Source organism: Eschrichtius robustus, chromosome X (genome assembly GCF_028021215.1).
Source record: "Eschrichtius robustus isolate mEscRob2 chromosome X, mEscRob2.pri, whole genome shotgun sequence".
NCBI classification, from domain to species: Eukaryota; Metazoa; Chordata; class Mammalia; order Artiodactyla; family Eschrichtiidae; genus Eschrichtius; species Eschrichtius robustus.
In genome coordinates, this window is record NC_090845.1 from 72,506,173 (window position 1) to 72,578,261 (window position 72,089).

General features: G+C 36.9%; 1 pseudogene; it reads left to right on the forward strand.

Moving 5' to 3' along the window:
• Positions 1-3,411: 3,411 nt before the first annotated feature.
• Positions 3,412-37,892, forward strand: LOC137756346 (transmembrane emp24 domain-containing protein 7-like; annotated as a pseudogene).
• The last annotated feature ends 34,197 nt before the right edge of the window (positions 37,893-72,089 follow it).

Consider the following 72,089-nt stretch of genomic DNA (forward strand, 5'->3'; position numbering starts at 1 on the left):
CTTTATGGTTCTTAGTATTTGCCTTATATGTTGAGGTGCTCCTATCTTGGGTCCATATATGTTTACAATTGTTATATCTTCTTCTTGGATCGATCCCTTGGTTGTTATGTAGTATCCTTCTTTGACTCTTATAACAGTCTTAATTTTAAAGTCTATATTGTCTGATATGAATATTGGTATTCCAGCTTTATTGTGGTTTCCATTTGCATGGAATAATTTCTGTCCCCTCACTTTCAGTCTGTATGTGTCCCTAGATCTGAGGTAGGTCTCTTGTAGACAACATATATATGGTATTGTTTTCATATCCATTCAGCCAGTCTATGTCTTTTGGTTGGTGCATGTAATCTATTTACATTTAAGGTAATTATCAATATGTGTGTTCCTATTGCCATTTTCTTAATTGTTTTGGGTTTGTTTTTGTAGATCTTTTTTCTTCCCTTCCTCTTTTATTCTCTTCCCTTGTGGTTTGATGACCATGTTCAGTGTTGTGTTTGGGTTGCTTTTACTTTTTTGTAGGTGTATCTTTTGTAGTTTTGGTGTTTGCTGTTCCCATAATGTTTTCATATAGCAGTCTGTATATGTACAACGTTGTTTTAAGTTGCTACTCTCTTTCCTGCCTAGAGGAGTTCCTTTAGCATTTGTTGCAAAGGTGTTCTGGTGGTACTGAATTCTTTTAGGTTTTGCTTGTCTGTAATGCTTTTGAGTTCTCTGTCAAATCTGAATGAGAGCCTTGCTGGGTAGAGTATTCTTTGCTGTAGGTTTTTTGTTTTCATCACTTTAAATATATTGTGCCAGTCCCTTCTGGCTTGCAGAGTTTCTGCTGAGAAATCAGCTGTTAAACTTATGGGAGTTCCCTTGTATGTTATTTGTTGTTTTTCCCTTGTTGCTTTTAATAATTTTTTATTTGTCTTTAATTTTTGTCAATTTGATTATTATGTGTCTTGGTGTGTTTCTCCTTGGGTTTATCCTGCTTGGCACTCTCTTTGCTTACTGGACTTGGGTGCTTAATTCCTTTCTCATGTTAGGGAATTTTTCTACTATAATCACTTAAAATATTTTCTTGGGTCCATTCTTTCTCTTTTCTCCTTCGGGACCCCTATAATCTGAATGTTGGTGCATTTAATGTTGTCCCAGAGGTCTCAGGCTGTCTTCATTTCTTTTCATTCTTTTTTCTTTATTCTGTTCCATGTCAATGTTTTCCACCACTGTCTTCCAGATCACTTACCCATTCTTCTGCCTCATTTTTTCTGCTATTGATACCTTCTAGTGTATTTTTCATTTCAGTTATTGTATTGTTCATCTCTGTTTGTTTGTTCTTTAATTTTTCTAGGTCTTTGTTAAACATTTCTTGCATCTTCTCCATCCTGCCTCCATTCTTTTTCCGAGGTTCTGGATCATCTTCACTATCATTATTCTGAATTCTTTTTCTGGAAGTTTGCCTGTCTCCACTTCATTTAGTTGTTTTTCTGGGGTTTTATCTTGTCCCTTCACATGAGACATAATCTTCCGCCTTTTCATGTTGTCTATATTTCTGTGATTGTGTTGTTTTTTTTTTTTCCCCTCAGGCTGAAGGATTGTTGTTCTTCTTGATTCTGCTGCCTGCCGTCTGGTGGATGAGGCCATCTAAGAGGCTTGTGCAAGCTTCCTGATGGAGAGACTTGTGGTGGGTAGAGCTGGGTGTTGCTCTGGTGAGCAGAGCTCAGCAAAACTTTAATCTGCTTGTCTGCTGTTGGGTGGGACTGTGTTCCCTCCCTGTTGGTTGTTTGGCCTGAGGTGACCCAGCACTGGAACCTACAGGCTCTTTGGCGGGGCTAATCATTGACTCTGGGAGGGCTCACGCCAAGGAGTACTTCCCAGAACTTCTGCTGCCAGTGTCCTTGTCCCTATGGTGTGCCATAGCCACCCCCGCCTCTGCAAAAGACCCTCTAACACTAGCAGGTAGGTCTGGTTCAGTCCCCTATGGGGTCACTGCTTCTTCCCCCGGAGCCTGGTGTGCACAGGACTTTGTGTGTGCCCTCCAAGAGTGGAATCTCTGTTTCCCGCAGTCCTGTCAAAGTCCTGTGATCAAATCCTGCTGACCTTCAAAGTCCGATTCTCTGGGGATTCCTCCTCCCATTGCCAGACCCCCAAGTTGGGAAACCTGACGTGGGGCTTGGAACCTTCACTCCAGTGGGTGGACTTCCATGGTATAATTGTTCTCCAGTTTGTGAGTCACCCACCCAGCAATTACGGGATTTGATTTTATCATGATTGTGCCCCTCCTACCACCTCATCACAGCTTTTCCTTTGTCTTTGGATATGGGGTATCATTTTTGGTGTGTTCCAGTGTCTTCCTGTCGATGACTGTTCAGCAGTTCGTTGTAATTCCAATGCTCTTGCAAGAAGGAATGAGTACACATCCTTCTACTCCTCCATCTTGAATCAATCCCCTTTGGGGTTTTATCTTGTTCCTTCATATGGGGAGTTCCCTGGTGTTCCAGTGGTTAGGACTTGGCACTTTCACTGCTGTGAGCCCGGGTTCAATTCCTGGTCAGGGAACTAAGATCCCTCAATCCATGCAGTTCAGCACCCCCCCCAAAAAATAATTCTCTTTTTATCTTTATTTTTTGCCATTTTAATTACAATGTCTCTTGGTGTGGTCCTCTTTGAGCTGATCCTCTTTGGGACTCTCTGTGCTTTCTTGACTTGGATGTCTGTTTCCATTCCCAGGTTAGGGAAGTTTTTATCTATTATGTTTCTAAATATGTTCTCTGCCCGTTTCTCTCACTCTTTTCCTTCTGGTACCCATATAATGTGAATGTTAGTATGCTTGATGATGTCTCAGAAGTCTCTTAATCTGTCCTCATTTCTCTCTATTCTTTTTTCTTTTTTCTATTCAGATTCAGTGATTTCCACTTCTCCATCTTTAAGCTCACTGATTTGTTTCTCTGAATCATTTAGTCTACTGTTGTTTCCTTCTAATGTGTTTTTCATTTCAGTTATTGTATTCTTCATCTCTGTTTGGTTGTTCTTCATATTTTCATAGTCTTTGTTTAAAACTTCTAATATCTCACTCTATTCATCCATTCAGTTCTTTGATCATCTTTACAATCATTACCTTTAACTCTTTCTCAGGTAGATTGCCCATCTCCACTTCACTTAGTTCTTCTGAGATTTTATCTTGTTCCTTCATTTCAAACATGTTTCTCTGTTGCCTTGTTTTGCCTAACTTGATGCTTTTATTTCTATGTATCTGGTAGATACATTTCCCAACCTTGGAGAAGTGGCCTTTGTTGGTGACATCATATGTGTCCCAGCAGCACAGGCCCCTCTCATCATCAGAGCTATATGCTATAGGTGTGCTCCCTATGTGGGTTTGTGGGTCCTTCTGTTTTGGTGGTCTGACTCCTGTGGGTTGTCTCATAGTCATGGATGGCCCTGGGTCTGGTTGATTGTCAAGCCCTGCTTTCTGTGGAGGTTGCCAGCCACTGGTTGGTGGAAGCGGGTTACAAGTCAGCTGGCAGAGGTATCCCAGCTTATGCCAGGTTTAGTTCTGGCTCACTCATGGACAGAGTCATGGTCGAGAAGATCCTGGGGCTGATCCAGGCTAAAGGAGACTCTCTGGTCTGTGAGAATGGAGCCCAGAGAATTTTGGGGCTTTTGACTACCCATTGGTGGGTAGAGTTGGATCCCAGTGTCTCTGGCTGTAGAGCCCTGGGTGTAACAGTTATAGTGCCTGTGCATTAGAGTTTAGAGCTGGGTCTTGGGCCCTTTGGTGGGCAGGCCATGTCCAGGAGTGGCTCTGGGTTCAGGAGGTGTTAAGGCAGCCTGTCTGCTGCTGGGTGGAGCTGTGTGTAGGCATCCTAGCACTAATGCCTACAGGATGGTGGGCAGGGGCAGGGCTGGTCCTGAGGTTAATAAGCTAGAGGAAGAATTTTAAAATGGTGTTTGCCAGCAACAATGTCCACATGGTAGAAAGAGCTCCCATTATGGCTGTCACCAGTGTCTCTGTCCCCAGGATGACATTCAGTTGCCTCCTGCCTCTCCAGGAGACTCTCCAAGATCAGCAGGTAGGTCTGACTCAGGTTCCTTTCAAATTACTGCTTTTGCCTTGTGTCCCAGAACATGTGATAGTTTGTGTGTGCCCTTTAAGAGCAGAGTCTATTTCCCACAGCTCTCTGGGTCTCCCAAAAGTAAGCCCTGATGGCCTTCAATACCAAACATTCTGGGGGTTCATCTTCCTGGCATAGAAACCGTGGACTGGGGAGGCTTATGTGTGGCTCAGACTGCTTACTGTTTGGGGAGAACTTCTGCAATATAATTATTCTCCTATTTGGGGTTTGCACACCTGGAGGTATGGGTCTTGACTATACTGCAACTCCAACCCTCCTACCTATCTCAGTTGAGGTTCCTTCTTTATATTTTTAATCATAGAAGATATTTTCTGGTAAGTTCCAATATTTTTATCAATAGCTCTTTTGTAAATAGTTGTGATTTAGGTGTGTTCATGAAAAGAGGGGGGCTCAGGGTCTTTCTACTCCTCCATCTTGGGACTAAATCTAAACATGGTTTTAAATTTTAAAATACAATTAAATCTGAGGGGGCATCATCATCATCATTATCCTTTTAGACTTGCACAATACTTTGTAGGTTATAGAGCACTTTCACATGTGTGATCTTATTTTGCCTTAAACAGGCCGATTGAGACTTATGATATTTAGAAAAATTTATAAAACATGTATAGGCTTTTTTAATTTTGTTATTTTTTTCTTGTTATCCAAGCCCATATTCCTAGAAGATAGAGAAGCCAAGATGATTTTTACTGTATCATTCAGTATCTCAGTAGGAAACAAATAGCATACACAAAATGGTTTAAGAGATTTAATGAAGGTACTTTTTGCAGAGTTGTGAACAGGAATAAAGAACCAATAAGGAATGATGAGATATATAGTGTCTAGCAGCAGTAATAAGCCTTTAGTACTTGCAGGCCTGAAGGGGCCTCAGAAAGAACTGTGTTACTAGAATATAGCAAGACCTAAAGCTATAAGAAAGGAGCTGACCAACAGGAACTCTGGTCAGACAGTTGTTGCAGAGAGGTAAAGATATGCCATGACATCTCTCTCTCTTCCTGTACCCCAATCCCTTGCCTCTTATTGCTTAATCCAACTGAAATCAGAAGTCAAGGGACTCTTGGTTATACAGTCCATACAGATCACTCTCCTGTGGCATAGAGCAGTGTAGAGGAGGGTAGAACGTAGATATTGGGGGAGTAGAAAGCAAATAAAGTCTATGCAGCACACCTACCATTTTATGAACAAGTTTGCCCCTACAAACAATGCTGTTACTTTATATAATCTAGCAAGGTGTAGAGAACTACATCTAAATGGTGTGATTGACAAGACACTGCAAAGGCCCCTGAATATCTACTATATAAGATTCTTCCTTTGGATTTTAAAGAGTTTGTTCATTGCAAAAATCGTTTGTCTTTTTCTTTCTTCTTTTCTTTATTTTTTTTCAATTATAAATGTCTCTGCATGTGGTAATACCACAACATGATATTGCTTAAAGGAGGGAAGTTAGACTAAGAAGAGTGGTGCTGATGTCATCCAGGAAAGGGAGAGATAGTTTGAAACAAGAAGTGAGAGAATTAAAGAGATGAATAACTTACTGCTGCCAACGGCTGGAACCAGTTGTCAATGAATGTTGGCCCATGTCCAGAAGAGTAGCCTGGTTAGAATCTAGTCAGTTTGATAAAAATGCAAAATGTATCCTCAAGCTATTTATGACACATCACTTTCTGACACTTCGGAAGAGCTGGTGCTTGCATGTTGCTTGGGAGGTTTTGTGGGCCAAAGGATTTCATGAACCTTCCTGACTGAAATATAAAATAAAGTTTTTGTCTCCACTTCTAATACACAAGACACTTTGGTTTCAAAGCAGTAAGCAATTATTGTTTCTCTTCAATGATTAAGACAGACCTTAGGGATCTTTCCTTCTGTCTGACACCTCATAACTAACTATCCTGTGTAAAACAGTTTATCTCGTAGCCCAGGCCTTCAATTTCAGGGTGTACTCAGAATGTAATTAATATTAGGGTAGGTGACAAACTACAAATAACTTATAAGACCAAATTAAATATATGTACTATTCTCATCCCCATCCCTTTAATACTATTTCTATCCCAAATAAAATACTTTATGTTCTATATACTTTATGTTTTATAATAAACTAGCTAATTTTTTACCAACTGCCAGGTGCCAGACACCATGTTAAGTGCCTTTCAGGTATTATCAAATTCATTCTTATATCGCTAATGATAAAAAAAGGAAACTGTCGAAAGGTTAATTATCCACTGGTCATGTAGTTAGTAAATGGCAGAACTAGAAATTTAACACATGTCCCGTCGAACTTCAGAGTCTTTGAGGGCTTAGTTATTATTCTATGCTACTTTCTTTTTTTCTCACTTTTGTAACTGCCACCAGACTGTTCCCTCTCTCTGTATTGTCCATTTCTCAATATCTGACTAGAGAAGGTCTATATAACCTTCTCAGTCCAGATTAAATTGCACACTTTCTAGAAAAATTTTACCCTGTACCTTTATTTATTATTTATATTTTAATCGTCTGAGTGTTTTGGACTTTTCTTGTGTAGTTTATCATATTCTACCTTATATTTCAGTTATTTTGAAAATATGTAATTTCCTTAATTAGATAGTAAACCCATTAATAGTAAGAACAGTGTCTGCTTCCCCCACAGCATGTATCAGAAGCACATTGATTTGCAGACAGCAGACTTTAATAAATGTTTGCTAACTCAAATATTTTATTTATTCATTTGTTCATTCGTTAATTTAATAAACATGAATTAAGTGGCTCTGTGTGTATGTATGTATGTGTGTGTGTTCTTAACAAGATAGGATTTAATCCAACATGAAAATGCCACCGAAAATTTCCCAGAAATATATTTTTTAGCTTAGGATCCCTTGAATAACAAGACTTGGCTGGAGGAAGGACAATGTATAATATAGAAAGATCAAATTTGGAGTTATATAGACCTGTTTGGTTTGATTTTGGGCGCCAAAATGTAGTGGCTATGTGGCCTTGAGAAAGTCCAATAATCACTTCAGCCTTGGTTTCTGCATCTGGAAAATGGAATTAAAAGTATTTCTATTAATATCAATATTTTAAGTTAAGGTCCACTTACCTGGAATGTCTTATCCTTTCCCTTATTTAATAAGAATGCATACACACACACACGCACATACACACACACGTACACACACACACGTACATATACACACACAAATACTCCCCTTGGTTAGTTCATCTATTACAATATCATTTTAAACATCATATCCTCTGAAAACTTTGATCTTCATTCCCCTACTCCACTTAAACATCTTCTGTTGTTCCATGCGGGACCAACATCTAGAACAGTGCTTGATAAAGTATAAGCTTCTTAAATGTGTGTTGAATTAATTAATTGAGTAGGCTTCCTATAAATTAATATCTGTGGTTTATTTTTATTTAGGCAGATCTGAGAATTATACTTTATTTTTTTATTATTGGGAAATAGATGTTTTACAATGTTGTGTTAGTTTCTACTGCACAGCGAAGTGTAGTTCCCTGTGCTATATAGCAGGTTCTTACTAGTTATCTATTTTATATGTGTTAGTGTATATATGTCAATCTCTATCTCCCAATTCAGCCCATCCACCCCCACCCGCTTTCTCCCCTTGGTGTCCATACGTTTGTTCTCTAAATTTGTGTCTGTAATTCTGCCTTGAAAACTGGTTCATCTATACCATTTTTCTACATTCCACATATATGTATTAATATACCATATTTGTTTTTCTCTTTCTGACTTACTTCACTCTGTATGACAGTCTCTAGGTCCATCCACACCTCTACAAATGACCCAATTTCATTCCTTTTTATGGCTGAGTAATATTCCATTGTATATATGTACCACATCTTCTGTATCCATTCATCTGTCAATGGACATTTAGGTTCCTTCCATGACCTGGCTATTGTAAGTAGTGCTGCAGTGAACATCAGGGTGCATGTGTCTTTTTGAATTATGGTTTTCTCTGGGTATATGCCCAGTGGGATTGCTGGGTCATATGGTAGTTCTATTTTTAGTTTTTTAAGGAACCTCCATACCATTCTCCATAGTGGCTGGATCAATTTACATTCCCACCAACAACGCAGGAGGGTTCCCTTTACTCCACAACCTCTCCAGCATTTATTGGTTGTAGATTTTCTGATGATGTCCAGTGTGAGGTGGCACCTCATTGTCATTTTGATTTGCATTTCTCTAATAGTTAGTGATATTGAGCAGCTTTTCATGCGACTCTTGGCCACTTGTATGTCTTCTTTGGAGAAATGTCTATTTAGGTGTTCTGCCCATTTATGGATTGGGTTGTTTGGTTTTTTTGATATTGAGCTGCATGAGCTGTTTATATATTTTGGAAATTAATCCTTTGTCAGTTGCTTCATTGCAAATATTTTCTCCCATTCTGAGGGCTGTCTTTTCATCTTGTTTATGGTTTCCTTTGCTGTGCAAAAACTTTTAAGTTTCATTAGGTCCCATTTGTTTATTTTTGTTTTTATTTCCGTTTCTCTAGGAGGTGGGTCAAAAAAGATCTTGCTGTGATTTAAGTCATAGTGTGTTCTTCCTATGTTTTCCTCTAAGAGGTTTAGAGTGTCTGGTCTTACATTTAGATCTTTAATCCATTTTGAGTTTATTTTTGTGTATGGTGTTAGGGAGTGTTCTAATTTTATTCTTTTACATGTAGCTGTCCAATATTTGCAGCACCACTTATTGAAGAGACTGTCTTTTCTCCATTGAGTATCCTTGCCTCTTTGTCATAGGTTAGGTGACAATATGTGCGTGGGTTTATCTCTGGGCTTTCTATCCTGTTCCATCGATCTATATTTCTGTTTTGGGTCCAATACCATATTGTCTTCATTACTGTAGCTTTGTAGTATAGTCTGAAGTCAGGGAGTATGATTCTTCCAGCTCCGTTTTTTTTTCTTAAGATTGCTTTTGCTATTTGGGGTCTTTTGTGTCTCAATACAAATTTTAAGATTTTTTTGTTCTAGTTCTGTAAAAAATTGCCATTGGTAATTTGATAAGGACTGAATTGAATCTGTAGATTTCTTTGGGTAGTATAGTCATTTTCACAATACTGATTCTTCCCATCCAAGAACATGATATATCTCTCCATCTCTTTGTATCATCTTTGATTTCTTTCATCAGTGTCTCATAGTTTTCTGAGTACAGGTCTTTTACCTCCTTAGGTAGGTTTATTCCTAGGTATTTTATGCTTTTTGTTGCACTGTTGTATGCGATTCTTTCTTTAATTTTGGTTTCTGATTTTTCATTGTTAGTGTATAAGAATGCAAAGGATTTCTGTGCATAAATTTTGTATCCTGCAACTTTACCAAATTCATTGATTAGCTCCAGTAGGTTTCTGGTGACATCTTTAGGATTTTCTATGTATAGTATCATGTCACCTGTGAACAGTGAGAGTTTTACTTCTTTTTTTCCAATTTGTATTCCTTTTATTTCTTTTTCTTCCCTGATTGCTGTGGCTAGGACTTCCAATACTATGTTGATTAATAGTGGGGAGAGGGGACATCCTTGTCTTTTTCCTGATCTTAGAGGAAATGCTTTCAGTTTTTCACCATTGAGAATGATGTTTGCTGTTGGTTTGTCATATATGAGTTTATTATGTTGAAGTAGGTTTCTTCTAAGCCCACTTTCTGAGAGTTTTTTATAATAAATGGGTGTTCAACCTTATCAAAAGCTTTTTCTGCATCTATTGAGATGATCATATGGAATTTATCCTTCAATTTGTTAATATGGTGTATCACATTGATTGATTTGCGTATATTGAAGAATCCTTGCATCCTTCAGAAATATCCCACTTAATCATGGTGTATGATCCTTTTAATGTGCTGTTGGATTCTGTCTGCTAGTATTTTGTTGAGGATTTGTGCATCTATATTAATCAATGATACTCATCTGTGATTTTCTTTTTTTTTTTTAACATCTTTACTGAAGTATAATTGCTTTACAATGGTGTGTTAGTTTCTGCTTTATAACAAAGTGAATCAGTTATACATATACATATGTTCCCATATCTCTTCCCTCTTGCATCTACCTCCCACCCACCCTCCCTATCCCACTCCTCTAGGTGGTCATAAAGCACCAAGCTGATCTCCCTGTGCTATGCGGCTGCTTCACACTAGCTACCTATTTTACATATGGTAGTGTATATATGTCCATGACACTCTCTCACCCTGTCACATCTCACCCCTCACCATCCCCATATCCTCAAGTCCATTCTTTATTAGGTCAGTGTCTTTATTCCCATCTTGCCACTAGGTTCTTCATGACCTTTTTTTTTTTTTTTCCTTAGATTCCATATACATGTGTTAGCATACTGTATTTGTTTTTCTCTTTCTGACTTACTTCACTCTGTATGACAGACTCTAACTCCATCCACCTCATTACAAATACTTCCATTTCTTTTCTTTTTATGGCTGAGTAATATTCCACTGTATATATGTACCACATCTTCTTTATCCATTCATCTGATGATGGACATTTATGTTGCTTCCATGTCATGGCTATTGTAAATAAAGCTGCAATGAACATTTTGGTACATGACTCTTTCTGAATTATGGTTTTCTCAGGGTATATGCCCAGTAGTGGGATTGCTGGGTCATATGGTAGTTCTATTTTTATTTATTTAAGGAACCTCCATACTGTTCTCCATAGTGGCTGTATCAATTTACATTCCCACCAACAGTGCAAGAGTGTTCCCTTTTCTCCACACCCTCTCCAGCATTTATTGTTTCTAGATTTTTTGATGATGGCCATTCTGAATGGTGTGAGATGATACCTCATTGTAGTTTTGATTTGCATTTCTCTAATGATTAAGGATGTTGAGCATTCTTTCATGTGTCTGTTGGCCATTTGTATATCTTCTTTGGAGAAATGTCTGTTTAGGTCTTCTGCCCATTTTTGGATTGGGTTGTTTGTTTTTTTTGTTATTGAGCTGCATGAGCTGCTTGTAAATTTTGGAGATTAATCCTTTGTCACTTGCTTCATTTGCAAATATTTTCTCCCATTCTGAGGGTTGTCTTTTCGTCTTGTTTATGGTTTCCTTTGTTGAGCAAAAGCTTTTAAGTTTCATTAGGTCCCATTTGTTTATTTGTGTTTTTATTTCCATTTCTCTAGGAGCTGGGTCAAAAAGGATCTTGCTGCGATGTATGTCATAGAGTGTTCTGCCTATGTTTTCCTCTAAGAGTTGATAGTGTCTGGCCTTACACTTAGGTCTTTAATCCCTTTTGAGTTTATTTTTGTGTATGGTGTCAGGGAGTGTTCTAATTCCATACTTTTACATGTACCTGTCCAATTTTCCCAGCACCACTTATTGAAGAGGCTGTCTTTTCTGCACTGTATATGGTTGCCTCCTTTATCAAAGATAAGGTGACCATATGTGTGTGGGTTTATCTCTGGGCTTTCTATCCTGTTCCATTGATCTATATTTCTGTTTTTGTGCCAGTACCAAACTGTCTTGATTACTGTAGCTTTGTAACATAATCTGAAGTCAGGGAGCCTGATTCCTCCAGCTCCATTTTTCGTTCTCAAGATTGCTTTGGCTATTCGGGGTCTTTTGTGTCTCCATACAAATTGTGAAATTTTTTGTTCTAGTTCTGTGAAAAATGCCAGTGGTAGTTTCATAGGGATTGCATTGAATCTGTAGATTGCTTTGGGTAGTAGAGTCATTTTCACAATGTTGATTCTTCCAATCCAAGAACATGGTATATCACTCCATGTATTTGTATCATCTTTAATTTCTTTCATCAGTGTCCTATAATTTTCTGCATACAGGTATTTTGTCTCTTTAGGTAGGTTTATTCCTAGATATTTTATTCTTTTTGTTGCAATGGTAAACGGGAGTGTTTTCTTAATTTCACTTTCAGATTTTTCATCATTAATATATAGGAATGCAAGAGATTTCTGTGCATTAATTTTGTATCCTGCTACTTTATCAAATTCATTGATTAGCTCTAGTAGTTTTCTGGCTGCAGTTTTAGGATTCTCTATGTATAGTATCATGTCATCTGCAAACAGTGACAGCTTTACTTCTTCTTTTCCGATTTGGATTCCTTTTATTTCTTTTTCTTCTCTGATTGCTGTGGCTAACACTTCCAAAACTATGTTGGATAATAGTGGTGAGAGTGGGCAACCTTGTCTCGTTCCTGATCTTAATGGAAATGGTTTCAGTTTTTCAACATTGAGGACAATGTTGGCTGTGGGTTTGTCATATATGGCCTTTATTATGTTGAGGAAAGTTCCCATATGCCTACTTTCTGCTGGGCTTTTATCATAAATGGGTGTTGAATTTTGTCGAAAGCTTTCTCTGCATCCATTGAGATCATCATATGGTTTTTCTCCTTCAATTTGTTAACATGATATATCACGTTGATTGATTTGCGTATATTGAAGAATCCTTGCATTCCTGGAATAAACCCCACTTGATCATGGTGTATGATCCTTTTAATGTGCTGTTGGATTCTGTTTGCTAGTATTTTGTTGAGGATTTTTGCATCTATGTTCATCAGTGTTATTGGCCTGTAGTTTTCTTTCTTTGTGACATCTTTGTCTGGTTTTGGTATCAGGGTGATGGTGGCCTCGTAGAATGAGTTGGGGAGTGTTCCTCCCTCTGCAATATTTTGGAAGAGTTTGAGAAGGATAGGTGTTATCTCTTCTCTAAATGTTTGATAGAATTCGCCTGTGAAGCCATCTGGTCCTGGGCTTTTGTTTGTTGGAACATTTTTAATCACAGTTTCAATTTCAGTGCTTGTGATTGGTCTGTTCATGTTTTTTATTTCTTCCTGGTGCAGTCTCGGTAGGTTGTGCATTTCTAAGAATCTGTCCATTTCTTCCAAGTTGTCCATTTTATTGGCATAGAGTTGCTTGTAGTAATCTCTCATGATCATTTGTATTTCTGCAGTGTCAGTGGTTACTTCTCCTTTTTCATTTCTAATTCTATTGATTTGAGTCTTCTCCCTTTTTCTCTTGATGAGTCTGGCTAATGGTTTATCAATTTTGTTTATCTTCTCGAAGAACCAGCTTTTAGTTTCATTGATTTTTGCTATCGTTTCCTTCATTTCTTTTTCATTTATTTCTGATCTGGTCTTTATGATTTCTTTCCTTCTGCTAGCTTTGGGGTGTTTTGCTCTTCTTTCTCTAATTGCTTTAGGTGCAAGGTTAGGTTTTTTATTCGAGATGTTTCCTGTTTCTTGATGTAGGCTTGTATTGCTATAAACTTCCCTCTTACCACTGCTTTTGCTGCATCCCATAGGTTTTGGGTCGTCGTGTCTCCATTGTCATTTGTTTCTAGGTATTTTTTGATTTCCCCTTTGATTTCTTCAGTGATCACTTCGTTGTTAAGTAGTGTATTGTGTAGCCTCCATGTGTTTGTAGTTTTTACAGATCTTTTCCTGTAATTGATATCTAGTCTCATAGCATTGTGGTCGGAAAAGATACTTGATACGATTTCAATTTTCTTAAATATACCAAGGCTTGATTTGCGACCCAAGATATGATCTATCCTGGAGAATGTTCCATGAGCAATTGAGAAAAATGTGTATTCTGTTTTTTTTGGTTGGAATATCCTATAAATATCAATTAAGTCCATCTTGTTTAATGTATCATTTAAAGCTTGTGTTTCCTTATTTATTTTCATTTTGGATGATCTGTCCATTGGTGAACGTGGGGTGTTAATGTCCCCTACTATGATTGTGTTACTTTCAATTTCCCCTTTTATGGCTGTTAGTATTTGCCTTATGTATTGAGGTGCTCCTATGTTGGGTGCATAAATATTTACAATTGTTATACCTTCCTCTTGGATTGATCCCTTGATCATTATATAGTGTCCTTCTTTGTCTCTTGTAATAGTCTTTCTTTTAAAGTCTATTTTTTCTGATATGAGAATTGCTACTCCAGTTTTCTTTTGATTTCCATTTGCATGGAATATCTTTTTCCATCCCCTCACTTTCAGTCTGTATGTGTCTCTAGGTCTGAAGTGGATCTCTTGTAGACAGCATATATATGGGTCTTGTTTTTGTATCCATTCAACCAGCCTGTGTCTTTTGGTGGGAGCATTAATCCATTTACATTTAAGGTAATTATCGATATATATGTTCCTGTTCCCATTTTCTTAAATATTTTTTGTTTGTTATTGTAGGTGTTTTCCTTCTCTGCATTTCTTGCCTAGAGAAGTTCCTTTAGCATTTGTTGTAATGCTGGTTTGGTGGTGCTGAACTCTCTCAGCTTTTTCTTGTCTGTAAAGCTTTTAATTTCTCCATCAAATCTGAATGAGATCCTTGCTGCTTTGAGTAACCTTGGTTGTAGGTTTTTCTCCTTCATGACTTTAAGTATATCCTGCCACTCCCTTCTGGCTTGCACAGTTTCTGCTGAAAGATAAGCTGTTAACCTTATGGGGATTCCCTTGTGTGTTATTTGTTGTTTTTCCCTTGCTGCCTTTAATATATTTTCCTTATATTTAATTTTTGACAGTTTGATTAATATGTGTCTTGGAGTGTTTCTCCTTGGGTTTATCCTGTATGGGACTCTATGTGCTTCCAGGACTTGATTAACTATTTCCTTTCCCTTATTAAGAAAGTTTTCAACTATAATCTCTTCAAATATTTTCTCAGTCCCTTTCTTTTTCTCTTCTTCTTCTGGGACCCCTATAATTCGAATGTTGGTGCATTTAATGTTGTCCCAGAGGTCTCTGAGACTGTCCTCAGTTCTCTTCATTCTTTTTTCTTTATTCTGCTCTACAGTAGTTATTTCCACTATTTTACCTTCCAGGTCTCTTATCTGTTCTTCTGCCTCAGTTATTCTGTTATTGATCCCATCTAGAGTATTTTTAATTTCATTTATTGTGTTTCTCATCGTTGCTTGGTTCCTCTTTAGTTCTTCTACATCCTTGTTAAATGTTTCTTGCATTTTGTCTATTCTATTTCCAAGATTTTGGATCATCTTTACTATCATTATTCTGAATTCTTTTTCAGGTAGACTGCCTATTTCCTCTTCATTTGTTAGGTCTGGTGTGTTTTGACCCTGCTCCTTCACCTGCTGTGTGCTTTTTTGTCTTCTCATTTTGCTTATCTTACTATGATTGGGGTCTCCTTTTCACAGGCTGCAGGTTCGTAGTTCCTGTTTTTTTTGGTATCTGTCCCCAGAGGCTAAGTTTGGTTCAGTGGATTTTGTAGGCTTCCTGGTGGAGGGGAGTAGTGCCTGTGTTCTGGTGGATGAGGTTGGATCTTGTCTTTCTGGTGGGCACGTCCACGTCTGGTGGTGTGATTTGGGGTGTCTGTGGCCTTATTATGATTTTAGGCAGCCACTCTGCTAATGCATGGGGCTGTGTTCCTGTCTTGCTTGTTGTTTGGCATAGGGTGTCCAGCACTGTAGCTTGCTGGTCGTTGAGTGAAGCTGGGTCTTGATGTTGAGATGGAGATCTCTGAGAGATTTTCACCGTTTGGTATTACATGGGGCTGGGAGTTCTCTTGTGGACCAGTGTCCTGAAGTTGGCTTTCCCACCTCCCAGATCCAGCCCTGATGCCTGGCTGGAGCACCAAGAGCCTTTCACCCACATGGCTCAGAATAAAAGGGAGAAAAAAATAGAAAGAAAGAAAGAAAGAGGATAAAATAAAATAAAATAAAGCTATTATAATGAAAAATAAGAAAAAAAAATATTAAGAATAAATGTATTTAGATTTTTTTAATTTTTAAAAATAGATTTATTAATTTTTTATAATAAAAAATAAGGAAAAAATATTAAGAAAAAAATTTCTTAAGAAAAAAGTTTTTAATTTTTTAAAATATAAAATATGAAAAAACTTATTATAATTTTTTTTTAATTTCTAAAAATAGAAAATAAGGAAAAAATTATTAAGAAAACATTTAGTAGGAAAAAAAATGTTTTAAGTAAAAAAAAAAAAAAAAAAAAAAAGACGGACCTAACCCTAGGACTAATGGTGAAAGCAAAGCCTTACAGACAAAATCTCACCCAGAAGCATACACATATACACTCACAAAAAAAGGAAAAGGGGAAAAATTAATATATCTTGCTCCCAAAGTCCACCTCCTGAATTTGGATGATTCGTTGTCTATTCAGGTATTCAACAGATGTAGGCACATCAAGTTGTTTGTGGAGCTTTAATCTGCTGCTTGTGAGGCTGCTGGGAGAGATTTCCCTTTCTCTTCTTTGTTAGTACAGCTCCCGGGGTTCAGCTTTGGATTTGGACCTGCCTCTGCATGTAGGTCGCCTGAGGGCGTCTCTTCCCCGCTCAGAAAGGACGGGGTTAAAGGAGCAGCTGCTTCGGGGGCTCTGGCTCACTCAGGACGGGGGGAGGGAGGGGTACGGATGTGGGACGAGCCTGCGGCAGCAGAGGCCGGCGTGACGTTGCAGCAGCCTGAGGCGCGCCGTGTGTTCTCCCAGGGAAGTTGTCCCTGGATCACGGGAGCCTGGCAGTGGCGAGCTGCACCGGCTCCTGGGAGAGGCGGTGTGGAGAGTGACCTGTGCTCGTACACAGGCTTCTTGGTGGTGGCAGCAGCAGCCTTAGCGTCTCCTGCCCGTCTCTGGGGTCCGCGCTGATAACCGCGGCTCACGCCTGTCTCTGGGGTCCGCGCTGTTAGCTGCACCTCGCACCCGCCTCTGGGGTCCGCGCTGATAGCCACGGCTCGCGCCCGTGATACAAAGTGAATCAGTTATACATATACATATGTTCCCATATCTCTTCCCTCTTGTGTCTCCCTCCTTCCCACCCTCCCTATCCCACCCCTCTAGGTGGTCACAAAGCACCGAGCTGATCTCCCTGTGCTATGCGGCTGCTTCCCACTAGCTATCTATTTTACATTTGGTAGTGTATATGTGTCCATGCCACTCTCTCACTTTGTCACAGCTTACCCTTCCCCCTCACCATATCCTCAAGTACATTCTCTAGTAGGTCTGTGTCTTTATTCCCGTCTTACCCTTAGGTTCTTCATGACCTTTTTTTTTCTCTTAGATTCCATATATATGCGTTAGCATACTGTATTTGTTTTTCCCTTTCGGACTTACTTCACTCTGTATGACAGACTCTAACTCCATCCACCTCACTACAAATAACTCCATTTCGTTTCTTTTTATGGCTGAGTAATATTCCATTGTATATATGTGCCACATCTTCTTTATCCATTCATCCGATGATGGACATTTAGGTTGCTTCCATGTCCTGGCTATTGTACATAGAGCTGCAATGAACATTTTGGTACATGACTCTTTTTGATTTATGGCTTTCTCAGGGTATATGCCCAGTAGTGGGATTGCTGGGTCATATGGTAGTTCTATTTTTAGTTTTTTAAAGAACCTCCATACTGTTCTCCATAGGGGCTATATCAATTTACATTCCCACCAGCAGTGCAAGAGTGTTCCCTTTTCTCCACACCCTCTCCAGCATTGATTGTTTCTAGATTTTTTGCTGATGGCGATTCTGAAAGGTGTGAGATGATATCTCATTATAGTTTTGATTTGCATTTCTCTAATGACTAATGATGTTGAGCATTCTTTCACGTGTTTGTTGGCAATCTGTGTATCTTCTTTGGAAAAATGTCTGATTAGGTCTTCTGCCCATTTTTGGATTGGGTTGTTTGTTTTTTTGTTATTGAGCTGCATGAGCTGCTTGTAAATTTTGGAGATTAATCCTTTGTCAGTTGCTTCATTTGCAAATATTTTCTCCCATTCTGAGGGTTGTCTTTTGGTCTTGTTTATGGTTTCCTTTGCTGTGCAAAAGCTTTTAAGTTTCATTAGGTCCCATTTGTTTATTTTTTTTAAATTTCCATTTCTCTAGGAGCTGGGTCAAAATTGAACAATTCAGTGACATTAGGTACATTCACATTATTGTGCAACCATCACCACTATCCATCTCCAGAATTTTTCATCATCCCAAACTGTGAATGCTTTCTTTGTAATTTGTTTTTTTATTTGGTTGCACCAGGTCTTTTTTTTCTTTCTTTTTTAACACCTTTATTAGAGTATAATAGCTTTACAATAGTGTCCATTTCTGCTTTCTTTTTTTTTTTAACATCTGTATTGTAGTATAATTGCTTTACAATGGTGTGTTAGTTTCTGCTTTATAACAAAGTGAATCAGTTATACATATATATATGTCCCCATATCTCTTCTCTCTTGCATCTCCCTCTCTCCCACCCTCCCTATCCCACCCCTCTAGGTAGTCACACAGCACCGAGCTGATCTGCCTGTGTGATGCACCTGCTTCCCACTAGCTATCTATTTTACTTTTGGTAGTGTATTTATGTCCATGCCACTCCTCACTTTTTCCCAGCTTACCCTTCCCCCTCCCCGTATCCTCACGTTCGTTCTCTAGTAGGTCTGTGTCTTTATTCCCATCTTGCCCCTAGGTTCTTCTGACCATATTTTTTTCTTTTTTTTTTTTAGATTCCATATATATGTGTTAGCATACGGTATTTGTTTTTCTCTTTCTGACTTACTTCACTCTGTATGGCAGTCTCTAGGTCCATCCACCTTACTAAAAATAACTAAGTTTCATTCCTTTTTATGGCTGAGTAATATTACATTGTATATATGTGCCACATCTTCGTTATCCATTCATCTGTTGATGGACACTTAGGTTGCATCCATATCCTGGCTATTGTAAATAGAGCTGCAATGAACATTTTGGTGCATGACTCTTTTTGATTTATGGTTTTCTCAGGGTATATTTTGAGTAGTGGGATTGCTGGGTCGTATGGTAGTTCTATTTTTAGTTATTGAAGGAACCTACATACTGTTCTCCATAGTGGCTGTATCAATTTACATTCCCACCAACAGTGCAAGAGGGTCCCCTTTTCTCCACACCCTCTCCAGCATTTATTGTTTGTAGATTTTTTGCTGATGGCGATTCTGACAGGTGTGAGATGATATCTCATTGTAGTTTTGATTTGCATTTCTCTAATGATTAATGAGGTTGAGCATTCTTTCATGTGTTTGTTGACAATCTGTATATCTTCTTTGGAGAAATGGCTTCACAGGCGAATTCTATTAAATATTTAGAGAAGAGCTAACACCTATCCTTCTCAAACTCTTCCATAATATAGCAGAGGGAGGAGCACTCCCCAACTCATTCTACGAGGCCATCATCACTCTGATACCAAAACCAGACAAAGATGTCACAAAGAAAGAAAACTACAGGCCAATATCACTGATGAACATAGATGCAAAAATCCTCAACAAAATACTAGCAAACAGAATGCAACAGCACATTAAAACGTTCACACATTATGATCAAGTGGGGTTTATCCCAGGAATGCAAGGATTCTTCAATATACGCAAATCAATCAATGTGATACACCATATTAACAAATTGAAGGAGAAAAACCATATAATCATCTCAATAGAAGCAGATAAATCTTTTGACAAAATTCAACACCCATTTATAATAAAAACCATGAAGAAAGTAAGCATAGAGGGAACTTTCCTCAACATAATAAATGCCATATATGACAAACCCACAGTCAACATCATCCTCAATGGTGAAAAACTGAATCCATTTCCACTAAGATCAGGAACAAGACAATTTTGCCCACTCTCACCAGTATTATTCAACATAGTTTTGGAAGTTTTAACCACAGCAATCAGAGAAGAAAAAGAAATAAAAGGAATATAAATTGGAAAAGAAGAAGTAAAGCTGTCACTGGTTGCAGATGACATGATACTAAACATAGAGAATCCTAAAGATGCTACCAGAAAACTACTAGAGGTAATCAATGAATTTGGTAAGGTAGAAGGATATAAAATTAATGCACAGAAATCGCTTGCATTCCTATACACTAATTATGGAAAGTGAAATTAAGAAAACACCTCCATTTACCATTGCAACAAAAAGAATAAAATATCTCGGAGTAAACCTACTTAAGGAGACAAAGACCTGTACGCAGAAAATTATGACACTGATGAAAGAAATTAAAGATGATACAAATAGATGGAGAGATATACCATGTTCTTGGATTGGAAGAATCAACATTGTGAGAATGACTCTACTACCCAAAGCAATCTACAGATTCAATGCAATCCTTATCACACTACCACTGGCATTTTTCACAGAACTAGAAAATAAAATTTCACAGTTTGTATGGAAACAGAAAAGACCCCCAATAGCCAAAGCAATCTTGAGAAAGAAAAGTGGAGCTGGAGGAATCAGGCTCCCTGACTTCAGACTATACTACAAAGCTACAGTAATCAAGACAGTATGGTACTGGCACAAAAACAGAAATATAGATCAATGGAACAGGATAGAAAACCCAGAGATAAACCCACGCACATATGGTCAACTTATCTTTGATAAAAGAGGCAAGAATATACAGTGGAGAAAAGACAGCCTCTTCAATAAGTGGTGCTGGAAAAACTGGACAGCTACATGTAAAAGAATGAAATTAGAACACTCCCTAACACCATACACAAAAATATACTCAAAATGGATTAAAGATCTAAATGTAAGGCCAGACACTATAACTCTCAGAGGAAAACATAGGCAGAACACTCTATGACATAAATCACAGCAAGATCCTTTTTGACCCACCTCCTAGAGAAACGGAAATAAAAACAAAAATAAACATATGGGACCTAATGAAACTTAAAAGCTTTTGCACAGCAAAGGAAACCATAAACAAGACGAAAAGACAACCGTCAGAATGAGAGAAAATATTTGCAAATGAAGCAACTGACAAAGGATTAATCTCCAAAACATACAAGCAACTCATGCAGCTCAATATTAAAAAAACAAACAACCCCATCCAAAAATGGACAGAAGGCACAATTAATTTTAAGATACGGAGATTATCTGGATGGACCTGATCTATACTTATGAGCACTTTATTTCTGAGTTTATATGTCATAGACAGAGCAAGTGAAAACTTTGAAGCATGAGAAGGATTTGATGTATCTTTGCTGGCTTTAAGGTTGAAGGGGGGGCTTCCCTGGTGGCGCAGTGGTCGAGAGTCTGCCTGCCAATACAGGGGACACGGGTTCGAGCACTGGTCTGGGAAGATCCCACATGCTGCATAGCAGCTGGGCCTGTGAGCCACAGTTACTGAGCCTGCGCGTCTGGAGCCTGTGCTCCGCAACAAGAGAGGCCGTGATAGTGAGAGGCCCGTGCACCGCGATGAAAAGTGGCCCCCGCTTGCCACAACTAGAGAAAGCCCTTGCACAGAAACGAAGACCCAACACAGCCATAAAAAAAATTAATTAATTAATAAAAAAAGTCTTTCATTGTCAGATTAATGGCTTAAAGTTCAAATTATAAAAAAAAAAAAAGATTGAAGGGGGTATGTGTCAAAGAATGTGGGTGGCCTCTAGGAACTAAAAGCAGTCTCTGGCTAATAGCCAGCAAGGAAATAGGAACCTCAGTTCTACAACTGCAAGGAAATGAACTCTGTCAACAATGAGAATGAGTTTGGAAGTGGATTTCCCCTAAATCTCCCATATAAAAACTCAGTCTGTACAACACCTTGACCTCAGCCTGTGAACAAAACTCAGTCAGGTCCCTCCAGTCTTCTACCTTAAAGAACTATGAAGTGATAAATGGATTTTATTTTAAGATACTAAATTTGTGGTGATTTGTTACACAAAAATAATTTTAAAAACTAAATAGTCTTCCTCATAATTATTTCTTTTTTGTTATTTCTTTGGTTTCCCCAGTGCCAGCTGTAGTAAATTCCTTAAAGTAAAATGTCTATGTACTGTTCATGAGAGCAGCATAAAGGGGCCAGAGGAGCAAAATGCACCAGAAAAATATGAGAATCCTCCTTGCACCCCTTTTCCCACCCTCAACATTTCTAAGTTTAGAGCATAGGCAAAGAATAGAGGAGGGGAGGAACCTTATATCTTCTCACCATATAGACGAGTGAATTCCCTCCTTCTAGAATGTGGTTCCCTGAACTGGGGTGAACTGTGCTCTGGGGTGAAACTCAGTTTCTCCAAGATAGTACCACAACCTCTATCTCTTCAAACTCCACTGACTAAGACATGAATTCCACTTCAGAGCTAAGCTTGAGAAAATAAGAGAAGGACACAGCTGGGTAGAGTGGTAAGTATTAGCCCCTAAAGTAGCAGAAAGTTGGCCCCATGTAGCATCCTAAAGCCTCATACAAGAAAGGAAGAAGGATAGGAAGGGGAACAGTGCCTTTTAATCTAAGTTTGAGTCCTGAGGCTGTGCAATAGAGAAACTGTGTGGAGTTTCCCAACAGATATACAGTAAATCACCTCAAATTCACTTATTGTAAGTATTAAATAAGATAATTTACATTAAAGAGATTGGCACGCAGTAGTTGCTGGTTTTCCCATTCACTTACTTTTTACCAAATACTACTACTACAAGACCAGATCAAGATGACAGAGGAGTAGGATGCGGAGCTCACCTTCTCCCCACAGATACATCAAAAATACATCTACATGTGGAAAGACTCTCACAGAACATGTACTGAACGCTGACAGAAGACTCCAGGGCAAGAAAATTTCCACGTAACTGGTTAGGGCAAAAGAAAAAAAAAAAGAGAGAAAAAGGAATTAGGACAGGACGTGCACTTCTGGGAGGGAGCTGTGAAAGAAGAAAGGTTTCCGGACACTAGGAAGTCCCCTTACTAGTGGTGATAGAGAAAGCTTCAGAGCCTTAGAGTGCAGCAACAGGTGTGCAGAGGGCAGAGCAGAGAGAGACCTGCACTGAGGATCAGTGCTGACTGGCACTCCCCAGCCTGAGATGTTTGTCCACTCACTCACTGGAGTGGGTGGGGCTGGGTACTGAGGCTTGAGCTCCTGAGTGGGCTAGGGTGTAGTGTGCCACAACTGAGGGAGTCCAGGAAGAAGCCTGGGCCTGCCAGAGAAGTAAGGTACCATTTTAGGGGGCATGCAAGGAGGGGAGCAAGCCTGCCATAGGAGCTTCTTTCTCTGCATGCTCACAGGTGGCAGGGCAACACCTACATGAGCTCCAGGGGCAGGTGCAAGCTGTGGGCTGCCATCTCAGACTCCATAGGCTGATGCAGATGGCTGCTGCTGCCGCCGCCCCTGTGAATGGGGATGAAGGTCACTAACCCAACCTTCCTGGGAGCCAGCACAGCTCACCAATGACAAGGGTCCCATGATCCAGACCCAATTTCCATGGGAGTGCACACAGACCACTTCTGCTGTGAGGGCCCCACGACACAGTGCCAACCACTGCCCCCACCTCCCTGGGGGGTGTGCAACCTGCTGCCACTTCCTAGGGTCCTACAATCTGGGGCCAACTTCCCCAGGGATGCCCCACCCTCGCTGCTGCAGCTGCATAGGGACACACTACTGGAGCCAACCGCTGCACCTTCCTTCCTGGGAGCATGTACCTCTGCACCTGCACACCCCCTATCAAGGGGATAAAAGTGAACACACACTGAAGAAAGTGACAGCAAGCATCCAAACCAAAAACAGCCCTCACGTCAAAAAAAATATTAAACCCACACAAGCTACACAGGGATGCTCCCACTTATAAATAGCCCTCCAAGACTACAATAGATAATTGTTTCTCCTAAACTCACAGAGTAAGAGAAATATAAGCAAAATGAAGAAGCAGAGGAACCACTCTCAGTTAAAAGACCAAGAAAATTCCCCTGAAGGAACAAATAACGAAACAGATCTCTTCAGTCTAATAGACACAGAGTTCAAAAATGAGGTAATGAAAATACTGAAGGAATTAAGAAAGGCTATCAAAAGAAATACAGATTACTGAAAAAAGGAACTAGAAACTATAAGAAGGAGCCAAGCAAAATTAGAAAAAATTCATTTTCTGAGATGAAAGCTGAGCTTAAGGCAGTGAATAGCAGAATGAATAATGCAGAAGAAAGACTAAGTGACCTGGAAGGTAGACTAATGGAAATTACCCAATTAAAACAACAAACAGAAAGCCAAATGAAAAAAAAAAAAAAATGAAAGCAATATAAGAGACTGATGGGATAATATAAAGTGGGCCAATCTATGCATAATAAGGATTCCAGAAGGAAAAGAAAGAGAAAAGGGGATTGAAAATGTATTTGAAGAAATTATGGCTGAAAATTTCCTAAATCTAAAGAAGGAAACAGATATCCAGATACAGGAAGCATAGAGGGTCCCAAACAAGATGAACCCAAACGGACCTATGCCAAGACATATTATAATAAAAATGGAAAAAGTTAAAGAGAAGATTCAAAAAGCAGCGATAGAAAAAGAAAGAGTTCTTTACAAGGGAACCCCCATAAGGCTATCAGTTGATTTCTCTACAGAAAACTGCAGGCCAGAAGCGAGTGGGAAAATATATTCAAAGTCTTGAAAGAGAAAAATCTGCAACCTAGGATACTCTAGCCAACAAGATTATCACTAAGAATAGGAGGAGAAATAATTTCTCAGACAAGCCAAAACTAAAAAAAATAGCAATACTAAACCTATCCTAAAAGAAATATTTAAAGGGCATCTCCAAATAGAAAAGAATCAAGAAGAAATAGGAAGGAGGAAATCACAATTGGAAAGTAAATCACTTAAGTTATCCAGTATGTAGATCAAAGAGAAAAAAAAAAAAAACCTCTATGTGAAAGCAATGATAAACACAAGGAACAGCAAAGGGATAAACACGAATATATAAAAAGTGACACCACAATCATAAAATGTGGGGAAGGAGAGTAAGAAAATGAAGTTTTTTTTTTCTTTTTTTTAGAATGTGTTTGAGCCTATATGATTATCAGTCTAAAGCAAGCAGATATAGAAAGAGGTTAACATACTTGAAAAACAGGGCAACCACAAATCAAAAACATACAATAGATTCACAAAAACCTAAAAGAAGAGAACACAAGCATAAAATAAAAAGAAATCAAACCAGAAAAAGAAAGGAACAAAGAAGAAACAAGGAATCAACTGGAAAACAATGTTCAAAATGGCAATAAATACATATGTATCAATAATTACCTTAAGTGTCAATGGACTGAATGCTCCAATCAAAAGACATAGAGTGGCAGACTGGATAAAAAAACAAAAGCCTACAATATGCTTCCTACAAGAGACCCACATTAGGGCAAAGGACACACATAGATTGAAAGTGAGGGGATGGGAAAAGAAATTTCATGCAAACAGAAATGACAAGAAAGCGGGAATTGCAATACTCATTCAGACAAAACAGACTTTAAAACAAAGGCTATAAAGAAGGATAAAGAAGGGCACTAATCTCAGCCATAAAAAGGAATGAAATTATGCTATTTGCAGAGACGTGAATGGACCTAGAGACTGTCATACAGAGTGAAGTAAGTCAGAAAGAGAAAAACAAATATCGTACATTAATGCATACATAAGGAATCTAGAAAAATAGTACAGATGAACCTATTTGCAAAGCAGAGACACAGACGTAGAGAACAAACGTATGGACACCAAGAGGGTAAAGGGGGGGGTGGGATAAATTGGGGAATTGGGATTGACATGTATACATTACTATGTATAAAATAGATAACTAATGAGAACCTACTGTATAGCACAGGGGAAAAAAAAGAAGGTACAATCTGTTTGTAGGAGATATATTAAGTTAACCTTAAAAATGCATTCCAATATACAGTAGGCGCAGACAAATACCATTTGATTCCACTTATACGAGGTACCTAGAATAGCCAAATTCATAGTCAGAAAGTACATTGGTAGATGCCAGGGGCCAGGGTCTGTGGGGAGGGGGAATCAGGAGTTAGTGTTTAATGGGGAAAAGTTTCAGTTTAGGAAGGTGAAAAATTTGTGGATGACGGTGAGAGTTGCACAACAATGTGAATATACTTAGTGCCACTGAACTGTACAGTTAAATATGATTAAAATAGTATGTTTTATATTATGTGACTTTTACCACAATAAAAAAAAATTAAAAAAAAGACAGTATATAATGATAAAAGGATCAATACAAGGAGAGGATTTTACACTCATCAATATATATGCACCTAATATAAGAGCACAAAAATACATAAAACAAATACTAACAGACATAAAGTGAGAAATTGATGGAATACAATAATAGTAGGAGACTTTCAAACCCCAATCACATCAATGGACACATCTTCCAGACCAAGAATCAATAAAGCAACAAAGCTCTTAAATGATGCAATAGAACAGTGAGACTTAATTGATATTTTCAGGACACTATATCCAAAAAAAAGCAGCATATACATTCTTTTCAAGTGCACACGGAACATTCTCTAGGATTGACCACATCCTAGGGCACAAAACTAACCACAACAAATTTAAGAGTATAGAAATTATTTCAAGCATCTTCTCTGACCACAATGGCATGAAACTAGAAATCAACAACAGGAAAAGAAATGAAAAAAAAAATTACCTGGGTACTAAATAACTTGCTACTAAAAAAACCAATGAGTCAATGAGGAAATCAAAAAGGAAATTTAAAAATACATTGAGAGGGCTTCCCTGGTGGCGCAGTGGTTGAGAATCTGCCTGCCAATGCAGGGGACACGGGTTCGAGCACTGGTCTGGGAAGATCCCACATGCCACGGAGCAACTAGGCCCGTGAGCCACAATTACTGAGCCTGCGCATCTGGAGCCTGTGCTCCGCAACAAGAGAGGCCACGATAGTGAGAGGCTGGCACACCGCGATGAAGAGTGGCCCCCGCTTGCCACAACTAGAGAAAGCCCTTGCACAGAAACGAAGACCCAACACAGCCAAAAATAAATAAATAAATTAAATTAAGTAAAAAATTTTAAAAAAATACATTGAGACAAATGACAATGAAAAGACAACAATACAAAATCTATGGGATGCAGCCAAAGTAGTTCTTAAAGGGAAGTTCACAGCGATACAGACCTTCATCAAAAAACAAGAAAAATCTCAAGTAAACAACCTAACCTATTGCCTAAAAGAATTTAAAAAGAAGAAAAAAAAAACCTGAAGTCAGCTGAAGGAAGGAAATACTAAAGATTAGGGAGGAAATAAATAAAACTGAGATTAAAAAAATAATAACCAAATTAACAAAACCAAGGGCTGGTTCTTTGAAAAGGTAAAAAAAATTGACAAACCTCTGCCCAGGCTCACCAAGAAGAACAGAGAGAGAACCTAAATAAACAAAACGAAAAAGGAGAAATCTCAACTGATACCACAGAAATACAAAAAAAAAAAAAATAAGAGAATACTATAAACAATTATATGCCAACAAATTTGACAACCTAGAAGAAATGGACAACTTTCTAGAAACATACATACCACCAAAATTGAATCAAGAAGAAACTGATAATTTGAACAGATTGATCATGAGAAGTGAAATAGAATCTGTAATAAAATAAAAAAAAACAAAAAACTTCCTACAAACAAAAGTCCAGGACCAGATGACTTCAAAGGTAAATTCTACGAAACATACAAAGAAGAAGGTATACCGAATCTTCTCAAACTCTTCCCAAAGATTGAAGAGGAGGGAACACTCCCAAAGACATTCTATGAAACCACCATCAGCCAGATACCAAAACCAGACAAAGACACCACCAAACAAGAAAATTACAGGCCAATATCTTTGATGAATATAGATGCAAAAAATTCTCAACAAAATATTTGCAAATGGGATCCAACAATGCATAAAACAGATCATACACCACAACCAAGTGGGATTCATCCCAGGTTCACAAGGATGGTTCAACATATGCAAATCAATCAATATAATAAACCACATTAACAAAAGTCAAAAACCACATGATCTTCTCAATAGATGCAGAAAAAGCATTTGACAAAATTCAACATCCATTCATGATAAAAACTCTTACCAAAGTGGGAATAGAGGGAACATATCTCAACATAATAAAAGCCATTTATGACAAACCCACAGCCAATATAATGTGCAACGGTGAAAAACAGAAAGCCTTCTCACTAGGATCTAGAACAAGACAAGAATGCCCACTCTCACCACTTCTATTCAACATAGATTGGAAGTCCTAGCCACAACAATCAGACAAGAAAAAGAAATTAAAACTATCCACATTGGAAGGGAAGAGGTAAAATTGTCATTATATGCAGATGACATCATACTATATATAGAAAACCCTAAGGACTCCACAAAAAAATTACGAGACCTAATAAATGAATTCAGCAAAGTAGCAAGATACAAGATTAACATTCAGAAATCAGTTGCATTCCTTTACACTAACAATGAAATATCAGAAAAGGAATGTAAAAAAACAATACCTTTTCTTAAATAAATTATTATTTTTTTTATTTTTTTAACATCTTTATTGGAGTATAATTGCTTTACAGTGTTGTGTTAGCTTCTGCTATATAACAAAGTGAATCAGCTTTATGTATACATATATCCCCATATCCCCTCCCTCTTGCACCTCCCTCCCACCCTCCCTATCCCACCCCTCTAGGTGGTCACAAAGCACTGAGCTGATCTCTCTGTGCTCTGCAGCTGCTTCCCACTAGCTATCTATTTTACACATGGTATTGTATATATGTCAATGCTACTCTCTCACTTTGTCCCAGCTTATGCTTCCCCATCCCCGTGTCCTCAAGCCCATTCTCTACGCCAGTGTCTTTATTCCTGTCCTGCCCCTAGGTTCATCAGAACTATTTTTTTTTTAGCTTCCATATATATGTGTTAGCATACAGTATTTGTTTTTCTCTTTCTGACTGACTTTGCTCTGTATGACACACTCTATGTCCATCCACCTCACTACAAATAACTCAATTTCATTTCTTTTTATGGCAGAGTAATATTCCATTGTATATATGTGCCACATCTTCTTTATCCATTCATCTGTCAATGGACACTTAGGTTGCTTCCATGTCCTGGCTATTGTAAATAGTGCTGCAATGAACATTTTGGTACATGACCCTTTTTGAATTATGGTTTTCTCAGGGTATATGCCCAGTCATGGGATTGCTGGGTCATATGGTAGTTCTATTTTTAGTTTTTTAGGTACATGACTCTTTTTACTATAAACATGTGGTACATGACTCTTTTTGAATTATGGTTTTGTCACAGTATATGCCCAGTAGTGGTATTGCTGGTTCATATGGTAGTACTATTTTTAGTTTTTTAAGGAACCTCTATAAAAAATTTGACAAACAATAAATGCTGGAGAGGGTGTGGAGAAAAGGGAACCCTCTTGAACTGTTGGTGGGAATGCAAATTAACAATACCTTTTAAAATTGCACCCCCAAAATTAAAATACTTAGGAATAAAACTGATGAAGGAGGTGAAAGACATATACGCTAAGAACTATAAAACATTAATAAAGGAAATAAAACAGAATTCAAGGAAATGGAAAGGTATCCCATGTTCTTGGATTGGAAGAATTAATATTGTTAAAATGGCCATAATACCCAAAACAATCTGCAAATTTAATGTGATCCCTATCAAATTACCCATGAAATTTTTCACAGAAGTAGAACAAATAATCCAAAAATTTATATGGAACCATAAAAGACCCAGAATTGCTAGAGCAATACTGAGGAAAAAAAAAAAAAAGCAGTAGGCATAACTCACCCAGACTTCAGACAATAGTACACAGCTACAGTAATCATAACAGTGTGGTATTTGTACAAAAACAGACATATAGATCAATGGAACACAATAGAGAGCCCAGAAATAAACCCACACACCTACGGTCAATTAATCTTCGACAAAGGAAGCAAGAATATAAAATGGGAAAAAGACAATCTCTTCAGCAAGTGGTGCTGGGAAAGTTGGACAGCTGTATGTAAATCAATGAAGTTAGAATACACCCTCACACCATGCGTACAAATAAACTCAAATTGCTTAAAGACTTAAACATAAGCCAAGACACCATAAAACTCCTAGAAGAAAACATAGGCAAAACATTCTCTGACATAGATAGTACCAATGTTTTCTTAGGTCAGTCTCCCAAGGCAATAAAAATAAAACAAAAGTAAACAAAGGGGACCTACTCAAATTTACAAGCTTCTGCACAGCAAAGGAAACAATTAAAAAAAACGAAAAGACAACCTATCGAATGGGAGAAAATATTTGCAAATGAGGCGACACACAAGGGCTTAATCTCCAAAATATACAAATAACTCATATAACTCAACAACAAAAAAACAAATAACCCAATCGAAAAATGGGCAGAAGACCTTAATACATTTCTCCAAAGAAAACATACAGATGGCCAGTAGGAACATGAAAAGATGCTCAACATCACTAATTACTAGAGAAATGTAAATCAAAACTACAATGAGGTACCACCTCACACGGGTCAGAATGGCCATTATTAAAAAGTCTACAAATAGAAAATGCTGGAGAGGATATGGAGGAAAGGGAACCCTCCTACACTGTTGGTGGGAATGTAAGTTGGTACAGCCACTATGGAAGACAATATACAGTTTCCTCAGAAAACTAAAAATGTAATTACTATATGTTCCAGCAATCCCATTCCTGGGAATATACACAGAAAAAACTATAATTCAAAAAGATATATGCACCCCTATTTTTATAGCAGCACTGTTCACAATAGCCAAAACATGGAAATAACCTAAATGTCCATTGACAGATGAATGGATAAAGAAGATGTGGTACATATATACGATGGAATACTACTCAGCCATAATAAAGAATGAAATAATGCCATTTACAGCAACATGGATGCAAAAGTCAGAAAGAGGACAAATATCATATGATACCACTTATATGTGGTATCTTTAATATGACACAAATGAACCTATCTGCAAAACAGAAACAGACTCATAGACATAGAGAACAAACTTGTGTTTGCTGAGGGGGAGGGATGGTTTGGGAATTTGGTATTGGTTGATGCAAATTTTTACATTTAGAATGGATAAACAACAAGGTCCTAATGTATAGCACAGGGAACTATATTGAATAGCCTGTGATAAACCATAATGGAAAAGAATATTAAAAAATGAATGTATACAAATACTACTACTATTACATACTACATCCTACCTACTACTACTACTATTTAAATAATTCTTTGTAATTTATCAAGTACTTTTTTATATCACCCAAGATCACGCCATGAGTTAGGATAACAGCTGTGTCTAAAGTTCATGTCTCCAAGGCTAAATATTATAGCAGGGTAATAACAATACCAGTAATAACTACCATTAATTGAACACCTTATATGTGGCACCACTGTATTAATACTTTCACATTGGTTACCTCCCATCCTTTCAACAAACCTGTGGGGAAGGATTTATTGCCTTTGTTTACTAAATGAGAAATTTGGGGCTTACAAAACAAAAGTAAGTGTCAGAGCTTGAGGATGTGTCTGTTGGACTAAAGAAAAATCTCTCTTCTATACTGCCACACTTACTCACTGATGCCTCAGTATTAATGAGCTTTGTTCTGCTTTTTCCTGGTAGAAGCAAGGAGGATTACTATAAATAGGACTAGAAAGAAGGAGGGTGGGGAACTGAAGGTAATGTTCTTTTTTTCTATTTTTCCTAAGCCTGATTCTACCTGTTATATATAAAGTTTGTGCAGAATATTGAAAAAGTAATCAATAATCATATATTTCTGACACAAAAATATTTATATCCCTACAATTTTAAGTACTTAATGGTAGGTATTGATAGGTATTATTATCTTTATTTTACCAGTGAAGAAGGAAATTTAAAGAGATTGGTAACTTATCCCAGGTCACATAGTAACTAAGTGGCTTGGGATCAGGTATGAGTTGCTCAAAAGTTCAGATGCTTAACCTTAACTGACACTGCACTGATTCTCCTTGGATTACACACTCAGAATTCTTGGTAGCAGCACTAGTCCATGATAAAGTGGTCATCAACTTTTAAAGCAGGTGGACCTGCATATAATTAACATGTTTTACCTGCATATCAGATTCTCATCACAGAGTATAACCAGGAACTTAGTGTTGCTCAACATTTTCAAATTCTGAATGGAAAGAGCTTATACTTACAGAGAAGTCCCTAGAAGTCCCTTTTTTTCCCTTGGATGCTTTGCAGTCTATTGCTGGCTTAAGCAAGACCTCCAGAGAAATGTGAATATGGACTACAGGGTTACTTTATTTTGACCAAGTATAGCTCAATAATAATTTGGGGGGAAGATCACTTTGGCTTTATGGCATCAATTTACAGTAAGCAATATTAATAGAAATAGGCCTTAAGAAACATGTTACTGTGTTTACTATGGAGGTGCTGTTGATGATATCGCTCACAACATACTCTTCAAGACTGCTCATAAAAAGACTAGTTTTCTGATCTTCGTAGCAATAGTTTTCTGATCTCAGTAGCAATAACTCTGCTTCTATATTTGTCATTTATATAATGTGAATCATACAACTGATAAGGTTTCCTTCTTTGCGTTGAAAGCTTAAAAGTTCAGAATCAAATTTGTAGCTCATGTTTAGCAAATGTGAAGAACTTTTCAAGCATGCAGTTTGCATGCTAACTGCATTCAGACATTCTTTATTCAGTCACTGCTATCTCCTCATTTCCAAAACCGTATACTCTTTCCAAGCTTCACAGAGTCAGTATGTGTAGTGGTTACAACCATGGCTTCTACAATTAGATTGCCTGAGTTTGAATCTACTTTCTGTCACTTACTATGTGACCATGAACAAAGTATTTACATACTCTGGACCTCAGTTTCTGCATTTGTTGAGTCGACATAATAGTACTTACCTCCTAGAGTTGTTATGAGTATTATACTGAGGTAATATATGTAAAGTGCTTAGAACAGAGCCTGAAATTCAGTACCTCTGCATTGTATAACTCCAGTGGATGCCATTAACATAGAATGCAGTGTGAATGGTAACACCTTGATTTGGACAGTATGGTGGCTCTGCTGACACATAGTGAGTGCCATATACATCTTAGCTATTGTTATTGCTAACACATGCTCATAAAGCAGAGTTTTATCAGAAAAATTAATGGGATTTTACCTATTTCCCTGTCTCTGTGTTTCCACAGAAGAAGGTGGGTGCATAAAAATTCAGGCTGTCAGACAACTTTCTAAAACTTTCATGCAAGGCTGCCTTTCCACCTCTAAATAGAGCCAGGTGCAATCCCATTTTGTACTAGGTTAGTGAGGTGGGAGCAGCATGTGACATCCAAGTATTATATGTAAATATGCTAAGTAGACCATTTCATCAGACTTGTTATTCTAACTTTAAACAGCAAATACCACATAAGGAAAATTTTAATTTGGCCTGTGCCCACAAACTTTCTTAAGAGTTTTAAGGGATTCTAATGAAAGGGTTGTATTGAGTTAGACCTAACATTTTTGGTTCTTTGTTTTAAAGTCTCATTTCAAATTGAGAAGATATTTAAAAGTTTAATGTCAAATAAGCATGTACTTCTAACATCATGTACCACCACCACCACCAATACTACTTTCTTTAATTTGCTTAGTCTAAAAAACTGCCTGATAATAATCATCTTGAATGACAGAAACATGAGAATGCAGAGGAAGATTTGGAGGGTTTTGGAAAACACATGAATGTCTAAATATTAAAATAAAAATATAGGGCTTCCCTGGTGGTGCAGTGGTTAATAATCTGCCTGCAAATGCAGGAGACACGGGTTCAATCTCTGGTCCGGGAAGATCCCACATGCCACGGAACAACTAAGCCCGTGCGCCACAACTACTGAGCCTTCATTCTAGAGCCTGCAAACCACAACTACTGAAGCTCGCGTGCCTAGAGCCTGTGCTCTACAACAAGAGAAGCCACCGCAATGAGAAGCCCATGCACCGCAACGAAGAGTAGTCCCCACTCGCTGCAACTAAAGAAAGCTCGCACACAGCAGCGAAGACCCAACACGGCCAAAAATAAATAAATAAATTTATAAAAAAATAAAAATATAAAATAAATATGTATATATATAGTAACTTTAGTGATATAATAGTTCCACTTCAGATGAAAGCAGATCTTAGAGAAGAGGGTTTTCTCTTTAGAAGACATAGAATAGATCTGCAGGCAAACACACAAGCCTCATACTTTCCAAAGGATATTCCATATTTTAGCAAGCAGGCAAGGAGAGGCTATAGTAGAAGGGATCACTGTACTCCCATTCCCTTTGGATTGATTGAGTAACAAAGTATTTCATAGGGAGGAGTGAATGACCACTTGGCTTTACTCTCAGTCAAAATTAAACTTTAATTGGTTGAATGTGAGCTTCTATCTTCAAATTGTTCCTGGCTCATAAATATTAGAGCAGTGCCTCTGTCTACCATTTGCAAGATCAGGAATCAAAAATTGGCTGCCTCAGTTTTTCAGCCAAATTGCCAATTTTTTCTCCATAAGTCTCAAGACCCTCCTACATTGTCTACTCCACTTTCAGTCAAAGACAAAACAAAGAAAGAAGCTAAAATAAAGCATTTCAAAACCCAATTTACCCATAAGTCCAGGGAAACTGTTGAGCTTCTTGTTCTAAGCCTTACACTAGGGAACTCTGTGGAAAAATGATTCCAAATAGGAGTTTTGGTAATTGAATATGAATCCTATCTTAAACCCCCATAGCAGAATATCAACAACCTATACCCTCAGGTTCAAAAAAAAATAAAGCAAATCAAGGAAGCTCATGATGTCACCATTTACTTCTCCTGGACTATGATGCTTTCATTCCTTCTCCAAATATTTATTGAATATTTATTGTATTCAAAACACTGATCAGCCAACTGAGTTCATAATCTCTACCTCCTAAGAGTAAAAATGGAACTCATACTTAAATAATCTGGCTAACTGTTTATTCAATTTTGCTTAAAGACATTGAAATAATTTTTGAAAAGAAGATCTCACTCAATGTTATGGGCCAAACTGTATTCCTCTAAGATTTATATGTTCAAGTCCTAACCTGCAGTTCCTCATAATATAACCTTATTCGGAGATAGGTCTTTACCATGTTAAAATGAGGCCATTGCAGTTGGCCCCAATCTAATATGACTTGTGTCCTTATAAAAAGGTGAAATTTGGAGACAGGATTAAATACACAGGGAGAACATTATGTGGACATATAAACAGCAATCTATAAGCCAAGGAGAGAGGCATGGAACAGATCCTTCCCTCACATCCCTCAGAAGGAACCAACCCTGCTGACACCTTGTGTTCAGACTTCTAATCTCCAGAACTGTTGATACAATAAATTGTTGTCTAAGCCACCCAGTTTACGGTACTTTGTCACAGAAACCCTAGGAAACTGATACAGTCAATTTAACAATTAATAATTATATGGAAGCCTAAGTTTACAGCCTACCTAGAAGTATGTACACAACATGTGTATATGCACACACACACACATAAATACACCTTGAGGTAACTTAAGGCAGAACTAATTAGCATGTTTCTAAAAATTAACACTACCATTTTATTTTTCAGCAAAACTTAACAATGAATCTAATTCTATAAAGGGATAAAAAACAACTATATTAAAGCAGGTCGAGAAATGGTTTGTATTATCAATGCCAAATCACTCTGGACACTTACTGAAGTTGTATGTGAATGACAAAAAACAGAACATTATGAAGAACAAATGAAAATGGACAAATGCTACAACAGACCCAACGTGCTGGCTGTTTTGGGAATGGCATTCTCATGGCTATGTTCTTCTCCAGCCCATGTGTAATCCATGCATGGGGGCATGAAATTTTTTAACAGTAAAATTCCAGTCAGCCAGCAAGTGCTCAATTTGAACCCCAGCTGCTCCTTAAGGATAAGGAGAGGAGGAAGGGATACATTTGACAGCAAAACATTGACATTACTATAGATTAAATGACTTCTGAGTTATTCAGGGGAGATTCTTTGAGCTAGCACTCAAGTTAGAAATTCTTTTTTTTTTTTCTATCAAAATTCAGGTACATTTCTAAGCAATAATGCAAATATCAGGTATAATTATAAAGCAGAAATGCAAGTAGACATATCTATAAAATTTCATATGCCTACATATACCCATACATATTATATGCCATTTCATTAGTATAATATCATTCTGTTAAATGTTGAAATTTTGTAGGGGTGTGTGTGTGTGTGTGTGTGTGTATGTAAGAGGGTCTTATATTGTCCACTGTAGAAATGCAAATACTTCAGGGAGGTCACACTTTATGTTCTTAATCAGCAACCACCGAAATTGTTAGTAAACCTTTAAGCTGAATAGACTTGGGAAGGAGAAGTTTGGAGTGGGTTGAAGGCAATTTAGGACGTAGGACAAAGTTTGATGACAAACTATCTAAGAACATTCCTGAAAGGGACAATACAGGTCAAAGGATACTGAGCAAGTTGGTGAATTCCAGATAATCTATCACTCAATAGTCAGAACACACATTGACTTTTCTCGCTTCTCTCTAGGTACACTCCTGCAGAAAGCACCAGAAAGAACATTGTTGGAGTTAATTTGTCTGGCTTCTTGGTGCTGGGTAGGGAGGAGAGCAAATAATTGAAGTAGTTTAAAGTTTAGAGTTTTCTGGACTTAACCTTAAGCTTCTCGTTGCAATGTTGCCTTCTGATAAATTTTCTTGCAAATATGCTCTAGCCAAGACCAGAAACTTTATTTGACAATTGTGGATGTGTCTGTTTGTATATGGAATTTTCTGTACCTTACCTGGTTGCAGTAACAAGTTAATCTTTTCATCTTCTAGTAATATTAATAATTGCCATATATTGAGTACCAGGTAATACTATAAGCACTTCATATTTAATCTTCAAAACAGCTCTACAAGGTAGATGTTATTGTTTTCATTCTACAAAGACACTGTGGGTATAAGGGTAAAGTTATATGTAGCTTGGATTCAAACCCAACCACTTTGGATTCAAAGCTGCGCTATTTCATTTCTAGTATATTATAAGTGATTGGATTTGAATTTGAGACCTATTTTTTAAAATGCTCCGTGTTTATTTTTTAACAATTTATATATAATCCCTTGCAGTATTCTGTGTTTCAGCAGACTTCACTGACAAATGGTTTTCCTTTAGGTTCTTAAATGGAGTACATATTGTCAGCATAAATTTGGGGACATTATCCATTTTAAAAACTCAGTAGTCTTGTTTCCCGGATCATTCCCGGCACTAGGCCCTGGTTGCTCAGCACCCCTCACCCACACCCAGCGGATCACTGCTCATCCTTAAACTCTCCTAGGCTCAGAGAGACTCTGCAGTGCGTGCCCTGAGTCGGTGCAGACCTGACCCTAGTCTCCCCGCAGCTCTGTAGTGGCAGCCGCCACAGCCTCTCCAGAGGCCGCGGATGGTGTCAGCGTAGAGCTGGGCGGACTCCGCAGGTCACTGGGCCACTGCTGCTGCTGGTGCCCACTTGGTGGCACTGAGATCAGCTTCAAACTGCCCGACTATGCCTAGCAGTGCTTCTACTAGGACATTACGCCTGTCACCAAGTACACCCTCGAGTTCCAGGCGACTACTGGCAGTCACTATGATGTAGATTGTCGATCTGACGATCCTGATGGCAATGTGTTATACAAAAAGATGAAGAAACAGCCTCCAAAACTGGGACATACAAATTTTGTGTCAGCAATGAATATTCTGCTTTCACACATAAAATCCATAAAATCATATATTTTAATTTTGAAGTTGGAGAAGACCCACCTTTGTTTCCTAGTGAGAACTGAGTCAGGGCTCTTACCCAGATGGAATCTGCCTGTGTTTCAATTCACGTAACTTTGAAGTCTGTCATCAACTTTCAGACTCATTTCCGTTTGAGAGAAGCTCAAGGCCTAAGCCAGCCAAGGATCTAAATATAAGAGTGGCCTTGGTCAGTAGAAGCCCGCATTCTTCTGGTGGTTAGCATAGGGCTGGTATTTCTTCTGAAAAGTTTTTCTCAGTTAAAAGAACCACCATAACTCGTGTTGGATCATAACTAAGTTTTGAGAATTGATGCACCCTAATCACTGTACTATTGCTGTCCTCTAATTTTAGGTACAGAAGAACTTAATACTGGCAACATTTTTAAAACCTTATTCATACACTTGTTGGGGGGTGATGTGCAGTGCATAGCCTCAAACTTTGGAAAGGACACCTTATTTTATTTGTACAGGTAGAAAAACTTTGGAACTTATCATGAGCTATTCAAAATTCAACACAAATGATGTTGGTGTTGTTTATATCTACTCTTCTGTACACTAAACTTTGGTATTTTGATTCCTTTTAGCCATTTAAAAGTACTTTTCTTTTAGGTTGTGGATATTTTTAAAACCTTACATTTAATGTCCACATGTGTTGTGAAGGAAGATAATTGCCTTTTAATTGTTTATAGCAAATAAAATTTTGTTTTTAAGAAAACCAAAAGTGATTAATTGTAGCCCAAGCCCTATTCTGCACTGTTTAATTTTATGGGAAAAAAATAGAACATAGAAATGTCATTTAATATTGATATAATTTTAAACTGATACATCATGGTTTAATTTATTTCTCACTAGCTTAGAAAATGTCACATTTTTGTTTTGGGGGTTTTATTCTATGATTTATAACCAGATATGTTTTTTATTCATGAAGACATTCTTATCAAACAAAAAATAGTATGTTTCAATAACATATTAGAGTTTACACAAGCCTTAAGATCAGACTGTTATAACAGGTAGAATATTTACAGGAAAAAAGTTAAGACACTTCTATTAGGGGTCAAATGAATGAGAAAAATTTTAGTGAGTTACCTGCACACATTACATTTTCAGTGTTTTTTACAAAGAAAGCAGGTGATCTGTTTTATTTTAGCATTTTAATTGGCTGGTTCTTGCTCTTATACGAATTTCATTTCTTTGTCATTCCCAGTTAAAATTGACAGTTGTAATGTAATATTAGTGTCATAAAAATGCCATACATTTTATCCTGATTGGTGTGATGCACTGAGAAGTTTGTTTCTTTCTTTTTTTTATTTTTCTTTTTGTCTTGCACATGTAATTTGTACAATCTCCGGTTAGTGACCCTAAGGTGATTTTAAAATTTAGAATACTGTGTGTACTTCTTACTTGATAATCTTCATTGACAGTACTTCATTTAATGAGTGTTAAATAGTGCATATTCTGTACACTATAGGGTTTGGACTGTTTTTGCATTTTATAGCTTGTATAGATTGAGCTGATTGAAATAAGACTTTGTTCCAAGTATTCTGGAATAGAATATGAGATGATGAAAAATTGTATAAGTCTTTAAAGCTTTTCTGCTATTAAAAAATAATTTGCAACTGCTTTTTGCCATGCCTCTCTCCCTCACCCTAAAGTGCTGAGTGCTAAATAAGACTGTCATACTGTAGAGACTTTGATATGTGGTACCATAGAAAACTGGTTGGATAGCCCTTACCACTACTTATTAGAAGTTAACTCTTAATTCTAAGCTGTCTTTAAAAGCATATACACTTCAGCATGTATAAGCAAAACAAATTCAAGTTGCCCTGCTTCCTAATTTCAAATGTTACAATGTATCAAGGGATGAACATGTTTTCAACCCTTTAATTCTAAAATTTTTGAAGACCAAATAGCTATTCCTTAAACAATACTTACCAATGGATTAGAAGTGAATTTTAAATTTGTGCAGATTTATCTATTAGTGTTCTTATATTGGTTTGCTTTGTGTCAAGTGCCTGGTGTGATGGATACTGCAGAAGTTAGAATTTGAAGTTAAAGGATTGAAGGGCAAGTAGCAATATAGGCACTGTGATCTTGAGCCTCCTATCAGGTTCCTGTCGAAGCAATAACAAATTACCATAAACTTAGTGGCTTAAAACAACACTAGTTTATTCTCCTATAGTTCTAAAGGGAAGAAGTAAAAAAATGAGTGTTAATGAGGGTAAAGTAAGGGGTCATCTGGGTCAGCTGTCTGGCAGCTTCAGGGTGAGTCTGTTCCTTGCCTCTTCTACTGGCTGCATTATCCCTATCTCTGCCTCTGTGGTCACATTGCTTTCTCCTCTCTTGTACTCAAATCTCCTTCTGCATCCTTCTCATAGACTCTTGTGATTACCTTGGGCCCACCCAGATAGTCCAGGATAATCCCCTCATCTCATGATCCTTAATCACATCTAAATGTCTTTTTTGCTATATAAAGTAACATTCACAGGTTCCAGAGATTAGGAAGTGGATAACTTTGGGGGACCATTATTCAGCCTACCACAAGCCCTTCAGTCTTGCTGAAGATATGTGTGTGTGTGTGTTTACGGCAATAAAGATGAACAAATGTTGACCTGCTGTTTTCCATCACTCTTATACTGTAAAGACTATTAAAACACACAGTTTATTGTCATTGTTATCATTACTAATACTCTACTGAAGAATCCCACTACATATGCCAGCTAAAGCAAGTTGTCCTCAAACAGGATTGTATATAATTATAATTCTTATATTATATTCTGCAACTTTATAAATGCCCCTCTATATTTAGATTTGAAAATTTTAAACACTAATGTTAACAGGATTGATAAGCATGGGCATATGTTAAATGTCCTTTGCTGGTTGCCTGTCTGCTCTGTTGTGTTCAGATACTTATACTATAATTAAGCAGAGTTGGGTATCAACACTGTGCTGAGTTTGGCATAGATAATGCAGTTATTTAATCTGTGTTTATCAAAACATCATGATGTTAGGCTATTACCACAAATAACTTTCTTTTTCAAATTTATAAGTAATTTATTATATTATAGAGTAAATGTTCCAAGTAAAAGAAAAGAATTTTAAGATTGGATAGCAAAAACTTAGGTATTTTAAAACTCCACATAATGTCCACTGTGTATAAAGTGACATTAAAAAAGTAAGGGTTGTATAAGGTTGAGAAATTAAGGAAAAGCAAACTGACATAACTACTGATACACTTACTGATGAGCCTTAGAGAGCCTTTCCAATAAGTGGTGCTGGGAAAACTGGGCGGCTACATGTAAAAGAATGAAATTAGAACACTCCCTAACACCATACACAAAAATAAACTCAAAATGGATTAAAGACCTAAATGTAAGGCCAGACACCATCAAACTCTTAGAGGAAAACATAGGCAGAACACTCTATGACATAAATCACAGCAAGATCCTTTTTGACCCACCTCCTAGAGAAATGGAAATAAAAGCAAAAATAAACAAATGGGACTTAATGAAACTTAAATGCTTTTGCACAGCAAAGGAAACCATAAACAAGACCAAAAGACAACCCTCAGAATGGGAGAAAATATTTGCAAATGAAGCAACTGACAGAGGATTAATCTCCAAAATTTACAAGCAGCTCACCCAGCTCAACATTAAAAAAGCAAACAACCCAATCCAAAAATGGTCAGAAGACCTAAATAGACATTTCTCCAAAGATATACAGATTGCCAACAGACATATGAAAGAATGCTCAACATCATTAATCATTAAAGAAATGCAAATCAAAACTACTATGAGATATCATCTCACACCAGTCAGAATGGCCATCATCAAAAAATCTACAAACAATAAATCCTGGAGAGGGTGTACAGAAAAGGGAACCCTCTTGCACTGTTGGTGGGAATGTAAATTGATACAGCCACTATGGAGAACAGTATGGAGGTTCCTTAAAAAACTACAAATATAACTACCATACGACCCAGCAATCCCACTACTGGGCATATACCATGAGAAAACCATAATTCAAAAAGAATCATGTACCAAATGTTCATTGCAGCTCTATTTACAGTAGCCAGGACATGGAAGCAACCTAAATGTCCATCAACAGATGAATGGATAAAGAAGATGTGGCACATATATACATTGGAATATTACTCAGCCATATAAAGGAACAAAACTGAGTTATTTGTAGTGAGGTGGATGGACCTAGAGACTGTCATACAGAGTGAAGTCAGTCAGAAAGAGAAAAACAAATACCGTATGCTAACACATATATATGGAATCTAAAAAGAAAAAAAAAGGTCATGAAGAACCTAGGCGCAATATGGGAATAAAGATGCAGACCTACTAGAGAATGCACTTGAGGACACAGGGAGGGGGAAGGGCAAACTGGGACAAAGTGAGAGAGTGGCATGGACATATATACACTACCAAACGTAAAATAGTTAGCTAGTGAGAAGCAGCCACATAACACAGGGAGATCAGCTCGCTGCTTTGTGACCACCTAGAGGGCTGGGATAGGGAGGGTGGGAGGGAGGGAGACACAAGAGGGAAGAGATATGGGGACATATGTATATGTATAACTGATTCACTTTGTTATAAAGCAGAAACTAACACACCATTGTAAAGCAATTATATTCCAATAAAAATGTTTAAAAAGAAAAAAGAAAAGAAGTAGGACAGCAGGGATCCTTGTTCCCTCTTCTTGCAAATGTCTAGGGGAAGAGTTTTCATTACTGGCTTCCAGATGCTTTTCTGTCTTTCCACCCAGCCTGGCCACTACTGTTCTACCTCTTCCAGAAAGCCACATCTCCATCACCAAAACTGTTGGACCTGTGACTTGATTACTCCCTTCTTCAAGGAAAGTTAGCCTGTTTGTATTGGTTCCCTTTGTCCCTGAGTCTCTTGGGGGTGACACAGAGGGCCCACGTGGAGTCTGCACATACGCTGGGTTGTCTTACAAGAGAGGAATGCTGAGGTTGTGGAATTTATTTCAGTTTCTTTGAAGTACGAACCAAACCTATTTGTTGTCTCAATGGGAGAGATGATCTCGTCTTTCCAAGTTCCTCACTGCATTTTTCAATTCTGAGAAAAAAAGGGGTCAGAGCCTTGTATTCACATGTACAATGTGATGAGCAATAGCAAGAGAGATGCATGGAGGAGGGTTTTCAGAAAGCTACTCCTGGGTCACATGTCAACTTGGCTTTTAGAGAATTTTCACATGAAAATGACACCTTGTCAGCCATTGAAGAACAACACCTGGGATGAAATCTGCTTCATGGATCTCAGTGACCACTTGTTGATGACACTATCACTAGGAATCCAAGCAACAGAATGAGACCAACTTGCATATAAACCTCTAACACCACCCACAAATAACTTTTGATGAAATTATTGAGATATATTAAAGTTTTTGAAATCACCACTGTTACCTGTTGTAAAAAATAATACAGGCTTAGTCTAGTCTGTATGTAACTGGTTAAAGTTTGATAGTTGTCTATATTTAGCTGGGTATGCATATATGAAGTAGAAAATGCATATCTATTCAGACATTAAAAAAAAAACCCTCAGGAGTATTGAGTTTTTTCTTTTATCAACTTTGCAAAGACCCTTCTAGGAGTTGCCAAACAGAGGTCCCATTCCAGTCCCAGAAGAAAGTTTTGTTATTCATGTCAGCTCACTGGAAAAGGCTATCAGCTTTCCACTAGAACCCACCAAGCTGGGTAATTTTGGGAGAATGATGGGCTAAGCCTAGTTCTCAATAAACTACTAAGTCTTCCTCAGTAACCACTCCAGATAACTTCTGGAACAATGTGGTTACCTCGATTTTTAGGAGCAATCAGTCTCCAGAAGAAGTTATCTGTGCACAAATTCTTTTTATCCAACATCTAGATGTTACTCAGGGGAACAAATAGCTCAGCTTGTTGCAGGAGAAGGAAGTCAGTGGGAGGCTACATCAGAAAGTTAGTGGGAAGGTTCCTTTAGGGATATTAGTTTAACTTTAAGGAAGAATCAAAGTAACCTGGACTCAACGATCTCTCCTCCCCACAAGACAAACTTCAAAGGACTCAGTTTTCCTCATAAGCAGGTCTTTCTAGCTCGCTTGCTTTCCTAATTATCAGAACTAAGAGGGTCCTGGGAGAGAAGTGGTTCCCTTGTCATCTCTCTTTATAACACACTTGGAGCTTGTAACTGACACCTCCCAAAGGCAGGGGGCCTGTTTGCTGAAAGCCTTACTCTCCCTGGCACACTCTTCATGCCATGAATAAATAGGAGACCACTGCTTCAAGGCTCTAGTGGACCTGGCAGAACAAATTGACCAGCATTCCCAGCCTGGGTCCCAGCTATATACACATAATACCCAACCTGACACTTTCTGTACAAACCGAACTTCCCAATTCAACTGCTTTTCTGCCTAATACCCACTCATGTGATGATCTGATTTCACCCATTTAAACTGCTTTTATCAAGGATCAATGCAAAAAAATAGTTACTTGAAAAATTTTGCAACTCAATTGAAAATCTCCATTACATGAGCTATTTATTGTAACACTCTGTGATCCTAATATAAGGATCCATTATTTGCCTTAGGAGGACCCAGGAGATATTTTCTCACTTTTAATGAGTGGTATGATTCTTTGTATTGAATATAATAACTATAATAGCCTTTAATATTTCCCTTTGTGTCTTGGTTGCTAGAAATCTCAGAAGTGAAACCGATGCAAAATTGCCAAAAATTCCCATTCTTCTTTATGTTTTCAGTCCCTGAAATTTAGTTTTATATGTTCATTATAATATGTGTCATTATTGTAAATCATTTCAAACCTTCTATGAAATATGAAAGTACATAAGTGTATAAATTATAAATATATATATATATATATATACACATATATATATATATATATATATATACACATATATATATATATATATATATATATATATATATATATGTATATATATATACCTTTTGGGAAGAGATATTAAAGGCTTTCTTGTTTTGATTATAATATAATAATGGCTCCTAAGCATAAGCTGACACTTTTGTTTCCAACACATGTACTTTTTTTTACTATTGAGGCTTAATTCACATACCATAAAATCTACACTTTAAAGCATACAATTCACAAAATTGTACAACAATTACTACTATATAATTCCAGACATTTTCATCACCCCCAAAAGAAACTCTGTATGCATTAGCAGTAGCTCCCCATTCTTTATTCCTCTATCCCCTGGCAACTAATAATCTACTTTCTGTCTCAATGAATTTGCCTATTCTGGAGATTGCATACAAATGGAATAATAAAATATAGTCTTTTGTGCCTAGGTTCTTTTACTTAGCATAATGTTTTCAAGGTTCATCTATGTTGTAGCATGCATCTGTACTTCATTCCTTTTTATGGCTAAGTAATATTCATTTGTATGGATATACCACAGTTTATTTATCTATTCATCTGTTGGTAGATATTTGGGTTATTTCACTTGCTGACTATTGTGAATAATAATGCTATGTACATTCATGTATAAGTTTTGGTGTGGATGTAAGTGTTCAATTCTCTTGTGTATATCCCTACAGATGAAATTGCTGGGCCATATTGTAACTCTATTTGACTTTTGAAGGAAACACTAAAGTGGTTTTCACAGTGGCTGCATCACTGTACATTCCCACCAACAATATATGAGAGCTCCTATTCTTCTGAATCCTTGACAAAACGTATTTTCTCTTTTATTTTTTCTGTTTCCATTTCAGCCATCCTAGTAAGTTTGAAGTATTTTATCGTGGTATTGATTTGTGTTTTCCTAATGACTTATGATATTGAGTATCTTTTCATGTGCTTCTTGGACATTTATAGATCTTATTTGGAAAAATGTTTGTTCAGACCCTTCATGTTTAAATTATGTTGTCTTTTTACTGCTGAGTTGTAAGAGTTTGTTATATAGTCTGTATACCAGACACTTATCAGATATATGATTTACAAATATTTTCTCCCATACTGTAGGCTGTCTTTTCACTTTCATCAAAATGTCATTTTAAGCAAAAAAATATTTGAATTTTATGTAGTCATTTATTTATATCTTTCTTCATTGCTTTAACTTTTGTTTTCATATCTAAAATATCATTGTATAATCCACTGTCGCAAATAATTATGCCAACTTTTTTCTAAGAGTTTTACAGTTTTCCTAAGTATTTTATTCTTTTGTTCCTATTACAAATGTAATAGTTTCCTTAATTTAATTTTCATATTGTTTATTGCAAATGTTATAGAAATACAATTGCTTCTTTTATATTGATCTTGTATCCTGAAACCTCGCTGAAATACTTTCATTATAATAGGTTTGTGTGTGTGTGATCCAAATAAAGATCATGTCATATGAAAATAAAGATACTTCTACTTCTTAGTTTACAATTTGGATGCAAATTTTAAAATTTATTTTAATCAATTTATTTTTTGCTTGCCTAACTGCAATGGCTAGAATCTCCAGTACAATGTTTAATAAAATTGGCAAGAGGGGACATATGTGCCTTTTCCTAATCTTAGGGGGAAATTTTCACTCTTTCACATTAAGTATTATGTTAGCTGTAGGTTTTTCATAGATGCCTTTTACCTTTATCAATAGTTCCCTTCTATTACTGGTTCAATGAGTGTTTATCATAATAGGTGTTGGGCTTTTGACAAGTGTATTTTATGTATCTATTGAGATGATCATTGTGGCCTTTTTGTCCTTTATTCTATGATTATTGTATATTTCATTGATTGATTTTCATATATTTACTCAACCTTGCATACATGTGATAAATCCCATTTGGTTATGGTATATGTTCTTTTTTTATATGTTGCTGGATTTGACTTGTTAACATTTTGTTGAGGAAATTTTCATCTATATTCATAAGAGATATGATCTGTATTTTTTTTCCTTATGATGTCTTTGTCTGGTTTTGGTATCAGGGTAATATTATTATCATAAAATGCATTGGAAGCTAGTCTCTATTCTAGTTTTTGGAAGATTTTGTGAATGATTGCTGTTAATTCTTTAACTGCTTGGTAGAATTCACTAGTGAGCCATCTTCTTCTGCAGTTTTTTAATGGAAAGATTTTTTATTACTTATTCAATCTCTATTTGGTATAGATATATTCATATTTTGATTTCCTCTTGAGTCAGTTTCAGTAGTTTGTGACCTCCTAGAAATTTTCCCATTTCATCTTGTTTATTTAACTTGTTGACTTTCAAATTCTCATAGTATTTTCTTTCTATTTTTGTAAGGCTAGTAGTAATGTCATCTCTTTCATTCCTAATGTTAGAAATTTGAGTCTTCTGTAATTTTTTTCTGTCACATGAGCTAAACTTCTGTTAATTTTATTGATTGATCAAAGAACCAGTTTTTTATTTCATTGATTTTATCTATTTTCTATTCTCTATTGTACTTGCTTCCACTCTACTCTTATTATTTCCTTCTTTCTGCAAAATTTAGGTACAGTTTGCTCATCTTTTTCCAATTCCTTGAGATGTGAAGTTAAGTTTTTAATTTTGGATACTTCTTTTTTAATGTAAGCATTCAAAACTAGAGGAGAGATGAACCGAGGCAAGGTGGTGGCGGAAGCACAAGCTGCACAGCCACTACCACATCTTCCCAGCAGTGGTAGCAACAGTGGCTGTGGTGCACAAGGAGCCTAGAGTGGATGCTCAGTTGGATTGGTCTTTGTGCAGCCTTATTCGAAGAACATCCCCAGGATCTCTCATTGCCATAGTACTATAGATTTCCTTCTGTCTGACTGATGTTGTGATCCTTGTACCACCATACTTCTATCATCTTTTCTATTCTGGTCTGAGCCAGAATAAGCTCACCACTGTTGCATCTGGCACTTCTGAACTTCCCAGGTTTCTTTTCAAGAATAAGCCGAGTCATTTTTACTGGAAATCAGCTTGCTGAAACCATTTTTTTCTTGGGCTGATAGCCTTCCTGTTAGCAGCCTTTTGCAGGGAGTGGTGGTGTACTTGTATAAAGTCTATCTGTCAGGAGAGACTGGAACACTCTAAAAGGAGACTATCTTGAGCAAGTGGAGTTTGCTATAACTACTGAAACAGCAGTTCTTGAAGTTGAAGAAAAGTATACGGGAGATTGTGAGACAAGATGGCAGAGTGAAAAGTCTTTGAGCTCCCCTCCTCTCACAAGCACACCAAACTGCTGAACAACCATCAAAAACAAATACTTGAATCTACCAAAAAAAAAAAGATATTCTACATGCAAAGACATAAAGAAGAAACCATGAGACTGTAAGAGGGACACACTTGTGACATAATCAAATCCCATACTAACTGGGTGGGTGACCCACAAACTAGAAATAATAATATTGCAGAGATTCTGCCAGAGGAGTGAGAGCTCTGAGCCACACACCAGGCTCCCCAGCCTAGGGGTCTGGCATCAGGAGGTGGAATCCTCAGAACATTTGGCATTGAAGGCCAGTGGGGCTTTTTGCAGGAGCTCCACAAGACTCAGGGAAGCAGACTCCAATCATGGAGAGTGTACACAAGTTCTCATGCACACAGGGACCAAGAGCAAATTCAGTGACTCCATAAGACCCAGGGCCAGACTTACCTGCTGGTCTTGGAGGGAATCCTGGAGAGGCAGGGGGGGCTGTGGCTCTGACTGGGGTCAAAAATCTGGTGGCAGACATAACAGAGACCTATGTGAACTCTGGCTAGAGGCAGACATTTTGGGTCCTTGGCCTTGAGACCTGGCCCCACCCAACATCCTGTAAACTCCATTCCTGGGACACCTGAGGCTAAACAACCAACAGGGCAGGAACATAGACCCACCCATCAGCAGACAGACTGCCTAAAGACGTCCTGAGCCCACAGACACCTCTAGACACACCCCTTGACATGGCATTGCCCAACAGAAGGCCAGAACCCAGGTCCACACACCAGTGCATAGGCACTGGGCCCTCCCATCAGGAAGCCTGCACAAGCATCTAGACCAGCCTCACCTACCAGGGGAAGACACCAGAAGCAAGAAAACTATAATCTTGCAGCCAGCAGAACTGAATTCACAAATATAGGACAGAAACTACACTGGGATCAGGTGGTCCCTGGCACTTGGGTGACAGAGGGGAGTATAGTGCTAGGACACATAGAACATCCCCTACAGAGGGCCACTTCTGCCACGTTGAGAAATGTAAATAAGTTACTACATACATAAAAATACAAATAGAAATTTAAACAAAATGAGATAACAAAGGAATATGTTCCAGGCAAAGAAATAAAATAAAATCCCAGAAAAACAACTAAATGAAGTGGAGATAGGCAATCTACCCAATAGAATTCAAAGTAATGATCATAAAAATGATCAAAGAACTCAGGGAAACAATGGATGCATAGAGTAAGAAGTTACAAGAAGTTTTTAGCAAAGCATTAGAAAATATAAACAACCAAACAGAGTTGAAGAATAAAATAACGGAAATGAAACATACACTTGAAGGAATCAAGAGCAGAATAAATGAGGCAGAAGAACAGGTAAGTGAGCTGGAAGACACTGGTGGAAATCACTGCCATGGAACAGAATAAAGAAACAAATGAAAAGAAATGAAGACAGCCTAAGAGACCTCTGGAACAACATTAAATGCACCAACATTCACTTTATAGGGGTCCCAGAAGAAGAGGGAGAGGAAGGGCCTGAGAAACAATTTGAAAATATAATAGCTGAAAATTTCCCTAACATAGGAAAGGAAACAGTCACCCAAGTTCCGGAAGAGCTGAGTGTCCCATACAAGATTCACCCAATTTCTGGAAGAGCTGAGTGTCCCATACAGGATTAACCCGAGGAGGAACACACTGAGACACATAGTAATCAAACTGACAAAATCTAAAGGCAAAAAAATAATAATAAAAGCAAAAAAGGGAAAAGCAACAAATAACATACAAGGGAAACACCATAAGACTAACAGCTGGTTTTTCAGCAGTAACACTGCAGGTCAAATGGGAGTGACACTATATATTTAAAGTGATGAAAGGGAAAAACCTACAACAAAGAATACTCAACAAGGCTATCATTCAGATTTGAGGGAGAAATCCAAAGCTTTACAGGCACACGAAAACTAAGTAATTCAGCAAAACCAAACCAGATTGATAAAAAATGCTAAAGGAACTTCTCTAAGTGGAAAAGAAGAGGCCACAAATAGTTACAAGAAAATTATGAAAAGGAAAATCTCACCAGTAAAGGAAAACATACAGTAAAGGTAGAAAATCATCCACACGCAAATATATCAAAATGAATAATAGTGAGAGGAGGAGAGAACAAATGCAGAATACTTGAAATTCAATTGAAATTAAGAGATAAGCAGCTTAAAACAATCATGTTTACATATAGACTGCTATATCAAATCCTCATGGTAACAGCAAATGAAAAATCTATAATAGATGTACACACAGAAAGAAAAAGGAACCCTAAAAAAAAAAAATTAGAAAAAACAAAACCAAAAGCTGGTTCTTTCAAAGGGTAAACAAAATGAGAACCTCTGGCGAGGCTTACCAAGAAGAAAAGAGAGAGGATGCAAATAAACAAAATAATAAATGAAAAAGGAGAAATCTCAACTGATACCACAGAAATACAAAAAAACGTAAGAGAATACTATGAACAATTATATGCCAACAAATTTGACAACCTAGAAGAAAAGGACAACTTTCTAATAACATAGAGACCACAAAAATTGAGTCAAGAAGAAATAGATAGGGGCTTCCCTGGTGGCACAGTGGTTGAGAATCTGCCTGCCAATGCAGGGGACATGGGTTTGAGCCCTGGTCCAGGGAGATCCCACATGCCACTGAGCAACTAAGCCTGTGTGCCACAACTACTGAGCCTGAGCTCTAGAGCCCACAAGCTACAACTACTGAACCCCACGTGCTTGGAGCCCATGCTCCATGACAAGAGAAGCCACCACAATGAGAAGCCTGCACACTGAAATGAAGAGTAGCCCCGCTTGCCACAACTAGAGAAAGCCCGTACACAGCAACAAAGACCCAATGCAGCCAAAAATAAATAAAATAAATAAATTTATTAAAAAAAACAAAAGAAATAGATAATTTGAACAGACTGATTGCTAGAAGTGGAATAGAATCTGTAATTTAAAAAAAAAAAACTTCCTACAAGCAAAAGTCCAAGACCAGATGGCTTCACAGGTGAATTCTACCAAACATACAAAGAAGAGCTTATACTGATTCTTCTCAAGATCTTTCAAAATTTGAAGAGGAGGGAACATTCCCAAAGACATTTTATGAAGCCACCATCACCCTGATACCAAAACCAGCCAAACACACCACCAAACAAGAAAATTACAGCCCCAATATATTTGATGAATATAAATGCAAAAAATTCTCAACAAAATATTAGCAAACAGAATCCAACAACATATAAAACAGATCATACACCACGACCAAGTGGGATTCATCCCAGGTTCACAAGGATGGTTCAACATTTGCAAATCAATCAATGTAGTACACCACATTAACAAAAGAAAACTCAAAAACCACATGATCATCTCAATAGATGGAGAAAAAGCTCTTCACAAAATTCAACATCCATTCATGATAAAGAAAACTCTTACCAAAGTGGGATTAGAGGGAACATATCTCAACATAATAAAAGCCATTTATGACAAACCCACAGTCAATATAATATTCAATGGTGAAAAGCTGAAAGCCTCCTCAGTAAGATCTGGAACAAGACAAGGATGTCCACTCTCACCATTTCTCTTCAACATAGTATTTTTTTTAACATCTTTATTGGAGTATAATTGCTTTACAATGGTGTGTTAGTTTCTGCTTTATAACAAAGTGAATCAGTTATACATATACATATGTTCCCCTATCTCTTCCATCTTGCATCTCCCTCCCACCCTCCCTATCCCACCCCTCTAGGTGGTCACAAAGCACAGAGCTGATCTCCCTGTGCTATGCGGTTGCTTCCCACTAGCTATCTATTTTACGTTTGGTAGTGTATATATGTCCATGCCACTCTCTCACTTTGTCCCTTGAAAGTCTTAGACACAGCAATCAGAAAAGAAACTCCACACAGAAACTATTAGATCTAATAAACGAATTCAGTGAAGTAATAGGATACAAGATTAACATTCAGAAATTGGTTGCATTTCTATACACTAACAATGAAATATCAGAATGAGAATGTAAAGAAACAATATCTTTTAAAATTGCACCAATTTTTAGTTTTTTAAGGAAACTCCATACTGTTATCCATAGTAGCTGTATCAATTTACATTTCCACAAACAGTGCAAAAGTGTTCCCTTTACTCGACACCCCCTCCAGCATTTATTGTTTGTAGATTTTTTGAGGATGGCCATTCTGACCAATGTGAGGTGATACCTCACTGTAGTTTTGATTTGTATTTGTCTAATAATTAGTGATATTGAGCATCTTTTCATGTGCCTCTTGGCCATCTCTATGTCTTCTTTAGTGAAATGTCTATTTAGGTCTTCTGACCATTTTAATTGGGTTATTTGTTTTTCTGATACCATATGATGCAGTAATCACACTACTGGGCATATACCATGAGAAAACCATAATTCAGAAGAACACATATACCCCAATATTCATTGCAGCACTATTTATAATAGCCAGGACATGGAAACAACAAAAATGTCCAATGATAGATGAATAAAGAAGATGTAGTACATATATACAATGGAATATTACTTAGCCATAAAAAGGAACAAAATTGAGTCATTTGCAGAGATGTGGATGGAACTAGAGTCTGTCATACAGAGCGAAGTAAGCCAGAAAGAGAAAAACAAATATTGTATATTAACACATATATGTGGAATCTAGAAAAATGGTATAGATGAACCAGTTTGCAAGGCAGAAATAAAGACATAGATGTAGAGAACATACATGTGGACATGGGGGGGGTGGAAGGGTGGAACAAATTAAGAGATTAGGTTTGACATTAATAAACTACTATGTATAAAATAGATAGCTAGTGGGAAACTGCTGTATAGCACAGATAGTTCAGCTTGGTACTCAGTGACGACCTAGATGGGTAGAATTGGGGGGATGGGAGGGAGATTCAAGAGGGAGAGGATATAGGTATACATATAGCTGATTCCCTTCATCGTACAGCAGAAACTAACATAAAATTGTAAAGCAATTTTATTCTAATAAAAATAAATAAAATAAAATAGCACCAAATAAAATAAAATAAAATACCTAGGAATAAAACTGACGAAGGAGGTGAAAAATTTATATGCTAAGAACTATAAAACAGGTCTGGGCAAGATGGCGGAAGAGTAAGACGCGGAGATCAACTTCCTTCCCACTGATACAGTAGAAATACATCTACACGTGGAACTGCTCCTACAGAACACCCATTGAATGCTGGCAGAAGACGTCAGACCTCTCAAAAAGCAAGAAACTCCCCACGTACCTGAGTAGGGCAAAAGAAAAAAGAAATAACAGAGACAAAAGAATAGGGACCGGACCTGCACCAGTGGGAGGGAGCCGTGAAGGAGGAAAGGTTTCCACACGCTAGGAAGCCCCTTCGTGGGCAGAGACTGCGGGTGGCAGAGGGGGGAAGCTTCGGAGCCACGGAGGAGAGCGCAGCCACAGGGGTGCGGAGGGCAAAGCGGAGAGATTCCCTCACGGAGGATCAGTGCCGAGTAGCACTCACCAGCCCGAGAGGCTTGTGTGCTCACCCGCCAGGGCAGGCGGGGGCTGGGAGCTGAGGCTCGGGCTTCGGTCGGATCACAGGGAGAGGATTGGGGTTGGCGGCATGAGCACAGCCTGAAGGGGTTAGCGCAACACAGCTAGCCAGGAGGGAGCCTGGGAAAATGTCTGCAGCTGCTGAAGAGGCAAGAGACTTTTTCTTGCCTCCTTGTTTCACGGCGCGCAAGGAGAGGGGATTCAGAGCCCCGCCTAAACTAACTCCAGAGACGGGCGCGAGACGTGGCTAAGAGCGCGGACCCCAGAGACAAGCGTGAGCTGCGGTTATCAGTGCGGACCCCAGAGACGGGCATGAGACGCTAAGGCTGCTGCTGCTGCCACCAAGAAGCCTGTGTGCGAGCACAGGTCACTCTCCACACTGCCCCTCCCGGGTGCCTGTGCAGCCCGCCACGGCCAGGCTCCAGTGATCCAGGGACAACTTCCCCAGGAGAACGCACTGTACGTCTCAGGCTGCTGCAAATTCACACCGGCTTCTGCCGCCGCAGGTTCGTCCCGCATCCGTACCCCTCCCTCTCCCCCGGCCTGAGTGAGCCAGAGCCCCCTAGTCAGCTGCTCCTTTAACCCCGCTCTGTCTGCGCGGGGAACAGACGCCCTCAGGCGACCTACATGCAGAGGCAGGTCCAAATCCAAAGCTGAACCCCGGGACCTGTACGAACAAAGAAGAGAAAGGGAAATCTCTCCCAGCAGCCTCACAAGCAGCGGATTAAAGCTGCACAAACAACTTGATGTGCCTGCATCTGTTGAATACCTGAATAGACAACGAATCATCCCAAATTCAGGAGGTGGATTTTGGGAGCAGGATATATTAATTTTTCCCCTGTTCCTTTTTTTGTGAGTGTATATGTGTATGCTTCTGGGTGAGATTTTGTCTGTATAGCTTTGCTTTCACCATTAGTCCTAAGGTTAGGTCCATCCCTTTTTTTTTTTTTTTTTTTTTACTTAAACAAAATTTTTTTCCTACTAAATGTTTTCTTAATAATTTTTTCCTTATTTTCTATTTTTAAAAATTAAAAAATATTTTTGATAAGTTTTTTCATATTTTTTATTTTAAAAAATTAAAAAAAAATTTTCTTAATAATTTTTTTCTAATTTTTGATTATAAAAATTTAATAAATCTATTTTTAAAAATTAAAAAAAATTCTTAATAAATTTATTATTAATAATTTTTTTCTTATTTTTATTATAATAGCTTTATTTTATTTTATTTTATCCTCTTTCTTTCTTTCTTTCTATTTTTTCTCCCTTTTATTCTGAGCCGGGTGGATGAAAGGCTCTTGGTGCTCCAGGCAGGCATCAGGGCTGTACTTCTGAGGTGGGAGAGCCAACTTCAGGACACTGGTCCACAAGAGACCTCCCAGCTCCATGTAATACCAAACAGTGAAAATCTCTCAGAGATTTCCATCTCAACATCAAGACCCAGCTCTACTCAACGACCAGCAAGCTACAGTGCTGGACACCCTATGCCACGCAACTAGCATGACAGGAACACAGCCCCATCCATTAGCAGAGAGGCTGCCTAAAATCATAATAAGGCCACAGACACCCCAAAACACACCACCAGACGTGGACGTGCCCACCAGAAAGACAAGATCCAACCTCATCCACCAGAACACAGGTACTAGTCCCCTCCACCAGGAAGCCTACAGAACCCACTGAACCAACCTTAGCCACTGGGGACAGATACCAAAAACAACGGGAACTACGAACCTGCAGCCTGTGAAAAGGAGACCCCAAAAACACACCAGGCCTAACAAATGAAGAGGAAATAGGCAGTCTACCTGAAAAAGAATTCAGAATAATGATAGTAAAGATGATACAAAATCTTGGAAATAGAATAGACAAAATGCAAGAAACATATAACAAAGACGTAGAAGAACTAAAGAGGAACCAAGCAATGATGAAAAACACAATAAATGAAATTTAAAAATATTCTAGACGGGATCAGTAGGAGAATAACTGAGGCAGAAGAATGGCTAAGAGACCTGGAAGATAAAATAGTGGAAATAACTACTGCAGAGCAGAATAAAGAAAAAAGAATAAAAAGAACTGAGGACAGTCTCAGAGACCTCTGGAGCAACATTAAATGCACCAACATTCACATTATAGGGGTCCCAGAAGAAGAAGAAAAAAGAAAGGGACTGAGAAAATATTTGAAGAGATTATAGTTGAAAACTTTCTTAATAAGGGAAAGGAAATAGTTAATCAAGTCCTGGAAGCACAGAGAGTCCCATACAGGATAAATCCAAGGAGAAACACGCCAAGACACATATTAATCAAAGTACCAAAAATTAAATATAAAGAAAACATATTAACAGCAGCAAGGGAAAAAAAACAGATAACACACAAGGGAATCCTCATAACGTTAACATCTGAGCTTTCAGCAGAAACTCTGCAAGCCAGAAGGGAGTGGCAGGATATACTTAAAGTGATGAAGGAGAAAAACCTACAACCAAGATTACTCTACCCAGCAAGGATCTCATTCAGATTTGATGGAGAAATTAAAAGCTTTACAGACAAGCAAAAGCAGAGAGAGTTCAGCACCACCAAACCAGCTTTGCAACAAATGCTAAAGAACTTCTCTAGGTAAGAAACACAAGAGAAGGAAAACACCTACAATAACAAACCCAAAACATTTAATAAAATGGGAATAGGAAAATACATATCGATAATTACCTTAAATGTAAATGGATTAAATGCTCCCACCAAAAGACACAGACTGGCTGAATGGATACAAAAACAAGACCCATATATATGCTGTCTACAAGAGACCCACTTGAGACCTAGAGACACATAGATACTGAAAGTGAGGGGATGGAAAAAGATATTCCATGCAAATGGAAATCAAAAGAAAGCTGGAGTAACAATTCTCATATGAGACAAAATAGACTTTAAAATAAAGACTATTATAAGAGACAAAGAAGGACACTATATAATGATCAAGGGATCGATTCAAGAGGAAGGTATAACAGTTGTAAATATTTATGCACCCAACATAGGAGCACCTCAATACATACGGCAAATACTAACAGCCATAAAAGGGGAAATCGACAGTAACACAATCATAGTAGGGGACATTAACACCCCACTTTCACCAATGGACAGATCATCCAAAATGAACATAAATAAGGAAACACAAGCTTTAAATGATACATTAAACGAGATGGACGTAATTGATATTAATAGGACATTCCACCCAAAAACAACAGAATACACATTTTTCTCAAGTGCTCATGGAACATTCTCCAGGATAGATCATATCTTGGGTCACAAATCAAGCCTTGGTAAATTTAAGAAAATTGAAATCGTATCAAGTAACTATTCTGACCACAACGCTATGAGACTAGATATCAATTACAGGAAAAGATCTGTAAAAACTACAAACACATGGAGGCTACACAATACACTACTTAATAACGAAGTGATCACTGAAGAAATCAAAGGGGAAATCAAAAAATATCTAGAAAAAAATGACAATGGAGACACGACGACCCAAAACCTATGGGATGCAGCAAAAGCAGTGGTAAGAGGGAAGTTTATAGCAATACAAGCCTACATCAAGAAACAGGAAACATCTCGAACAAACAACCTAAACTTGCACCTAAAGCAATTAGAGAAAGAAGAGCAAAAATACCCCAAAGCTAGCAGAAGGAAAGAAATCATAAAGATCAGATAAGAAATAAATGAAAAAGAAATGAAGGAAACAATAGCAAAAAGCAATGAAACTAAAAGCTGGTTCTTTGAGAAGATAAACAAAATTGATAAACCATTAGCCAGACTCATCAAGAGAAAAAGGGAGAAGACTCAAATCAATAGAATTAGAAATGAAAAAGGAGAAGTAACCACTGACACTGCAGAAATACAAACGATCATGAGAGATTACTACAAGCAACTCTATGCCAATAAAATGGACAACTTGGAAGAAATGGACAGATTCTTAGAAATGCACAACCTGCCGAGACTGAACCAGTAAGAAATAGAAAATATGAGCAGACCAATCACAAGCACTGACATTGAAACTGTGATTAAAACCTTCCAACAAACAAAAGCCCAGGATCAGATGGCTTCACAGGCGAATTCTATCAAATATTTAGAGAAGAGCTAACACCTATCCTTCTCAAACTCTTCCAAAATATTGCAGAGGGAGGAACACTCCCCAACTCATTCTACGAGGCCTCCATCACCCTGATACCAAAACCAGACAAAGATGTCACAAAGAAAGAAAACTACAGGCCAATAACACTGATGAACATAGATGCAAAAATCCTCAACAAAATACTAGCAAACAGAATCCAACAGCACATTAAAAGGATTATACAACATGATCAAGTGGGGTTTATTCCAGGAATGAAAGGATTCTTCAATATATGCAAATCAATCAACGTGATACATCATATTAACAAATTGAAGGAGAAAAACCATATGATCATCTCAATAGATGTAGAGAAAGCTTTTGACAAAATTCGACACCCATTTATGATAAAAGCCCTGCAGAAAGTAGGCATAGAGGGAACTTTCCTCAACATAATAAAGGCCATATATTACAAACCCACAGCCAACATTGTCCTCAATGGTGAAAAACTGAAACCATTTCCACTAAGATCAGGAACAAGACAAGGTTGCCCGTTCTCACCACTATTATTCAACATAGTTTTGGAAGTGTTAGCCACAGAAATCAGAGAATAAAAAGAAATAAAAGGAATCCAAATCGGGAAAGAAGAAGTAAAGCTGTCACTGTTTGCAGATGACATGATATCATATATAGGAATCCTAAAGATGCTACCAGAAAACTCCTAGAGCTAATCAATGAATTTGGTAAAGTAGCAGGATACAAAATAAATGCACAGAAATCTCTTGCATTCCTATATACTAATTATGAAAAATCTGAAAAAGAAATTAAGGAAACACTCCCATTTACCATTGCAACAAAAAGAATAAAATATCTAGGATTAAACCTACCTAAGGAGACAAAAGAACTGTATGTAGAAAATTATAAGACACTGATGAAAGAAATTAAAGAAAGATGATACAAATAGATGGAGAGATATACCATGTTCTTGGATTGGAAGAATCAACATTGTGAAAATGACTCTATTACCCAAAGCAATCTACAGATTCAATGCAATCCCTATCAAACTACCACTGGCATTTTTCACAGAACTAGAAAAAAAATTTCACAATTTGTATGGAAACACAAAAGACCCTGAATAGCCAAAGCAATCTTGAGAACGAAAAATGGAGCTGGAGGAATCAGGCTCCCTGACTTCAGACTATATTACAAAGTTACAGTAATGAAGACAGTTTGCTACTGGCACAAAAACAGAAATATAGATCAATGGAACAGGATAGAAAGCCCAGAGATAAACCCACACACATATGGTCACCTTATCTTTGATAAAGGAGGCAAGCATATACAGTGGAGAAAAGACAGCCTCTTCAATAAGTGGTGCTGGGAAAATTGGACAGGTACATGTAAAAGTATGAAATTAGAACACTCCCTGACACCATACACAAAAATAAACTCAAAATGGATTAAAGACCTAAGTGTAAGGCGAGACACTATCAAACTCTTAGAGGAAAACATAGGCAGAACACTCTATGACATACATCACAGCAAGTTCCTTTTTGACCCAGCTCCTAGAGAAATGGATATAAAAACACAAATAAACAAATGGGACCTAATGAAACTTAAAAGCTTTTGCACAGCAAAGGAAACCATAAACAAGACCAAAAGACAACCCTCAGAATGGGAGAAAATATTTGCAAATCAAGCAACTGACAAAGGAATAATCTCCAAGATTTACAAGCAGCTCATGCAGCTCAATAACAAAAAAACAAACAACCCAATCCAAAAATAGGCAGAAGATCTAAATAGACCTTTCTCCAAAGAAGATATACAGATTGCCAACAGACACATGAAAGAATGCTCAACATCATTAATCATTAGAGAAATGCAAATCAAAACTACAACGAGGTATCATCTCACATCGGTCAGAATGGCCTTCATCAAAAAAACTAGAAACAATAAATGCTGGAGAGGTTGTGGAGAAAAGGGAACACTCTTGCACTGTTGGTGGGAATGTAAATTGATACAGCCACTATGGAGAACAGTATGGAGGTTCCTTAAAAACTAAAAATAGAACTACCATACGATCCAGCAATCCCACTACTGGGCATATACCCTGAGAAAACCATAATTCAAAATGAGGCATGTCCCACAATGTTCATTGCAGCTCTATTTACAATAGCCAGGATATGGAAGCAACCTAAGTGTCCACTGACAGGTGAATGGATAAAGAAGATGTGGTACATATATACAGTGGAATATTACTCAGCCATAAAAAGAAATGAAATGGAGGTATTTGTAATGAGGTGGATGGAGTTAGAGTCTGTCATACAGAGTGAAGTAAGCCAGAAAAAGAAAAACAAATACAGTATGCTAACACATATATATGGCATCTAAGGAAAAAAAAAAGGTCATGAAGAACCTAGTAGCAAGACGGGAATAAAGACACAGACCTACTAGAGAATGGACTTGAGGATATGGGGATGGGGAGGGGTGAGATATGACAGGGTGAGAGAGTGTCATGGACATATATACACTACCAAATGTAAGATAGATAGCTAGTGGGAAGCAGCCGCATAGCACAGGGAGATCAGCTCGGTGCTTTGTGACCACCTAGAGGGGTGGGATAGGGAGGGTGGGTGGGAGGTAGATGCAAGAGTGAAGAGATATGGGAACATATGTATATGTATAACTGATTCACTTTGCTATAAAGCAGAAACTAACACACCATTGTAAAGCAATTATACTTCAATAAAGATGTTTAAAAAAAAAGAACTATAAGCATTATTAAAGGAAATAAAAGAGGATTCAAAGAAATGGAAAGATATCCCATGCTCTTGGATTGGAAGTGTTAACATTGTTAAAATGGATATATTACCCAAAGCAATCTACAGATTTAATGTGATCCCCATCAAATTACCCATGAAACTTTTCACAGAACTAGAAAAAATAATCCAAAAATTTATATGGAACCATAAAAGACCCAGAATTGCTAGAGCAACTTGTGGGGGGGAAAAAAAGCAGGAGGCAAAACTCTCCCAGACTTCAGACAATACTACAAAGCTATAGTAATCAAAAAAGTGTGTTATTGGTACAAGAACAGGCATACGGATCAATGGAACAGAATAGAAATCCCAGAAATAAACTCACACACCTACAGTCAATTAATCTTTAACAAAGGAGGCAAGAATATAAAATGGGAAAAAGACTGTCTCTTCAGGAAGAAGTGCTGGGAAAGTTGGACAGCTGCATGTATATCAATGAAGTTAGAACCCACCCTCACACCATGCACAGATATAAACTCAAATGGCTTAAAAACTTAAATATAAGACATGGCACCATAAAACTCCAAGAAGTGAGCATAGGCAAAACATTCTCTGACATAGATAGTACCAATGTGTTCTTAGGTCAGTCTCCCAAGGCAATAAAAATAAAAACAAAAATAAAAGTATGGGACCTAATCAAACATACAAGCTTTTGCACAGCAAAGGAAACCATAAAAAAAAGGAAAGAAAAGAAAAAGAAATGACAACTTACACAATGGGATAAAATATTTGCAACTCATGTGACACAAAAGGGCTTAACCTCCAAAATATACAAACAGCGCATACAACTCAACAACAACAAAAGGAAAACAAACAACCCAGTCGACAAATGGGGAGAAGACCTTAATAAACACTTCTCCAAATAAGACATATAGATGGCCAGTAGGAACATGAAAAGATGCTCAACATCACTAATTATTAGAGAATTGCAAATCAAAACTACAATGAGATGCCACTTTTCACTAGTCATAATGGCCATCATTAAAAAGTCTAAAAATAACAAATACTGGAGAGGATGTGGAGGAAAGGGAACCCTCCTACCCTGTTGATGGGAATGTATTGGTATAGCCACTGTGGAAAACAGTATGGAGTTTCCTCGGAAAACTAAAAATGGAATTAACATATGATCCAGCAATCTCATTCCTGAGAGTATATCCAGACAAAACTATATTTCAAAAAGATACATGCACCCCTATGTTCATGGCAACACTGTTCACAGTAGCCAAAACATGGAAACAAAATAAATGTCCATCAACAGATGAGTGGATAAAGAAGATGTGGTAACATAAACAATGGAATACTACTCAGCCATAAAAAAGAACAAAATAATGCCATTTGCAGCAACATGGATGCAACTAAAGGTTATACAAAGTGAAGTAAGTCAGAAAGAGAAAGACAGATACCGTACGATGTCATTTATATGTGGAATCTAAAATATGACACAAATGAACCTATCTACAAAACAGAAAGTGACTTACAGACATAGGGAACAGACTTGTGGTTCCCAAGGGGGAAGGAGAGAGGGAGAGAAATGGACTGGGAGTTTGGGGTTGGTAGATGCAAAGTATTACATTTAGAATGGATAAACAACAAGGTCCTAATATATTCAATATCCTGTGATAGATCATAATGGAAAAGAATACTAAAAAAATAATGTATACATGTGTATAAAGGAGTTACTTTACTGTACAGCAGAGATTGGCACAACATTGTAAAGCAACTATTCTTTACTAAAAAACTAATATTAAAAAAACAAGAAAAAGGAACCCACACACAACACTAAAGGTAGTCATCAAATAACAAAGAAAACAAAAGAGGAAAGGAAGAAAAAAAGAGCTATAAAAACAAATCCAAAACAAAATGGCAATAAGGACATACATATTGATAATTACCTTAAATGTGAACAGAGTAAATGCTCCAATCAAAAAATAAAATTCTTCAACCAAAAGACATAGACTGGCTGAATGAATGCAAAAACAAGGCCTGTATATATGTTGTCTACAAAAGAAATATTTCAGATCTAGAGACACATATAGACTGAGAGTGAGGGGATGGAAAAAGATATTCCATGCAAATGGAAATCAAAAGAAAGCTGGAGTAGCAATACACATATGAGACAGAACAGACTTTAAAATAAAAACTGTTACAATAGACAAAGAAGGACAGTACATAATGATCAAGGAATCAATCCAAGAGAAAGATATAACAATTGTAAATATAAATAGCACCCAACACAGGAGCACCTCAATATGTAAGGGAAATGTTAACAGACATAAGAGGAGAAATTGAGAGTAACACAATAATAGTGGGAGGACTTTAACACCCCACTTACATCAATGGATAGATCATCCAGACAGAATATCAATGAGGAAACAAAAGCCTTAAATGACACCTTAAGCCAGATGGACTTAATTAACACTTATAGAGCATTCCATATAAAAGCAGCATAATACACATTCTTCTCAAGTACACATGGAACATTTTCCGAGATAGATCACATGCTTGGCCACAAAGCAGGTTTGGGTAAATTTTTAAAAATTGAAATTCTATCAAGCATTTTTTCCAACCACAATGCTATGTGATTAGAAATTAACTACAAGAAAAAAACTGCAAAAATCACAAACACGTGAGGTCAAACAATATGTTTCTAAACGCCCAATGGATCACTGAAGAAATCAAAGGGGAAACCAAAAAAATACCTAGAGACAAAGGAAAATGAAAACATGATGATCCAAAACCTATGGAACACAGTAAAAGGAGTTCTAACAGGGAAGTTTATAGCAATACAATCTTACCTCAGGAAACAAGAATAATCGTAAGTTAACAACTTAACCTTACACCTAGAGCAACGAGAGAAAGAACAAATAAAACCCAAATTTAGTAGAAGGAAAGTAATCATAAAGATCAGAGAAGAAATAAATGAAATAGAAACTAAGAGAACAATAGAAAAGATAAATGAAACTAAAAGCTTGACCTTTGAAAAGACAAACAAAATTGATAAACCTTTAGCCAGACTCATCAAGAAAAAAAGGGAGAGGGGTGAAATCAATAAATTAGAAATGAAAATGTGGTAGTTACAATGGACACCACAGAAATACAAAGGATCATGAGAAACTACTATAAGCAAATATATGTCAATAAAAATGGACAACCTAGAAGAAATGAACAAATTCTTAGAAAGGTACAATCTCCCAAAACAGAAACAGGAAGAAATAAAAAATATGAACAGGCCAAATATAAGTACTGAAATTGAATCTGTGATTTGAAAACTCCCAACAAACAAAAGTCCAGGACCAGATGGCTTCACAGGGGATTTCTACCAAATATTTGGGAAGAGTTAACACATATGCATCTCAAGCTCTTCCAAAAAATTGCAGAGGAAGGAACACTTTGGAACACGCACTATGAGGCCACCATCACCTTGATACCAAAACCAGACAAAGATACCACTAAAAAAAATATGACAGTCCAAAACCACTTATGAACATAAACACAAGAATCCTCAACAAAATACTAGCAAACAATATCCAGCAATGTATTAAAAGGACCATACACAATAATCAAGTGGGATTTATCCCAGCAATGCATGGATTCTTCAGTATCCACAAATTAAACAGTGGGATACACCACATTAACTAACTGAGGAATACAAAAAATATAATCATCTCAGTAGATGCAGAAAAATCTTTTGTTAAAATTCAACGTAATTTATGATAAAAATTCTCCAGAAAGTGGGCACAGAGGGAACATACCTTAATATAATAAAGGCCATAAACAACAAACCCATTGCTAACATCATACTTAGTGGTGAATAGCTGAAAGCATTTTCTCTAAGATGAGGAACAAGACAAGGATGTCCACTCTCGCCACTTCTTTTCAACATAGTTTTGGAAGTCCTAGCCAAAGCAATCTTATCACAGAGAAGAAAAAGATATAAAAGAGATCCAAATGGAAAAGAAGAAGTAAAACTGTCACAGTTTGCAGATGACATGATACTACAAATAGAAAATCCTAAAGACACTAGCAGTAAAATACTAGAGCTCATCGATGAATTCAGTAGAGTTGCAGGATACAAAATTAATACACAGAAATATCTTGCATTTCTACACTCTAACAACAAAAGATCAGAGAGAGAAATTAAGGAAACAATCCCATTTACCTTTGTATCAAAAAGAATAGAATACTTAGTAATAAACATACGAAAGGAGGCAAAAGACTTGTATTCTGAAAACTATAAGAAGCTAATGAAATAAATGGAAGATAACAAAACAGATGGAAAGATATACCATGTTCTTGAATTGGAAGAATCAATAATATCAAAATGACTATAGTACTCGAGGCAATCTACAGATTCGATTCAATCCGTATCAAATTACCAATGGCTTTTATCACAGAAATAGAACAAACAATTTTTTTAATTTGTAGGGAAATACAAAAGACCCTGAATAGTCAAAGCAATCTTGAGAAAGAAGAACGGAGTTGGAGGAATCACACTTTCTGACTTCATACTATTCTACAAAGTTAGAGCCATCAAAACAGTATGGTACTGGCACAAAAAAAATAATATAGATCAATGGAGGAGTATAGGAAGCCCAGAAATAAACCCATGCACCTATGGCCAATTAATCTATGACAAAAAAAGGCAATAATATATGATGGAGAAAAGACAGTCTCTTCAATAAGTGGTACTGGGAAAACTGGGCAGCTACATGTAAAAGAATGAAATTAGAACACGCATTAACAGCATACACAAATATAAACTCAAAATGGATTAAAGACCTAAATATAAGGCCAGATACTAAAAAACTCTTAGACAAAAACATAGGCAGGACAATCTTTAACATAAATCACAGCAATATCATTTTGGATCCTTCTCCTAGAGGAATGAAAATAAAAACAAAAACAAAAAATTGGACCTAATTAAATTCAAAAACTTTTGCACAGCAAAGGAAACCATAAAAAAAAGGAAAAGACAAGCCAGAGAATCAGAGAAAATATTTGCAATCAATGGGACCAACAGGGGATTAATCTCCAAAATATACAAATTGCTCATGCAGCTCACTATCAAAAAAACAAACAACCCAATGAAAAAATGGGCAGAAGATCTAAAGAGACATTACTCCAAAGAAGATATACAGATGGCCAAAAGTCACATGAAAATATGGTCAACATCGCTAATTTTAGAGAAATGCAAATCAAAACTATAATGAGGTATCACCTCACACTGCTCAGAATGGCCATCATCAAAAATTCTACAAATAATTGATGCTGGAGAGTGTGTGGAGAAAAAGGAACCCTCCTACACTGTGGTGGGAATGTAAATCAGTACAGCCACTATGGAGAATAGTATGGAGGTTCCTTAAAAATCTAAAACTAGATCTACCCTATGGTCCTTCAGTCCCACCCCTGGACATATGTCTGGAGAAAACCATAATTCAAAAAAATACTTTCACTCCACCGTTCATTGCTGCACCATTTACAACAGCCAAGACATGGTAGCAACCTAAATGTCCATTGACAGATAAATTGATAAAAGAAGATATGGTATATATATACAATGGAATATTACTCAGCTCTAAAAAAAGAATGAAATAATGCCATTTGCAACAATATGGATAGACCTAGAGATTATCATGCTAAGTGAAGTAAGCCATATGGAGAAAGATAAATATCATATGATATTGCTTATATGTACATAAATGAACATATTTCCAAAATAAAAAGGGATTCACAGACATAGAATACAAATTTATGGTTACCAAAGGTGAAAAGGGGGTGGGAGGAGGGATAAATTAGGAAATTTGTATTAACATATACACACTATTCTATATAAAATAGATAACAAACAAGGACCTAATGTATAGCACAGGACACTATACTCAATACTTTGTAATAACCTATAAGGGAAGATAATCTGAAGAATATATATATATATATATATATATATATATATATATATATATATATATATATATATATTTTAAAGATGTTATGTTTATTCTGAATCAGATTATGTTCAAAGTGGATCATTTCTTTACAAATAATATTTCTTGAATATATGTTAAAACAGTTAAAAAGTTTTAATATTTCTTCCTTAATTATACTGGATACACAGAAGTTTAACTATACAAAAGTCAATGCAGGCATGATTTATGGGATGTGAAGTATATATATATATATATATATATATATATATATATATATATATATATATATAAATATATTCAGAAGAATATATATATATATACATATATTCAGTTATAACTGAATTTGTGTGCTGTACACCTGAAGCTACCACAATGTTTTTAGTCAACTATATTTCAATTAAAAAAATAAAAAAATAAAATAAAGCTATACATTTTTCCCTGAGCACTACATTCACTACATCTCATAAGTTTTGGTATGTTGTATTTTTATTTTTATTCACCTCAAAGTATTTTCTGATTTCTTTTGAGTTCTTCTTAGACTCATTGGTTATTTAAGAATGTTTTTTTTTAATTTCTGCATATTTCTGAGTGTTTCAGTTTTCCTTCTGGTATTGGATTCTAATTTCATCCTATTGTGCTTGGAGAAGATATTTTGTATGATCATAATTTTTTGCATTTATTGGACTTGTTTTATGATCTAACATATGATCTATCCAGAAGAATGTTCCAAGTGCACACATGAGGAGAACGTGTATTCTGCTCTTGTTTAGTAGAATATTATATAGATTATTTTTTTATGGTTAGTGGTTTTTACTGTTGTTAAATCTTTTACTTCCTTGTTGATCTTCTGCTTAGTTTTTCTACCCATTATTGAAATTATGGTATTGAAGTCTGTAATGATTACTGCTGAATTGTATAGTTCTCTCTTTAATTATGCTAGTGTTTGAGTATTTGAGGCCTCTGTTGTTAGTTGCATATGTGTTTATAATTTTTTTTAATTTTCTTCATAGATTCACAATTTTATCATTATAAAATGGCCTTTTTCATCTCTAGCAACAATTTTTTTTAAGGTCTATATTTTTTAATGAAAAATTTTATTGAAATAATTGCAGATTCACTTTAAATGGTGAGAAATAATACAAAGAGCTCCTATAAACTCTTTACCAAATTTCCTCCAGTGGTAACATCTTGCAAAACTATAGAACAGTATCAAAACCAGGATATTATCATTGATACAATCTGTCAATCTTGTTTGTTTTCCACATTAATTTTTAAAGTATATTTTTTATTTAGTACTTCCTTTTGAAAAACAATTTTATTGAGATATTTTTCACATCTAAAATTTATATATATTTTCAGTGCTCAACTTGACGTTTTGTTATATGTATACATTGTGAAAAGATCACCACCGTCACAGTTACCATTGTGTGTATGTGTGTGTGTGTGAGAGAGAGAGAGATAAGAAGATATAACTTAAGATCTATTCTCAGCAAATTTGCAGTATACATTATAGTATTGTTAACTATTGCCACTATTCTAAGGGAATAAGCCAGACACAAAAAAACAATTGCTGCAAGATTTCAATATATGTAGAATCTACAATAGTCAAACTTATAGAAGCAGAGAGTAGAATGGTGGTTACCAGTGTTGAAGGTGTAGGAGGAAATGAGAAAATACTGGTCAAATGGTATAAAGTTTCAGTTATGCCAGATGAAGGAGATTTGGAGTTTTATATATATATATATATATATATATATATATATATATATATATATATATATATATATATATATATATATATATATATATATATGTTTTTAAGTAGATGTTGGTCATGAGAAAGTTATAGGAATTGTATAGTAAGATGTTTCATTTCACCTTTCAAAGGAGTTGAGATTTATATATAAAAATTCTTTTTATTACAAATCTGCAGTTGGTGTACTACATAAAACATGTTTAAAACTTTTATTTTATTTTCAATTTATTATTTAAGTAACATTGGTTTATAACATTATATAATTTTATGTGTACAATGTATTTCTACTTCTGTATACACCATGGCAAGCTCACCACCAAAAATTTAGTTTTCATTTGTTACCATACAGTTGATCCCCTTTACCATTTTGTCCTCCTCAAAACCCCTTCCCCTCTGGTAACCACTACTCTTATTCTCAAGTACACATGGAACTGTTGAAGGTTTTTAAAAGTACCACTCTCCTCCCCTTTAAGTCTGATAGCATCCTCTCCTGGCCAACAAGCTCTGCTGATTGAGAGAAAGAGTTAGGTGGAAAAAAATATGTTGGGGTTGAGAGTGGTATGAAAAGCGGAGAATTAAATTTGCTACATAGTATTTAAGTTAAATGTGAACTGGATACAATAAAACTTAGCAAGTAAAACTTAATTAAAGCAAAACTCAAGTTATAAGTATCAACTTCAGAGAAAAGAAAACTTCTGAAAGTCCAGGTATGCCAACAAATGCTGGCCAGTAGTACTGGCACCCACTGAAAGAGTTGACATGTGGAAAGTGTTTCTCCCTATAACTCTAAGGAGTTTGATCTGCCCAAATCATCTATAACACATGTGTCTGATAAAAATTCAATGCCACTATCTCTATAGAAAAGCATAGGATGCCTGTTCTTAGAGTAGTGTGCAGAAGTTGAGTGTAAAATGTCTATTGTGGTTAAAAGACCCCCATCCATATTGTGCTTATTGCAATAATGAATTCTTGGTTATGAGTTTTCCAAGGTAGAAAAAACCCAGATAGATCATTGTTTGAAGGCTTATGTACAATTGTGAAAGAGAAGGCAAAAACTACTATTAGTGACACCCCATCATTATGTAAACAGTTTCCCTACTTTCCCATATCTATCTCTGGTCAGCTAACCTGTTGCTTAACATCCGGTGTATGTGCAATAAATATTCTGTGAATTGAAATAAAGTTGAAGTTCATGTATATTACTCTCTGGGGAAATAGAAGACACTTAGTCTAAAAAATAAAAAAAAAAACCTTCAAAACAAATAAGTGGCAGTAGATGAAGTATTATACTATACTGCTTACTGAGTCAAGAAAGACTAGGATTTTATGTTTCCCCAAAGAATGCTAAGTTTCTAGTGAGTAAATGGTTAAAAACTTATTAAAAAGAATGCATTGAAGAGTAGATTATCAGAGAAAATCAAATTACATGAAAGCTGAGTAATTGTAGCCTATTTAACATTTGAATAATTCCTTCTCCAGAGGTTTTGTTTTTCCAAATTTATACCACTAAATTTAAAGGGGAAAGATTGTTTCATTAAAAGCAGAATTTTGCCAATATTAAGGATGGTACTTTTTTTAATTATTATCTTTTAACATATTTATTGGAGTATAATTGCTTTACAAAGGTGTGTTAGTTTCTGCTTTATAACATAGTGAATCAGCTATACATTTACATATATCCCCATATCTCCTCCCTCTTGCATCTCCCTCCAACACTCCCTATGCCACCTCTCTAGGTGGTCACAAAGCACCGAGCTGATCTCTCTGTGCTATGTGGCTGCTTCCCACTAGCTATCTATTTTACATTTGGTAGTATATATAAGTCCATGCCACTCTCTCAATTCCTCCCAGCTTACCCTTCCCCTTCCCCACATCATCAAGGCCATTCTCGACGTCTGCGTCTTCATTCCTTTCCTGCCCCTAGGTTCTTCAGAATCTTTTTTTTTTTTTTTTTTAGATTCTGTATATATGTGTTAGCATACGGTAATTGTTTTTCTCTTTCTGACTTACTTCAATCTGTATGACAGACTCTATGTCCACCCACCTCACTACAAATGACTCAATTTCATTTCTTCTTATGATTGAATAATATTCCATTATATATATGTGCCACACCTTCTTTATCCATTCATCTGTTGATGGACACTTAGGTTGTTTCCATGTCCTGGCTATTGTAAATAGTGCTGCAATGAACATTGTGGTACATGGCTCTTTTTGAATTATGGATTTCTCAGGGTATATGCCCAGTAGTGGGATAGCTGGGTCATATGGTAGTTCTATTTTTAGTATTCTAAGGAACCTCCATATTGTTCTCAAGAGTGGTTGTATCAAACTACATTCCCACCAACAGAGCAAGAGGGTTCCCTTTTCTCCACACCCTCTCGAACATTTATTGTTTGTAGACTTTTTGATGATGGCTATTCTGAATGGTGTGAGGTGATACCTCATTGCAGTTTCGATTTGCATTTCTCTAATAATTAGTGATGTTGAGCATCCTTTCATGTGTTTGTTGGCCAGTTGTATATCTTCTTTGAAGAAATGTCTGTTTAGGTCTTCAGCCGATTTTTGGACTGGAATGTTTGTTTTTTTGATATTGAGCTGCATGAACTGCTTGTATATTTTGGAGATAAATCTTTGTCAGTTGTTTCATTTGCAAATAATTTCTCCCATTCTGAGGGTCCCCTTTTCGTCTTGTTTATGGTATCCTTTGCTGTGCAAAAGATTTTAAGTTTCATCAGGTCCCATTTAAAAATTTTTGTTTTAATTACCATTTCTCTAAGAGGTGGGTCAAAAAGGACCTTGCTGTGATTTATGTAATAGAGTGGTCTGCCTTTGTTTTCCTCTAAAAGTTTTATAGTGTCTGGCCTTCCATTTAGGTCTTTAATACATTTTGAGTTTATTTCTGTATAGGGTGTTAGGGAGTGTTCTAATTTCCTTCTTTTACATATGGCTGTCCAGTTTTCCCAGAACCACTAATCGAAGAGACTGTCTTTTCTGCATTGTATATTCTTGCCTCCTTTATCATAAATTAGTTGACCATAGGTGTGTGGGTTTCTCTCTGGGCTTTCTATCCTGTTCCATTGATCTATATTTCTGTTTTTGTGCCAGTACCATACTGTCTTGATGACTGTAGCTTTGTAGTATAGTCTGAAGTCAGGGAGCCTGATTCCACCAGCTCAGATTTTCTTTCTCAAGATTGCTTTGGCTATTCAGGATCTTTTGCTGTTATATTAAAATTGTGAATGTTTTTGTTCTAGTTCTGTGAAAAATGCCATTGGTAGTTTGATAGGGATTGCATTATCTGTAAATTGTTTTGGGTTGTATAGTCATTTTCACAATTTTGATTATGGTGTATGATCCTTTTAACGTGCTGTTGGATTCTGTTTGCTTGTATTTTGTTGAGGAGTTTTGCATCTGTGTTTATCAGTGATATTGGCCTGTAGTTTTCTTTTTTTATGACATCTTTGTCTGGTTTTAGTATCAGGGTGATGGTGGCCTCATAGAATGAGTTTTGGAGTGTGCCTGCCTGTGTTATATTTTGGAAGAGTTTGAGAAGGATAGATGTTCGCTCTTCTCTAAACGTTTGACAGAATTTCCCTGTGAAGCCATCTGTTCCTGGGCTTTTTTGTTGGAAGGTTCTTTATCACACTTTCAATTTCAGTTCTTGCGATTGGTGTGTTTATATTTTCTGTTTCTTCCTGGTTCAGTCTCAGAAGGTTGTGCTTTTCTAAGAATTTGTCCATTTCTTCCAGGTTCTCCATTATATTGGCATATAGTTTCTTGTAGTAATCTCTCATGATGCTTTGTATTTCCGCAGTGTCAGTTGTTACATCTCTGTTTTCATTTCTAATTCTTTTGATTTGAGTCTTATCCGTTTTTTTCATGATAAGTCTGGCTAAAAGTATATCAATTTTGTTTATCTTCTCAAAGAACCACCTTTTAGTTTTACTGATCTTTGCAATTATTTCCTTCATTTCTTCTTCATTTATTTCTGATCTGATATTTATGATTCTTTCCTTCTTCTAACTTTGGGTTATTTTTGTTCTTCTTTCACTAATTGCTTTACATGTAATGTTAGGTTGTTTATTTGAGATTTTTCTTGTTTCATGAAGGAAGATTGTATAGCTATAATCTTCCCTCTTAGAATTGCTTTTTCTGCATCCCATAGGTTTGGGTTGTTGTGTTTT